The 70,063-nt window shown below is 59.9% G+C and overlaps 5 protein-coding genes across 5 annotated transcripts in view; 4 read left to right on the top strand and 1 right to left on the bottom strand.

Moving 5' to 3' along the window:
- The window catches only part of LOC144258722 (dehydrogenase/reductase SDR family member 4-like), a 3,801-nt gene extending 3,156 nt beyond the window's left edge, over positions 1–645 (top strand). Inside the window, exons 6-8 of the mRNA XM_077806927.1 lie at positions 1–30; positions 131–186; positions 333–645. The exon at positions 1–30 is cut by the window's left edge and continues 105 nt beyond it. Of these exons, the coding sequence (XP_077663053.1) occupies positions 1–30; positions 131–186; positions 333–447 (201 nt within the window). The 3' untranslated portion in view covers positions 448–645. The remainder of the gene's footprint in view (positions 31–130; positions 187–332) is intronic.
- A 15,588-nt stretch (positions 646–16,233) lies between these two features.
- LOC144258702 (dehydrogenase/reductase SDR family member 4-like) lies at positions 16,234–19,421 on the top strand. The gene is made up of 7 exons (XM_077806905.1): positions 16,234–16,304; positions 16,649–16,850; positions 17,660–17,730; positions 17,802–17,853; positions 18,103–18,237; positions 18,351–18,406; positions 19,244–19,421. The coding sequence occupies exons 1-7, from the start codon at positions 16,234–16,236 to the stop codon at positions 19,305–19,307; spliced, it is 651 nt and encodes a 216-aa protein (XP_077663031.1). The 3' UTR covers positions 19,308–19,421.
- A 3,381-nt stretch (positions 19,422–22,802) lies between these two features.
- JPH4 (junctophilin 4) lies at positions 22,803–30,835 on the top strand. The gene is made up of 5 exons (XM_077806911.1): positions 22,803–23,181; positions 24,270–25,062; positions 27,352–27,470; positions 28,023–28,567; positions 29,210–30,835. Exons 1-5 carry the CDS (start codon positions 22,803–22,805, stop codon positions 29,288–29,290), a joined length of 1,917 nt encoding a protein of 638 aa, XP_077663037.1. The 3' UTR covers positions 29,291–30,835.
- Positions 30,836–34,958: 4,123 nt separating this feature from the next.
- AP1G2 (adaptor related protein complex 1 subunit gamma 2) lies at positions 34,959–45,572 on the top strand. Its single transcript, XM_077806910.1, has 21 exons — positions 34,959–35,150; positions 36,009–36,133; positions 36,461–36,602; positions 36,780–36,876; positions 38,162–38,238; positions 38,627–38,722; positions 38,918–38,998; positions 39,076–39,174; positions 39,851–39,906; positions 40,751–40,864; positions 41,015–41,155; positions 41,249–41,303; positions 41,891–42,013; positions 42,152–42,241; positions 42,357–42,484; positions 43,482–43,586; positions 44,058–44,178; positions 44,398–44,512; positions 44,894–45,060; positions 45,286–45,384; positions 45,468–45,572. The coding sequence occupies exons 1-21, from the start codon at positions 34,959–34,961 to the stop codon at positions 45,570–45,572; spliced, it is 2,328 nt and encodes a 775-aa protein (XP_077663036.1).
- A 21,010-nt stretch (positions 45,573–66,582) lies between these two features.
- The window catches only part of ZFHX2 (zinc finger homeobox 2), a 12,014-nt gene continuing 8,533 nt past the window's right edge, over positions 66,583–70,063 (bottom strand). Inside the window, 2 exon segments of the mRNA XM_077806904.1 lie at positions 66,583–67,379; positions 67,832–70,063. The exon segment at positions 67,832–70,063 is cut by the window's right edge and continues 1,005 nt beyond it. Of these exon segments, the coding sequence (XP_077663030.1) occupies positions 66,583–67,379; positions 67,832–70,063 (3,029 nt within the window).

The following is a 70,063-nucleotide window of genomic DNA, read 5'->3' as shown; positions in this document are numbered from 1 at the left end:
GGGATCGTCCAGACCAAGTTCAGCTCGGCCGTGAGTGCGGGGCGGGGCCTCCGCTGGGGGGGGCACTGCTGGGGGCGGGGCCTCCGCTGGGGGGCAGGGCAGTGACCCCTAACTCTGGTTTTTCTTCCAGCTGTGGAAGGACGAGTCCGTAAAGGAGAAAATGATGGAGAACCTGAGAGTGCAAAGGTACCAATGTCCTCCAGCCCCCTGCGCACCCCTCCCCTCATCCCCCCCATCCATCCCCCCCACCCCCTTACACACGCCTCTATCCATCCATCCACCCCCCTCAGTCCCCACCCCCGCCCCGGGCTAACCCTGTCTCTTCTCCCCAGGTTGGGGGTCCCGTCTGACTGCGCCGGGATCGTCTCCTTCCTGTGCTCCCCCGACGCCAGCTACATCAGCGGGGAGACCGTGGTGGTGGGCGGGGGCGCCCCCTCCCGCCTCTGAGCCCCCAGAACCCAGATGACCTGATGGATGGACGGGTGGGCCCTGATTGGCTTGACCCCAAACTGGGAGACTTGTGTGGGCTGATGGCTATTGAGGTGCACTCCTCAGGGGAGGGGGGGTCTGGGAGAGAAGCAGGTTTGGGTGGCAGGAATTGTTGGTGGCACTATAGGGAAGTGGGGGAGCAAGATTTGGGGGGGCTGGAGACAGCCAGTGGATCAGCTTTTGGGGGGCAGGGCGCTGGGGTGACCTGTATGGGGGGGTCTCCTTTGGGGAGAGAGAAGCAGGGCAGTTTTGGGGATGGAGGCAGGAAGGGGGGCCCAAGGGGTAAATGGGGGGCAGGGAGTGAGCATGAGGGAATTATTGAGGTACACATCTGGGAGGAGGGGTGGGGCAGGGAGGAGAAGGGGAGATTTAGGCAGGCTGTGGTGGTGGATTTTGGGGTTGGCCCCCCCATTTGGGGAGGGGGGCTGAGTATTGGGGGGCACGGGGACCCCGTGCCATTTCCCCCCTTCCCCATCTTTCTGGCTTCTAGCCACCTGCCAAAGACTTGATAAATTATCAGTGAATCCTCTGTCCGCATCCTTCTTTTGTGGGGAGGGGCAGGGGTCTCTAACGCAGGGGGTCTCTATCAGGGCTGCAGGGGGAGGGGATGGAAGGGGAAAAGGCGGGGGGGGTCTTTAAGGGGGTGGAGGGGGCAGGGGGCTATAATAGGCGTATAGAAGGGGCGGGGGCTAACTAGAGTCCCGCCCTCCCAGGTTACGTCCCCACCCTGTTCCCGCAAAGGGGGGCTGTTTTGCAGAGTGCGCCCCCCCCGCCACACACACTCCTCCCCCCCCTCCTTCCACCTTCTCTCTCCGCCTGCACAAAGCTCTTGAATTGTCGTGTTGCCAGCTCAAGCCAACGGTGCCACCATGTCGCCTCCGGGGCCCAGGAACGACGCTGGCGTTCCCGCGGGCGTTTTCGTGCCCCTTCTGTGGGGGTCCCGCTGGGGCGCTCCGGGAGAGCCTGGGGCACGTGCCGGCGTGACGCCAAATCGCTCCAGCAGCTCCTGGGCACGGCTGAGGGCCGCACGTAGCCGGCAGAGGACGGCAGCGGCCGTTTGACCCGAGGCGGGCTGGTTCATTGCCTTAGTGGTTATTCATTCGGCGCCGAATTTCAGCACCAACGCTCGGGCCAAATGGGAAATGCAACGGGTTTCCTTTCGCCTCGGTTGTGCCCGCGTAGCAAAATTCTTCCTCCAGCTGAGGCCTGGGAAAATCAAAATAGGCCAGCGTCTACCGATAGGAAGGAAGACCCCGTATGTTTCATCTGTATCAGGAGGTCTCCTTTTAATCACTGGCAACTACTGCTCCCTGGCTTTGGTCAACCAACTAAACGTGGAAGCCATATGGCAGCAAACATGCCGCCTTCCCTCAGAAACCCGCTGGCCTCGGCCCGGCTCAGCGTTTTCTTTCCAGGCGTGCGAATGTTGACTTTGGAGACTCTTCCAGTTGGCCGACCGCCGAGCGAGGTTACCCGTTAAAAAATGTTGTGAGATTTGTGATTGTTTTATCATAGAATCATAGAATCATAGAATATCAGGGTTGGAAGGGACCCCTGAAGGTCATCTAGTCCAACCCCCTGCTCGAAGCAGGACCAATTCCCAGTTAAATCATCCCAGCCAGGGCTTTGTCAAGCCTGACCTTAAAAACTTCCAAGGAAGGAGATTCCACCACCTCCCTAGGTAACGCATTCCAATGTTTCACCACCCTCTTAGTGAAAAAGTTTTTCCTAATATCCAACCTAAACCTTCCCCACTGCAACTTGAGACCATTACTCCTCGTTCTGTCATCTGCTACCATTGAGAACAGTCTAGAGCCATCCTCTTTGGAACTCCCTTTCAGGTAGTTGAAAGCAGCTATCAAATCCCCTCTCATTCTTCTCTTCTGCAGGCTAAACAATCCCAGTTCCCTCAGCCTCTCCTCATAAGTCATGTGTTCTAGACCCCTAATCATTTTTGTTGCCCTTCGCTGGACTCTCTCCAATTTATCCACATCCTTCTTGTAGTGTGGGGCCCAAAACTGGACACAGTACTCCAGATGAGGCCTCACCAATGTCGAATAGAGGGGGACGATCACGTCCCTCGATCTGCTCGCTATGCCCCTACTTATACATCCCAAAATGCCATTGGCCTTCTTGGCAACAAGGGCACACTGCTGACTCATATCCAGCTTCTCGTCCACTGTCACCCCTAGGTCCTTTTCCGCAGAACTGCTGCCTAGCCATTCGGTCCCTAGTCTGTAGCTGTGCATTGGATTCTTCCGTCCTAAGTGCAGGACCCTGCACTTATCCTTATTGAACCTCATCAGATTTCTTTTGGCCCAATCCTCCAATTTGTCTAAGTCCTTCTGTATCCTATCCCTCCCCTCCAGCGTATCTACCACTCCTCCCAGTTTAGTATCGTCCGCAAATTTGCTGAGAGTGCAATCCACACCATCCTCCAGATCATTTATGAAGATATTGAACAAAACCGGCCCCAGGACTGACCCTTGGGGCACTCCACTTGATACCGGCTGCCAACTAGACATGGAGCCATTGATCACTACCCGTTGAGCCCGACAATCTAGCCAGCTTTCTACCCACCTTATAGTGCATTCATCCAGCCCATACTTCCTTAACTTGCTGACAAGAATACTGTGGGAGACCGTGTCAAAAGCTTTGCTAAAGTCAAGAAACAATACATCCACTGCTTTCCCTTCATCCACAGAACCAGTAATTTCATGATAAAAGGCGATTAGATTAGTCAGGCATGACCTTCCCTTGGTGAATCCATGCTGGCTGTTCCTGATCACTTTCCTCTCATGCAAGTACTTCAAGATTGATTCTTTGAGGACCTGCTCCATGATTTTTCCAGGGACTGAGGTGAGGCTGACTGGCCTGTAGTTCCCAGGATCCTCCTTCTTCCCTTTTTTAAAGATTGGCACTACATTAGCCTTTTTCCAGTCATCCGGGACTTCCCCGGTTCGCCACGAGTTTTCAAAGATAATGGCCAATGGCTCTGCAATCACAGCCGCCAATTCCTTTAGCACTCTCGGATGCAACTCGTCCGGCCCCATGGACTTGTGCACGTCCAGCTTTTCTAAATAGTCCCTAACCACCTCTATCTCCACAGAGGGCTGGCCATCTCTTCCCCATTTTGTGATGCCCAGCGTAGCAGTCTGGGAGCTGACCTTGTTAGTGAAGACAGAGGCAAAAAAAAGCATTGAGTACATTAGCTTTTTCCACATCCTCTGTCACTAGGTTGCCTCCCTCATTCAGTAAGGGGCCCACACTTTCCTTGGCTTTCTTCTTGTTGCCAACATACCTGAAGAAACCCTTCTTGTTACTCTTGACATCTCTCGCTAGCTGCAGCTCCAGGTGCGATTTGGCCCTCCTGATTTCATTCCTACATGCCCGAGCAATATTTTTATACTTTTCCCTGGTCATATGTCCAACCTTCCACTTCTTGTAAGCTTCTTTTTTATGTTTAAGATCCGCTAGGATTTCACCGTTAAGCCAAGCTGGTCGCCTGCCATATTTACTATTCTTTCGACTCATTGGGATGGTTTGTCCCTGTAACCTCAACAGGGATTCCTTGAAATACAGCCAGCTCTCCTGGACTCCTTTCCCCTTCATGTTAGTCCCCCAGGGGATCCTACCCATCCGTTCCCTGAGGGAGTCAAAGTCTGCTTTCCTGAAGTCCAGGGTCCGTATCCTGCTGCTTACCTTTTTCCAGAGGCTCGTCGATAGCCACCAAGCTCGCTGGTCTCCAGGCCAGCGTCGGGTCGAAAATGCAGCCAAATGAAGTCGGTGCAGCCAGCCGCTGTTTCTCCTCAGATACGTTTTTCTCGGCTCGTTGTAACGCTGTGCTCGCAGACTGACGGCCTCTTGGTCTCAGTGAGGGGTGACATTCGGCGCGTCCGTCTTTAATCAGCAGGCCTGTTCCAACCACGCGTCCTCTTCTATTCCACGGTTGCGTGATACTTTCTGAGCGAATAGTTTAGGGCCAACGCTTCAAAACCCGGTTGGATAAAAGGGCAGAAAAACAACAGCAAAGAATTCTCTCGTGTGTCCAGACAATGTAAGAATAAACAAACACACAAACGCCCTTGTTGCTTTCCAGGTGTTGCTAGCAAATCTCGCCAAGCGTTCAATCCCCCACGCTTTGGTTAATCTTGTTTACTGATGATTTCTGATTGTCTCGTCGGGTGGGGGCAGACGATGCCTCGTAAACTGGGCGAGAATATCTCCGCGCCAGCTCACTTTCCCCTCTGGCCTTACAAAATGAAAAACCCGCTTGGTTGGCTACCAGCCAAGGCGGCGTGTTTAGCAAAAAGACCACGGAGAAGATGACCGTTTTACCAGTGACAAAAACTCGGCGTCTGCTTGGGGCTGTTTCTTCAGATAACCGCGTCTGCGGCTGTGCCCTGATCTCTGAACTTCACGCGGTGGCAATGCCAAGCTTGTAATCCTGTCACTGTAAAACCAGCCCCGGTTGCGGGGTTTATACCGTCCCCCGGCTTTCGCAGCTTTCTTCGCAATTGACAAGTGGAGCCGGGTTTTGGGTGTTTTGCTTTTGTGTTCTGGGCAATTCGTTTCGGCAAAGCAGTCGCTCCTCCAGGCGGCTTGAACTTGAATTTGTTTGTTGAAACCTGTTTGTATCTCCAGTGACATCCCCCCTGCAAGTCCCCTCAGTGGAAGAGTTTCATGTTACACCCCGCATTCCTTGCAGGCCACACATGGAACAGCTTTGTCCCGGAGAGTGGGGGAGTCCGGGCCCCGCACCCCCACTTCCTGCGATCCAGCGGGACTCTCAGCCAGCCAGCAACACGAAGGTTTATTAGCCGACAGGAACACGGTCCAAACTGGAGCTTGTAGGTACAGAAAACAGGAGCCCTCAGTCAGGTCCATCTTGGGGGCCAGGGAGCTTGGACCCTGGCCCCGGGTCTCCCTCCGTTTCCCCAACCCCCTCCTGGACTTGGGTTACGTGCTCGCACCCTGATATCCCACCACCAACGCAGACAGTCCCAGTAAAACTCCCCTGCAACATCCCCAGGCCAACCCACCCCGCTCCCTGCTCCGTCACCAGCTTTTGTCTGGTTCCTTCAGACGTTTGGAAAGGCCAGAGCGGTGCCGCTTCGACATGGTTATTTCACCCAGCCTCCGCCACGCGCCCCAGGACAGGCCTTGCCGTCCCGCCTCCGGCCGCGAATGGTCAGCGCTGCTCTTCTGCGTGCACCGTTGGGATGAGTAGAAACCGCCTGGCAGCGACGGCCCGCGAGGGTTTGAAATTAACAGGGAGAAGTTGGGGTCGGGCGGTCTGGGGGCTGTTTCTTCAGGTGACCATGTGGAGTGGTGGGGATCTGCTGCTTCGTGGGGTTAGAAAAGGATCACGTCAGGGCAGAGAGGGACCTCGGTTGCCCAGCGCTGGTTCCTTGTGGCGTATTTAGCTCTGGTATGAGTGTGCGTTATTTCTAACCAAACAATTGTTTTCGCTGCACCAGGTCACCGCTTCGGATAACCCGGGTAAGCGCTGGGAGGGCTGCATTCGTCCCCAAATCTCCGTGCTGTCCGAAGGGGGTCCAGTTCACCGGTGGCACAGAGTTTCAATTCAAAGGTCTCTTTACAGCAAAAGTCAAGAGTTGCGAGTTTCCAGGAGCTGTACACGGCTCTAAGAATACTTTCCTTTAAGGAGAGGGGTATAGAGATTAAACGTAACTTTCCGGGTACCATTGTTCACGGCCATGCCTAGAGGTAATTTCACTCTGGCCCAAAACAAAAAACAAATACGGATGTTTGCTAAATTTACGTAAACGTGGCACATACATGTACACCCATGGGCCTTTCGGTTTGTGGGTTAAAAGTTGGTTTGTTTGCTTAAACGTCCGCTCCCTTCCCAGAGCAGGGTTTCTCTCGTCTCGGCTGCTCCCTCTCAGGCTGCATCTCGGTTTTCTCGAAAAGAAAGACGCGAGTCTGGCCCTCAGGCTTCAAAATATCCGAAATGGACGACCCCCGTTTTCTCTAAAACCGAACGCTGAAAACGCAGAACGCTTGTTGTTTCTGAACCCTAATATTGAATCCTTTTATGTCGGAACATGCTCAGGGCTTGCGTTATTCTAAAATCTCATCTTAACACCGTTATTTCGAAACAGGCTTCCCCCGTAGTTCCCTAAAAACACCGGACATTTAATCCCTTTGGTTTAGAAAGAAGCAACCGCGCATTTGTTGTCACTGCAGCACTTTTAAAACCCTCTCTTCTGGTACGTTCCAGTCATGATCTGCCTTGTTCTCCGCACGATCCAAAAATGCCCACAAGCCTCTTTTTCTCTGCAACCCTTTTCTTTAAGCCTTCCTGTGTGAACACAAAGACACACGCACGGACACACACACACACACAGACACGCACAGACACACAAAGACACACGCACGGACACACAGACACGCACAGACACACAGACACACGCACGGACACACACACACACACAGACACGCACAGACACACAGACACACGCACGGACACACACACACACACAGACACGCACAGACACACAAAGACACACACAGACACACACACAAAGACACGCACAGACACACAAAGACACACGCACGGACACACACACACACAAAGACATGCACAGACACACAAAGACACACGCACGGACACACACACACACACAAAGACACGCACAGACACACAAAGACACGCACAGACACACACACAAAGACACATGCACAGACACACACACAAAGACACACACACAAAGACACATGCACGGACACACAAAGACACACGCACGGACACACAGACACGCACGGACACACAGACACACGCACGGACACACACACACACACAGACACGCACAGACACACAGACACACGCACGGACACACACACACACACAGACACGCACAGACACACAGACACACGCACGGACACACACACACACACAGACACGCACAGACACACAAAGACACACACAGACACACACACAAAGACACGCACAGACACACAAAGACACACGCACGGACACACACACACACAAAGACATGCACAGACACACAAAGACACACACAGACACACACACAAAGACACGCACAGACACACAAAGACACACGCACGGACACACACACACACAAAGACATGCACAGACACACAAAGACACACGCACGGACACACACACACACACAAAGACACGCACAGACACACAAAGACACGCACAGACACACACACAAAGACACATGCACAGACACACACACAAAGACACACACACAAAGACACATGCACGGACACACACACACACAAAGACACGCACAGACACACAAAGACACGCACAGACACACACACAAAGACACACACACAAAGACACACGCACGGACACACACACACAAAGACACGCACAGACACACAAAGACACATGCACGGACACACACACACACAAAGACACGCACAGACACACAAAGACACATGCACGGACACACACACACACAAAGACACGCACAGACACACAAAGACACATGCACAGACACACACAAAGACACACGCACGGACACACACACACACACACAGACACACAAAGAAACACGCACGGACACACAGACACACAAAGACGCACAGACACACAAAGACACACGCACGGACACACACACACACACAGACACGCACAGACACACAAAGAAACACGCACGGACACACACACACACAGACACGCACAGACACACAAAGAAACACGCACGGACACACAGACACACAAAGACACGCACAGACACACAAAGACACACGCACGGACACACACACACACAAAGACACGCACAGACACACAAAGACACATGCACGGACACACACACACACAAAGACACGCACAGACACACAAAGACACATGCACAGACACACACAAAGACACACGCACGGACACACACACACACACACAGACACACAAAGAAACACGCACGGACACACAGACACACAAAGACACGCACAGACACACAAAGACACACGCACGGACACACACACACACACAGACATGCACAGACACACAAAGAAACACGCACGGACACACACACACACAGACACGCACAGACACACAAAGAAACACGCACGGACACACACACACACAAAGACACGCACAGACACACAAAGACACACGCACGGACACACACACACACAAAGACACGCACAGACACACAAAGACACACGCACGGACACACACACACACAAAGACACGCACAGACACACAAAGACACACGCACGGACACACACACACACAAAGACACGCACAGACACACAAAGACACACGCACGGACGCACAGACACACAAAGACACACGCACGGACACACACACACACAAAGACACGCACAGACACACAAAGACACACGCACGGACACACACACACACAAAGACACGCACAGACACACAAAGAAACACGCACGGACACACACACACACACAGACACACACACAAAGAAACACGCACGGACACACAGACACACAAAGACACGCACAGACACACAAAGAAACACGCACGGACACACAGACACACAAAGACACGCACAGACACACAAAGACACACGCACGGACACACACACACACACAGACACGCACAGACACACAAAGAAACACGCACGGACACACAGACACACACAGACACGCACAGACACACAGACACACGCACGGACACACACACACACACAGACACGCACAGACACACAGACACACGCACGGACACACACACACACACAGACACGCACAGACACACAGACACACGCATGGACACACACACACACACAGACACGCACAGACACACAAAGACACGCACAGACACACAAAGACACACGCACGGACACACACACACACAAAGACATGCACAGACACACAAAGACACACGCACGGACACACACACACACAAAGACATGCACAGACACACAAAGACACACGCACGGACACACACACACACACAAAGACACGCACAGACACACAAAGACACGCACAGACACACACACAAAGACACATGCACGGACACACACACAAAGACACACACACAAAGACACACGCACGGACACACACACACAAAGACACGCACAGACACACAAAGACACATGCACGGACACACACACACACAAAGACACGCACAGACACACAAAGACACATGCACAGACACACACAAAGACACACGCACGGACACACACACACACACAGAGACACACAAAGAAACACGCACGGACACACAGACACACAAAGACACGCACAGACACACAAAGACACACGCACGGACACACACACACACACAGACACGCACAGACACACAAAGAAACACGCACGGACACACACACACACAGACACGCACAGACACACAAAGAAACACGCACGGACACACAGACACACAAAGACACGCACAGACACACAAAGACACACGCACGGACACACACACACACACAGACACGCACAGACACACAAAGAAACACGCACGGACACACACACACACAGACACGCACAGACACACAAAGAAACACGCACGGACACACAGACACACAAAGACACGCACAGACACACAAAGACACACGCACGGACACACACACACACAAAGACACGCACAGACACACAAAGACACATGCACGGACACACACACACACAAAGACACGCACAGACACACAAAGACACATGCACAGACACACACAAAGACACACGCACGGACACACACACACACACACAGACACACAAAGAAACACGCACGGACACACACACACACAAAGACACGCACAGACACACAAAGACACGCACAGACACACAAAGACACACGCACGGACACACACACACACACAGACACACAAAGACACGCACAGACACACAAAGACACACGCACGGACACACACACACACACAGACACGCACAGACACACAAAGAAACACGCACGGACACACACACACACAGACACGCACAGACACACAAAGAAACACGCACGGACACACAGACACACAAAGACACGCACAGACACACAAAGACACACGCACGGACACACAGACACACAAAGACACGCACAGACACACAAAGACACACGCACGGACACACACACACACAAAGACACGCACAGACACACAAAGACACACGCACGGACACACACACACACAAAGACACGCACAGACACACAAAGACACACGCACGGACACACACACACACAAAGACACGCACAGACACACAAAGACACACGCACGGACACACACACACACAAAGACACGCACAGACACACAAAGACACACGCACGGACACACACACACACACAAAGACACGCACAGACACACAAAGACACGCACAGACACACACACAAAGACACACGCACGGACACACACACACACAAAGACATGCACAGACACACAAAGACACACGCACGGACACACACACACACACAAAGACACGCACAGACACACAAAGACACGCACAGACACACAAAGACACGCACAGACACACACACAAAGACACATGCACAGACACACACACAAAGACACACACACAAAGACACATGCACGGACACACAAAGACACACGCACGGACACACAGACACGCACAGACACACAGACACACGCACGGACACACACACACACACAGACACGCACAGACACACAGACACACGCACGGACACACACACACACACAGACACGCACAGACACACAGACACACGCACGGACACACACACACACACAGACACGCACGGACACACACACACACACAGACACGCACAGACACACAGACACACGCACGGACACACACACACACACAGACACGCACAGACACACAAAGACACACACAGACACACACACAAAGACACGCACAGACACACAAAGACACACGCACGGACACACACACACACAAAGACATGCACAGACACACAAAGACACACACAGACACACACACAAAGACACGCACAGACACACAAAGACACACGCACGGACACACACACACACAAAGACATGCACAGACACACAAAGACACACGCACGGACACACACACACACACAAAGACACGCACAGACACACAAAGACACGCACAGACACACACACAAAGACACATGCACAGACACACACACAAAGACACACACACAAAGACACATGCACGGACACACACACACACAAAGACACGCACAGACACACAAAGACACGCACAGACACACACACAAAGACACACACACAAAGACACACGCACGGACACACACACACAAAGACACGCACAGACACACAAAGACACATGCACGGACACACACACACACAAAGACACGCACAGACACACAAAGACACATGCACAGACACACACAAAGACACACGCACGGACACACACACACACACACAGACACACAAAGAAACACGCACGGACACACAGACACACAAAGACGCACAGACACACAAAGACACACGCACGGACACACACACACACACAGACACGCACAGACACACAAAGAAACACGCACGGACACACACACACACAGACACGCACAGACACACAAAGAAACACGCACGGACACACAGACACACAAAGACACGCACAGACACACAAAGACACACGCACGGACACACACACACACAAAGACACGCACAGACACACAAAGACACATGCACGGACACACACACACACAAAGACACGCACAGACACACAAAGACACATGCACAGACACACACAAAGACACACGCACGGACACACACACACACACACAGACACACAAAGAAACACGCACGGACACACAGACACACAAAGACACGCACAGACACACAAAGACACACGCACGGACACACACACACACACAGACATGCACAGACACACAAAGAAACACGCACGGACACACACACACACAGACACGCACAGACACACAAAGAAACACGCACGGACACACACACACACAAAGACACGCACAGACACACAAAGACACACGCACGGACACACACACACACAAAGACACGCACAGACACACAAAGACACACGCACGGACACACACACACACAAAGACACGCACAGACACACAAAGACACACGCACGGACACACACACACACAAAGACACGCACAGACACACAAAGACACACGCACGGACGCACAGACACACAAAGACACACGCACGGACGCACAGACACACAAAGACACACGCACGGACACACACACACACAAAGACACGCACAGACACACAAAGACACACGCACGGACACACACACACACAAAGACACGCACAGACACACAAAGAAACACGCACGGACACACACACACACACAGACACACACACAAAGAAACACGCACGGACACACAGACACACAAAGACACGCACAGACACACAAAGACACACGCACGGACACACACACACACACAGACACGCACAGACACACAAAGAAACACGCACGGACACACAGACACACACAGACACGCACAGACACACAGACACACGCACGGACACACACACACACACAGACACGCACAGACACACAGACACACGCACGGACACACACACACACACAGACACGCACGGACACACAGACACACACAGACACGCACAGACACACAGACACACGCACGGACACACACACACACACAGACACGCACAGACACACAGACACACGCACGGACACACACACACACACAGACACGCACAGACACACAGACACACGCATGGACACACACACACACACAGACACGCACAGACACACAAAGACACGCACAGACACACAAAGACACACGCACGGACACACACACACACAAAGACATGCACAGACACACAAAGACACACGCACGGACACACACACACACACAAAGACACGCACAGACACACAAAGACACGCACAGACACACAAAGACACGCACAGACACACACACAAAGACACATGCACGGACACACACACACACAAAGACACGCACAGACACACAAAGACACGCACAGACACACACACAAAGACACACACACAAAGACACACGCACGGACACACACACACAAAGACACGCACAGACACACAAAGACACATGCACGGACACACACACACACAAAGACACGCACAGACACACAAAGACACATGCACAGACACACACAAAGACACACGCACGGACACACACACACACACAGAGACACACAAAGAAACACGCACGGACACACAGACACACAAAGACACGCACAGACACACAAAGACACACGCACGGACACACACACACACACAGACACGCACAGACACACAAAGAAACACGCACGGACACACACACACACAGACACGCACAGACACACAAAGAAACACGCACGGACACACAGACACACAAAGACACGCACAGACACACAAAGACACACGCACGGACACACACACACACAAAGACACGCACAGACACACAAAGACACATGCACGGACACACACACACACAAAGACACGCACAGACACACAAAGACACATGCACAGACACACACAAAGACACACGCACGGACACACACACACACACACAGACACACAAAGAAACACGCACGGACACACACACACACAAAGACACGCACAGACACACAAAGACACGCACAGACACACAAAGACACACGCACGGACACACACACACACACAGACACGCACAGACACACAAAGAAACACGCACGGACACACACACACACAGACACGCACAGACACACAAAGAAACACGCACGGACACACAGACACACAAAGACACGCACAGACACACAAAGACACACGCACGGACACACACACACACAAAGACACGCACAGACACACAAAGACACACGCACGGACACACACACACACAAAGACACGCACAGACACACAAAGACACACGCACGGACACACACACACACAAAGACACGCACAGACACACAAAGAAACACGCACGGACACACACACACACACAGACACACACACAAAGAAACACGCACGGACACACAGACACACAAAGACACGCACAGACACACAAAGACACACGCACGGACACACAGACACACAAAGACACGCACAGACACACAAAGAAACACGCACGGACACACACACACACAGAGACACACACACAAAGAAACACGCACGGACACACAGACACACGCACGGACACACAGACACACACAGACACGCACAGACACACAAAGAAACACGCACGGACACACACACACACAGAGACACACACACAAAGAAACACGCACGGACACACAGACACACGCACGGACACACAGACACACACAGACACGCACAGACACACAAAGAAACACGCACGGACACACAGACACACAAAGACACGCACAGACACACAAAGACACACGCACGGACACACACACACACAAAGACACGCACAGACACACAAAGACACACGCACGGACACACACACACACAAAGACACGCACAGACACACAAAGAAACACGCACGGACACACACACACACACAGACACACACACAAAGAAACACGCACGGACACACAGACACACAAAGACACGCACAGACACACAAAGAAACACGCACGGACACACACACACACACAGACACGCACAGACACACAAAGAAACACGCACGGACACACAGACACACACAGACACGCACAGACACACAAAGACACACGCACGGACACAGACACACAAAGACACGCACAGACACACAAAGACACGCACAGACACACAGACACACGCACGGACACACACACAAAGACACGCACAGACACACAGACACACGCACGGACACACACACAAAGACACGCACAGACACACAAAGACACACGCACGGACACACACACACAGACACGCACAGACACACAAAGACACACGCACGGACACACACACACACACAGACACAGACAGACACGCACAGACACACAAAGAAACACGCACGGACACACACACACAGACACGCACAGACACACAAAGACACGCACGGACACACAGACACACAAAGACACGCACGGACACACAAAGACACACGCACGGACACACACACACACAAAGACACGCACGGACACACAAAGACACACGCACGGACACACACACACACAAAGACATGCACAGACACACAAAGAAACACGCACGGACACACACACACACACAGACACACACACAAAGAAACACGCACGGACACACAGACACACAAAGACACGCACAGACACACAAAGACACACGCACGGACACACACACACACACAGACACGCACAGACACACAAAGAAACACGCACGGACACACAGACACACACAGACACGCACAGACACACAAAGACACACGCACGGACACACAGACACACAAAGACACGCACAGACACACAAAGACACGCACGGACACACAGACACACGCACGGACACACACACAAAGACACGCACAGACACACAAAGACACACGCACGGACACACACACACAGACACGCACAGACACACAAAGACACACGCACGGACACACACACACACAAAGACACGCACACAGGCACGCACAGACGCACAAACACACACACAGACACAAAGACGCACAGACAGGCACGCACAGACACACAAAGACACACGCACGGACACACACACACACACAGACACAAAGACACGCACAAACACACAGACACACGCACACGCAGAGACACACAAACAGCCCTCAGGTCCCCCATGAACATTTAAAATAGGATTTTCCCCACTGGCCAAAGCAGGCAGGTCCAACTATGAGACCAGGGGTGGGACATAACCCAAAAAGGGGGGGGGGGACACTTGACTACTGAGGTCCGTGTATCCCTGGCAGAGGCCGGAGGCGGCACGTGGGGCAGGCGGGCGAGGGCCTGGATCTGCCGTCCCGTGCGGGGGTCGCTGCAGGTGATGGGCAGGGCCGGGGCGCGCTGGGGGCTCCTGGCCGACAAGGTGGTTTTTGTGATGGCTCCTACCGAGGGGTGAGTGACCCCCCCAAGCCAACTGGTGCCCCTCACTTGCGACCAGCAGCCCCTTCCTAGACCAGCCCTGCCCCCCCAGCTCTGCCGGTGCCCCTCACTCGCGACCCCCCGATCGCCACAGTGAGCCCAGATGCCTGGGTCCTATCCCCAGTGCTGGGAGGGGAGTAGGGGCTAGTGCTTAGCACAGGGGGGTTGGGAGCCAGGACTCCTGGGTTCTATCCTGGGTGGGGAGTGGGTAGTAGTTAGAGTGGGGGTGGGGGCTGGGAGCCAGGACTCCTGGGTTCTCTGCCAGGCTCTGGGAGGGAAGTGGGGGCTAGTGGTTAGAACAGGGGGCTGGGAGCCAGGACTCCTGGGTTCTCTCCCCGGCCCTGGGAGGGCAGCGCCCAGCACAGTGGGGCGCCAATCGCGGTCGGTAACCAGCCCCCTCACGTCTCGTCTCTCCAGGCCCTGGAGCGTCACGGGGGTATCGACATCCTGGTCTCCAATGCGGCCGTGAAGCTGTTCTTCGGCAGCATGCTCGATGCCAGCGAGGACGTGTGGAACAAGGTGGGGGTAGGGGCAGAGCAGAGAGCAGGGGTTGGTGGGGAAGGGGGAGTTGCGGGACGGAGGGGGGCTGGGATCGGAGGAGGAGGTGGGGTGAGGTGGGCTCTGTGGGAGTGGGTGGAGGGACGAGGAGGTGGGAGTAGAAATGGGGGTTTGCGGAGAGGACGTGGGGGTCAGAGGGGTGGGGGGAGGGGGGCAGAGGGGGAGCGTGCCATTCCCCGGGGGACCATCTGGACCATGGAACGGCCATGCCCGCCCCCCCTGCTCCCAGGGTTTTCACGAACTGCTTAAAGTCAAACAGTTAAACCAGCCCATTCACTAGAGAACAGAAGATTTTTAAGCGAATATTAAGCACCAAGGTTGGAGCTGGCTAGACTTGAAATAAAAGTTAAATCCGCAGGCTAGTTCCTCGACGTGAGCAACGCCAGCAGACTGAAAGCGGAACGGTTTCTCTCAGCCAAATGCTTTCAGCACTCGGGAAATTTCCAGGTGAGGACCGTTCCCCCCAGAACCGCAGCGTGATGCAGTAACAACGGGACAGCAGACTCGTAGAACTTCCTGCACCATTTTGCTACACGTCGTTCAACAGGACACTGATACTCAGCAAATTATGATTTTTCAGAGGGTAACCTCCCAAGGCATACTTCGTAGAGGATTTATCGTAGCCCTATAAAAGTGGTGACCATGGGGTACAGGGAGTCCCAGGGAGGAGAGGGGGAAAAGCAACTGGGGGGCAGAGTGTGGGGCTTGAGGGAGTCTGGGGGTGTGTGGGGAGAAGCAGGACCCCTCCTGAACCCCGACTCCCCTTTCAGATCCTGCAGGTGAATGGGACATCACTGGCACTGCTAGTCAGCCTGGTCTTGCCCCCCCCGCGGAGAAACAGGCTTGAGTGGGGGGGGACGACATGAGGGGGCAGCTGGTCTCGTCTCTGGCTCATTCCCTCTCTCCGCTCAGGGGCGGCTCCATCATCCTCGTCTCCTCCATCGCCGGGTTCTCCCCCTTCCTGGTGAGATGCCCCGGCCCGCCCATGGCCCCGAAGGAGGGAAGGAGGGAAGGAGGAAGGGAGGGGAGTGTCTGGGGGGATGGTTGGCTGGTAGGCAGATGGAGGGGGCTGGTGGGGTGGGTAGGCGGAGTGGAGAGGTGGCAGTGGGTGGTCAGAGGTGGCAAGGGGGGGCTGGCGGGGGGTAGGTGGGCGGAGGGGTGGGCCAGAGGCGGGCACGGGGGGTAGGGCTGGCTGTGCTGACCCCCCCCCCAGGCGCTGGGCCCGTACAGCGTCAGTAAAACGGCCCTGCTGGGGCTCCGCAAGGCCCTGGCCCCCGAGCTCGGCACCCGCAACATCCGCACCAACTGCCTGGCACCGGGGATCGTCCAGACCAAGTTCAGCTCGGCCGTCAGTGCGGGGAGGGGCCAAAGCTGGGGGGGCACTGCTAGGGGGGCACTGCTGGGGGCGGGGCTGCACCTGGGGGGCAGGGCAGTGACCCCCAACTCTGATTTTTCTTCCAGTTGTGGAAGGACGAGGCCATAAAGGAGAAAATGTTGAAGAACCTGAGAGTTCCCCAGCCCCTCCCCTTCCCCCATCCATCCATCCCCCTACACACCCCTTCCTCCCTCCCTCCCCCCTCCATCCATCCCTCCCCCCTCCATCCATCCCCTCACACACCCTTCCTCCTCTCCATCCATCCCCCTGCACACCCTTCCCTCCATCCCTCCCTCTCCCTGCACACCCCTCCCTCCCTCCCTCCTCCCACGCACCCCTCCCTCCATTCCCCCCTCCATCCATCCCTCCATCCATCCCTCCATCCCTGTACACACCCCTCCCTCCCTCCATCCATCCCCCTACACACCCCTCCCTCCCTCCATCCAGCCACCCACAGAATCCTAGAATCTCGGGGTGGGAAGCGACCTCAGGAGGTTCTAGTCCAAACCCCTGCTCAAAGCAGGACTAGTCCCCAATTAAATCATCCCAGGCAGGGCTTTGTCAAGCTGGGCCTTAAAAACCTCTAAGGAAGGAGATTCCACCCCCTCCCTAGGGAACCCAGTCCAGTGCTTCACCACCCTCCTAGTGAAATAGGGTTTCCTAATATCCCACCTAGACCTCCCCCACTGCAACTTGAGACCATTACTCCTTGTCCTGTCCTCTGCCACCACTGAGAACAGTCTAGAGCCATCCTCTCTGGAACCCCCTCTCAGGTAGTTGAAAGCAGCTATCAAATCCCCCCTCATTCTTCTCTTCTGCAGACTAAACATCCCAGTTCCCTCAGCCTCTCCTCATAAGTCATCCACCCACCCTTCCATCCACCCCTATACACACCCCTCTATCCATCCATCCACCGACCGCCTTACACACCTATCCATCCATCCGTCCCTCCCGGGCTAACCCTGTCTCTTCTCCCCAGGTTGGGGGTCCCGTCTGACTGCGTTGGGATCGTCTCCTTCCTGTGCTTCCCCGACACCAGCTAAATCAGCGGGGCGACAGTGGTGGTGGGCGGGGGCGCCCCCTCCCGCCTCTGAGCCCCCAGAACACAGATGGCCTGACAGATGGATGGGCTGGCCCTAGTTGGCCTGATCCCAAATGGGGAGCCTGCGGGGTCTGATGGCTCTTGGGGTACACTCCTCAGGGAAGGGGAGTCTTTGGGTCCCCTCTTGGGGGTCTGGAAGAGAAGCAGGTTTGGATGGTAGGAATTGTGGGGAAGGGCTAGAGGGAAGTAGGGGAGCAAGATTTTGGGTGGGGGTTGGAATTTGAGATCCATTGGGGGGGCTGGAGTGAGCCAGTGGATCAGCTTTTGGGGGGTAGGGAGCTGGGGTGACCTGTATGGGGGGGGTCTCCTTTGGGGAGAGAAAAGCAGGGTAGTTTTGAGGCTGCGGGCAGGAAGGGGGACGGGCAAGGGGTAGATGGGGGCAGGGAGGGGGCATGAGGGTATTATTGGGGTACACATCAGGGAGGAGAGGTGGGGGAAGTTTTGGGGCACAGTGGTGGGGCAAGGAGGAGAAGGGGGAGATTCTGGGGGTCTGGGAGGGTGGATTTGGGGGACACGTGGCCATTTGGGGAGGGGGGCTGAATGTTGGGGAATGGGGACCCCTGCCCTTCACCCCCCTTCCCGATCTCTCCGGAGACCAGCCACCTGCCAAAGACTTGGTAGATTGTTTCTGCGTCCTTGGTCTGCCTTTTTTGGGGGAGGTCTATGAGAGGGGGGCGTGGGGGCAGGGGGAGGGGCAGGTGGTCTATAATGGGGGAGGGGAAGGAGGAGGACAGGGGGTCTGTAAAGGGGGGCAGGGGAGGGGACAGAGTGGGAGGGGGTCTGTAAAGGGGGGAGGGGCAGGGGGAGGGGGTCTGTGAAGGGGGAGGGGCCGGGCTCTATAACGGGTTTAAAAGGGGCGGGGCCTAACTAGAATCCCGCCCCCCACGTTACGTCCCCCCCGCTCCCGCAAGGGGGGGCTGTGTTGTCGGCAGCCCCCCCCACTCCTCCTCCTCCGCCGCCGCTGCCTTCCACCTTCCCTCCATCCCTCGCCCGGCTCAGCCTCCCGGGAGCGTCTCCCTCCATCCCAGCCCTAGCTCCTTGCCCCGCTCCGGCCGGCTTCTCTCTCCGCCGGGGGGTTTCTACCTCCCCTCCATCCCCGGCCCCCCCGGGGAGTGGCTCCTTCCCCCTCTGAGATTTCCCTCCCTCCGTTCCTGACAGTCCCTAGCCCCCCCCCACCCCCCAAATCTCTCCATTCCTGAATTTCCCCCCTTCTGTCTCTTTCCACCCCCGAGATCTTCTCTCTCCATTTGGAAATTTCCTCCAACTCACTCCCCCCCCGAGCTGGTTCAGCTCCCTCTCCCCATTCCTCCGGCACTGCCCCCCGCCCCCCCTTCAGCCCCCCTCTCAGCCCCGCTCCAACCCGCCTTCCTTTCCTGTATTTCCACGCTCCCTTCTTTCCCCTCCAGAGCATGGGCGAGATTCGTCCCCGCTCACGGCCGCCTTGGGTGTGTCTAGCCCTCTAGCCCTCTGGGCTTTTCTCCGCTCCCTCTTTCCTGGCCGCATGGATTCGCTTCCTGCTTCTCCTCTGCCTCTCAGGAAATAAATACGGAGTGAGTATCTATCTATCTATCTATCTATCTATCTATCCATCCCCATTCACCCCTTCTATCTATCCATCCACCCCATCCATCCATCCATCCATCCATCCATCCACCCACCCCATCTACCTATCTATCCCCATCCACCCCATCGATCTATCTATCCCCATCCACCCCATCTATCTCATCTATCTACCTATCTCCCTGCTGCCCTCTGCTGGAGGGGATGGGACCTGCCCCTTGTGTGTGTTTGCGTTGGGGGTATTTTTCAGGCTGTTTCTCTAAGTTGGGGGTCTGGTTGTTCCTCCCTCCCACCCTCGGCCAGCCACTCTCTCACCTTCTTTCGTTGTAGGTACCCCACATCATGAGGCCACTGTTGGGAGCCCTCCCTGGCCCCCCGGCTCCGTTCCACACCCCCAGCAGCTCGTTTGCTTCCTGGGAACACCCGGAGCCTCTCTGAGTCAGGGGACCGGGAGCACATCCTGACGCCTGTAGGCAGAGATTCCCAAGGCCTGCTCTATGCCTGTTGGACACTATACCTGTAGCTGGGGAACTCCTGGGCTGTAGAACACCAAGAATTCCAAGTTACAGCCTGGCAGCACACCGTCGTAACCAGTGGCTGCAAGTCTAGAGGGCTCTGTCTGCCTGTAGCCAGAGAACCGACCACTCTCGGCCTGTAGCTGGAGAAATACACTCCCTGCTAGACACCTGTCACCAGAGAACTCCAGGACTGCTGTACGCCTGTAGCTGGAGAACTCCAGGACCGCTGTACGCCTGTAGCCGGAGAACTCTGGGATGGCTGTAGACCTGTAGCCAAGACTTCCAGGAGCACTTTACACCTGTAGTTACAGAACATAGGGATCGCCTGTCACAGAAGACCCCTGGACTTATTGTATGCCTATAGCTGGAGAAATCAAGGACTGTTGCACACCTGTAGCCAGAGAACTTCCAGCCGCCATCCGCCTGTAAGATACAGAGACTCCCAGGTCACAGCATGGCAGCACAGAGCCAGAACCAAGTCATTGCAGATTTGGAGGCCACTGTCTGCCTGTAACACATGGACTCCAGGACCATACTACATCTGTGACCGGAGAACTCCAGGAGCCACGTACAGGTGTAATCAGACAGCCTCCATACCCCCATAGCTACAGAATTATGGGCTGTAGTCTTACTGTAGGGCACCATACAGCCATAGCCAAAGCCAGATTACTGTAGGTGTTGAAGCAACCATACGCCTGTAGCCAAAGATGTCTGGGACTGCTGTATGACTGACCCCCACTTTACACATGTAGGCGGAGAAGTCTGGGACTTCTGTACCACTGTAACACTGCCGTACGCCTGTAGGGGACAACTCCGGGACGTCTGTATGACCGTATCTCCATTGAATGGTTGTAGGTGGAGATGTCTGGCATTTGTGTATGACTGCAGCTGAAGTGCACACCTGTAGCCAGAGAACTCAGAGGTCGCTCTCCGACTGTAAACCCCTCCCCCCGCCCCCCACCACTACCACCATGTGCCTGTAGGTGGAGAACTCCAGGACTGGCATGCGCTGTAGCTCCACTGTCCACCTGTAGGAGGAGAACTCCTGGTTCTTCATTCACCTGTAGCTACACTACTTGCCCATAGACAGAGAAGCTGGGGATCTGCCTACGACTGTAAGGGGCAGGAAGCCAGGAGTGGCGTGCGACTGTCAGCCCGCCTGTAGGGGAAGAACTCCAGGACTGACGTACGGCTGTTAGTCCCATTGCCCGCCTGTCGGAGGAGTGGAAGTTCCCACTACAGATGCCACCCTGACCCTGCCACCTACAGCCAGCCCCGCATGGTGGGGCTGGCCCTGGCTATGAGCGCAGGGTCCTGTGGGTAGCCGGCGCCGGGAGAGGCGGGGCCTCGTTACATGCATGTCCCACGGGGGCAGGTTCGACTTTGACGATGGCGGCTGCTACGTGGGTGACTGGCAGGAGGGCCGGGCACACGGGTACGGGGTCTGCACCGGCCCTGGGGCACAGGGCGAGTACAGCGGGCAGTGGCGCCGTGGGTTCGAGTCTCTGGGTGTCTACACCTGGCCCAGCGGCAACACCTACCAGGGCCATTGGAGCCAGGGCAAGCGGGAAGGGCTGGGCGTGGAGCGCAAGAGCAAGTGGTGTTACAAGGGGGAGTGGAGCCATGGGCTGAAGGGCCGGGCTGGCGTCTGGGAGAGCCACTCCGGGGTCACCTACGAGGGCATGTGGAGGGACGGGCTCCAGGATGGCTACGGCACCGAGACCTACGCTGACGGAGGTGAGGGCAGACGGGTGCCAGCTCGGGGGGGGGGGGAGGGAAAGGGGGGTTCTATCTGTTCAGCTGTGCGCTCCCTCCATCCAACCACGTCCATGCACAGGCCCATGCTCCATCCGCTCTCCTGCTCTGTTCTGCGCTCCATTGCTGCATTCACATTCATCCCTCCATCCATCCGCCAGCCACCCCTCTATCCCTGCGGCTCCACCCTCCCTCCATCCGTCCATCCATCCAGGTCCATCACCCACCCCTCCATCCCTGCGGCTTCACACTCCCTCCCTCCGTCCATCCACCCAGGTCCATCACCCACCCCTCTATCCCTGCGGCTCCACCCTCCCTCCATCCGTCCATCCACCCAGGTCCATCACCCACCCCTCCATCCCTGTGGCTTCACACTCCCTCCCTCCGTCCATCCACCCAGGTCCATCACCCACCCCTCCATCCCTGCGGCTTCACACTCCCTCCCTCCGTCCATCCAGCCAGGTCCATCACCTACCCCTCCATCCCTGCGGCTTCACACTCCCTCCCTCCGTCCATCCAGCCAGGTCCATCACCTACCCCTCCATCCCTGCAGCTTCACACTCCCTCCCTCCGTCCATCCATCCAGGTCCATCACCTACCCCTCCATCCCTGCGGCTTCACACTCCCTCCCTCCGTCCATCCACCCAGGTCCATCACCCACCCCTCCATCCCTGCGGCTTCACCCTCCCTCCCTCCGTCCATCCACCCAGGTCCATCACCCACCCCTCCATCCCTGCGGCTTCACCCTCCCTCCCTCCCTCCCTCCATCCATCCATTCATCCATCCATCCAGGTCCATCACCCACCCCTCTATCCCTGCGGCTCCACCCTCCCTCCATCCGTCCATCCACCCAGGTCCATCACCCACCCCTCTATCCCTGTGGCTTCACACTCCCTCCCTCCATCCAGCCAGCCAGGTCCATCACCCACCCATCTATCCCTGCAGTTCCAACTTTCCTCCCGCCCTCCACTTCCACATTCACTTCCTCCTTCTGTCTGCCCGGTTTCCATCCCCCCGCCGATTTGTCCTCCCCTCCTCTAACCCTGCCCCGCTCCGTGCCTCCTTTGCAGGCACCTACCAGGGCCAGTGGCAAGCCGGGAAGCGGCACGGCTACGGTGTTCGCCAGAGCGCCCCCTACCGTCAGGCTGCCTTGGTGTGCTCCCTGCGCCGCACCTCGCTGGACTCCCTCCGCAGCGACCCCGACCCCGGCGTGCCCCCTCCTCCGCTCCCGCCCCCTCCCCTGCCGCCTCCGCTGCTCCCGGGGGACAGCCCAGCCTCGGGCTCCCGCGGCGGCTTTGTGCTGGCCTTCCCCGGCGACCCGGGCTTCCCCAAGGGGGCCAAGAAGAAGACGGGGAGCTTCTTCTTCCGGCGCTCCCTGCTGCTGAGTGGCCTGCGGGTGCGCCGAGCCGAGTCCAAAGCCTCCCTGGGCAGCAAGCGGGGCTCGCTGAAGAGCGAAGCTGGGGTGAGCTCGACTGGGAGCGAAGCCACCACCCTGAGCTACGCCGAGACCGAACCCCCCGAGATGCCTTCACGGTTGGCCATCGAGGGCTCCTCCACCGAGGTGTATGCCGGGGAGTGGCGCGCTGACCGGCGCAGCGGCTACGGGGTCAGCCGGCGCTCCAATGGGCTGCGCTACGAAGGCGAGTGGCTGGGGAACCGGCGGCATGGCTACGGGCGCACCACCTACCCCGACGGCACCAAGGAAGAGGGCAAGTACAAGCTCAACCGGCTGGTGAGCGGCAAGGTCAAGAACCTCATCCCGCTCCGGCGCAGCAAGGTGAAGGAGAAGGTGGACCGGGCGGTGGAGATGGCCCGCAGGGCCGTCAGCCTGGCCAGGCAGAAGCAGGAGATGGCGGCCACCAGGTCAGCTGGCAGACGGGGGGCACTGGCGGGCCGTGGGGTGCTGGGGAGCTGGAGTATTGGGAGCGGTCAGGTGTGGGTGGGGGAGTGCAGGGGGCGTGGGGGGAGGGGGACTATGGAGGGGAGCATGGGGTGGGGGACATAGGGGATGCAGGAGAATGGGGGACATGGACGAGTGGGGGATGTGGAGGCGGAGCATGGGGTGAGTTTTGGGGGGTAAGGGGGGTAGGGGATTGGGGATGTAGGAGGCTGAGGGAGGGGAGGGGAGATGTAGAGGAATGGCTGGGGGTGGGGGGCAGTGGGTGTGTGTCTCAATAACACACCCTGTTACGCTCTGGGGCTTGCAGTGGGACTGGGGTTTGAGTGGGGCTTCAGGGGTTTGGGCAGGGAGCCCTCTGGGGGTCCTGGGATTCACCCCTCAAAAACACCCCAGAACTCTGCCTTTTCTCCTGGCCACAAATCTAGACAAGGCCCAGGCTTCAGCTAGGCCTTGTAGGTCTCAGTAGGCCCAAAGCCATAATTCCTCCATCCACACCATCTTGTCCCACAACCACCTCCCCAGCTGCCATTTTCCCTCCTTCCTGAACCTTCACTTCCTGCCTGGGAAGGGGGACCTCAGTCCACGATGGGGAGAGCTCGTGAGCGGGGCACTGGCAGCCATCTTGAAAGTTGGCTCAAGGGATCCCCCGAGCGGGTAGACATCTTGAAACCTGGGTTAAGTGACACCGCCAAGTGGTAGCCATCCTGAAAGTTGGCTCAAGCCAACCCAACAGAGTAGCCATCTTGAAAGTTGGATCAAGTGGTCCTCAACTGGGGTAGCCATCTTGAAATCAGGTTCAAACCCACCTCAGCTGAGCAGCCATTTTAAAGTTGACTCAAGTGACCTCCCCAACTGAGCAGCCATCTTGAAAGCTGGTTGAAATGACCATGGAACGCCAGCGTGTCCATTCTCCCAGAGGCACATGGGTTATTCTGTGAGCCGCCCACCCTGCAGGCATGCCTGGGTGGGACGGGGGCTGGATGGGAACTAATTAACAATGGAGTCCCAGTAGGCAAATGAACCGGGAGGTCCCAGTGGCCAGCTGAGGGGCTGCAGGAGAAGTCTCATCCCTACCAGGAAGGGGGAACTCACCCTGCATTAGGGTGAGGTCAAGAGGGAGGTCAAGAGTAGCCATCTTGAAAGTTGGTTCTAATGATCCCAGTTGGGGCAGCCATCTTGAAAGTTGTCCAGTTGGTCCGGATGGAGGACAGGCTGGGGGGTTGTGTGAATGGTGTGGAGGCCTTGCTGAGACTGAGGTGTTGGAGGGGAAGGCCCTACTGCCCAAATTTGACCATACTGAGGTGCTTCCTTGGAGACTACTGGGTTTCTTGCTGGCATGGGGAAGGCAGGTGGGTGGATGGACTTGGCTGTCAGAACTTGTGTCCTTGCCCAGCACTGAAATTGAGACATTGGCTCTGCCAACAAACAGCGACGATGGCTCCTCTCTGTCTGGCTGGAGTTTGCTTTTCTCTCCTTTCCTCTGGCACTCTCCTCTCTTGTTGCTTTTCGCTAATTATTTCTTTTGCTGGCTGGCTCGTTTTCTGTCTCATTTTGTCTTGCTTTCTTTTCTTTCTTTCTTCTTCCCCCCCCCATTCCCTGCTCTCCCCCCCCGCCATGTTGCCATCCCCAGCGAGGGCATGGTTGGGGGCTGGGGGTGCGGAAGACAGGTTACATGGAGTGTATGCAAGGGCCTGGCAGAGGCTGCCTGGTCTCCTAGACAACCGGGTGATGGCAACAGCGATTGGCTGGTGGTTGCTGTGGAAACAGTGGAGCAGCAGCATCCACTGGGCATGGACCAGGGGAGGGGGGGCTGCTGGTGGGGGAAGGGCACTTCCCCTGGCATGGAGCGGGGAGAGGGCTGGGAATTAAAGGGAGGGCATTGGGGACTGGGTGAAGTGAAGGGGCAAGTTGGGGGCTGGGGGCTGTATAGGGATGGGTGGGTGGGTGATCCTTGGGGCCAGGGTGTGTGATCAGTAACTATGGGTGGGAACAGGTGCTGGGGCCCAGGGTGGGTCTGGATGGGTGCTGGGGCTCAGGGTGGGGGTTGGGGGGGTGGGGTGATGGCAAGGGATGGTGGCTGTGGGGTAGGATGGATGGGGATGGGTGGTGGATGCTGAGGGTTAGGGTGAGGGTTTGGTTGGGTTGCACTGGGGATGGGTGCAGGATGGGTGGGCGGGGTTGGGTGGGGGAGGGGCAGCGCTGACACCAGGGAGGCTCCACCCCACAGAGACCCACCCTGACCCTCTCCCCAGGGCAGCCGATGCCCGGCTGAAGGCCACGGCCGCGCTGGCCTCCGCCGAGAAGGCTGTGGAGGCGGCTCGAGTGGCCAAGATCCTGGCCCAGGATCTTCAGCCCATCTTGGATGACCCTGGTGAGTTTGGGGAGCAGGGCAGGGAAGAGGGAGCCCCTAATCCTGGTTTCAGAGTAACAGCCGTGTTAGTCTGTATCCGCAGAAAGAACAGGAGGACTTGTGGCACCTTAGAGACTAACAAATTTATTTGAGCCTAAGCTTTCGTGGGCTAAACCCACTTCATCGGTGGCATAGAATGGAACATAGAGTAAGAAAAAATATGTATACATACATATTTCTAATCCTGGGTCTGCCGGGAAGCCCCCCAGCCCCCTCTCTGTACAAGTGTGCCTGTGGGCTCCCCCATATTGCAGAAGGGGCATCCACCCCTCCCCATGCTTGTATGGGGGTGATTTTGACCTGAACACCCTTTCTTACCCCATGGCACCCATTTTGTCTCTGCCTCCCAATTCTTGACCCCCACATCCCTTTTCTCCCTGCACCCCCAAACCTGGATTCTTCTGACAGTGTCGGGGGGAGGGCTGAATTTGGGGGGGGCATTGAACCCTGTGGGAGTCTATCAACAGAAACCCACTCTTGACTCCCCTTTTATCTCTCCCCAAAAAAACCCAGAGCCACGGACCCGCCTGGACTCCGAAGGCACCGACACGGACCTGTTAGAATACGACAGCCCGGAGGTCTATGAAAATGGGGTCACCCCATCGGACGTGACCCCAGACCCCAGCTACCCGCCCACCCCACTGCAGCCCTGGAGGGGAGACCCCCGTCGGACTTGGCACCCTCTGGAGAATGGGGGACTCCCTCGAGTGCCCCCTGCGGATGCATCAGACCCTGAGGATGAGTGGGGGTGCCGGAGGTTCCCTGCCCGGACACCGGGGTTCCCACCTGAGGAACTGTGGGAGGGGGACGAGGAGGAGGGGGATCCGGGGCGCCCCCTGGTGGGCACCCCTCCCAGCGGCAGCTCTGGAAGCCTCCGGGAGGAAGACGAGGAAGAGGACTACGAGGAAGAGCTCCACCAGCTGGATATTGGGGAGCCCCAGGCGGGGTCAGAGGTGGCAGGACCCCCGGGGCACTCTGGACTGGGGGCTGACAAGCTGCCTTCAGGGAGGGGGGCTGCGGCTCAGGGTGTGAAGGAGACAGGCGCAGCCGTGAGACAGGTAAGAGGGGCAAAGGGACACCCCCATCTCCCCCTCTCCCAGAACTGGGAGAGAACCCAAGAGTCCTGGCTCCCAGCCCCTCCCCCCCAGCCACTAGCCCCCACTCCCGTCCCCAAGCTGGGAGAGAACCCAGGAGTCTGTCAGGATGGGAGGGGGGGTTGTGGGCGTGGCCCAGCTAGTGAAGCTCCACGGATTGGCTGATGTCCTGGCTCCTGTCTCATAGCAACTGCATCCTCCGTCCAGCATCCCTCCCGCCCCACTGCAGCATCTCAGCCCCGCCCAGCAGAGCTGCAGTGGGGGGTGCTGGGAGGAACTGGCCGTGGGGACGGGGGCTGCGGGTCTGGTGGGTTAGAGTGGGCTTGGAGCCAGGACACCTGGGTTGTATCCCTGGCTCTGGGAGGGGACAGGGGTATAGGGGGTTAGAGCAGAGTGAGAGGCTGGGAGTCACGTGGAGGGTGGGGGATGTGGGGTGGAAAGTTGTGGGTGTGTTTGGGGAGGGGGGGTTGAGGCTGGGGAGTTGGGAGGTGTATGGGGGGCTGCAGTGTCAGCTGGGGTGGGGTTATGTGGGAAGGGGGTGTTTGAGGAGAGGGTAAGGTCGGGGTGTCAGAGGGGCGTGTCTCACCCCTCCCTTTTCCCTTGCAGGGAGCTCACCCATTGGTGGTTCTGGCTGTCGTGTTGATTGACATCTGCCTGGCTCACCTGTTCTCTCTGCTTCTCACCTGAGACGGGGGTGGGGGGCAGCTCCCCACCGGACCCCTCCCTCTGCCCCTTCCCCCACCCTACCTGTTGCTCGTTCTCTGCCACTCTGTCTCATTCCCTCTCTCTCTTTCTTCTCTCCTCTCTTGTTCCCTCTCTCTCTCTCTTTCACTTGTTCTTCTCTCCTATTTTATTCTCTCTTTCTCTCTCTCCCATTCTTTGTGGTCTGTGTCTTTCATTCCTCCATTCCTGCTCTGCCCCCTTCCCTCTCTCTCTCTCTCTCTAGATTGTTTACATATGAAGGGCTCTTTCTAGTAGATTTCTCTTTCTCTGTCTGAGACCATGACAAAAAAACACCCCCCCCCCGTTTGAAATTTGAGGTTCCTTTCCCCTTAATGCACTCCTTCTTTTGGAGTTCAGTAAATTGGGGATGGGGGACCCCACGCCTGGGAGTGGAGGGGAATCCCAGCAGGGGGCGTGCTCTCCCCACCCCTCCAAAAACAAACAAAAATGGCAAACTTTTATTTCTGCTTTTTTAATGACTTTTCTTGCTGCGTCTGAATGAAATAACTAGTTAAATTTAAAAAGGGGGTAAAGGGGGCAATTCTGCCATTGGGGGTGACTGGGGAGCTCAATCCTGGTGCGAGGCTGTCGAGGGCAGCTGCTACACCTAGTGGGGCAAAAGAGGAAGTCCCACCTTTGGAAGGATGGTTCTAAAGGGGTCAGACAGGAAATCCTGCCTCCTAGTGGGCTTAGTGGGGAACTCGTAGTGTAGAACACCATTTACTGGAGGGTGGGGAAGTTCCTCCTACAGGAGAGCCACCCCAAGCGTTCAACACAGAAAATCCTGCCTTTTGCAGGGATGTGATGGTGCAATAAAGGAAATGGGTCGGGAACGCCCCCCGAAGGGGAGAAACGGGAAGTCCTGCCTTTTGTAGGGATGTGACGGTGCAATACAGGAAGTTCCACCCTCGGCAGGGTAGAGGATACTCAGCTGAGCGGTGGAACAGGAAGTCCCACCTTTTTAAAGGGACGTGATGTGCAATACAGGAATTTCTGCCTTCCAGAGGGTGGAAAATACTCCTAAAGGGGGCAAAGCAGGAAGTCCTGCCTTTTTGCAGAGATTGGTGGGTGCAAAACAAGAAGTCCCACCTTCTGGAAGGCAGGGAGACACGATTTGGGCCAATGAGCCTGCCTGACCATGGGAGGGGAACGCAACGATACCCCAAGGTACTTGTTGACTTAGAGGGGGGCAGTATAGCTGTGGAGGATACATCCCTTCCAATCACCCAGGGCAGGGCTAGGAAGTTGGGAGGCCCTTTGGGGAACACCCCCTGGCAGGAATCTCCCTCTCGGTCCCCAGAAAATGCATGAGGATGCTCAGTGTATTGGGAATGTGTATAATCAACTCCAATCCCCATGGCCCTGCAGTTTTCTACCTCCCTCCCTGCTGGCTGTCTCCTCCCTTGCTCCGGCCTTGATCCAATGTCCCCTCCCCGGATTGCCTTTTCCACGGGATATTTCTTATAGCGTGTCTTTGGGATTGAAAACACAAACAGTCTTGCAGATTTAAAAAATGAGAAATTTAATAAAAATATATTAATAAAAAAAAGGGGAAATGGACTGACATCGTCTTCTTTCATGTTGGGAACCCAGGAGTCCGGGCTCCCCGGGGCTCTAACTGCTGCCCAGAGCCGGCCCGAGAACCTAGGAGTCCGGGCTCTAACCCCCACCCCCCGCCCGAGAACCCAGGAGTCCGGGCTCTAACCCCCACCCCCCGCCCGAGAACCCAGGAGTCCGGGCTCTAACCCCCGCTCCCCGCCCGGGGCCGGGCCGAGAACCCAGGAGTCCGGGCTCTAACCCCCGCTCCCCGCCCGGGGCCGGGCCGAGAACCCAGGAGTCCGGGCTCTAACCCCCACCCCCCGCCCGAGAACCCAGGAGCCCGGGCTCTAACCCCCGCCCGGGGCCGGGCTGAGAACCCAGGAGCCCGGGCTCTAACCCCTGCCGAGGGGCCGGGCAGAGAACCCAGGAGTCCGGGCTCCCCGATCGCGGCCGCTGGGCGGGGAAGACTCCGCCCCCGGCTCCGCGCGCTCTATGGTGTCGCATCCGAGAGCGGCCGCCGCTCACCATAGAGACGGCGCTTCCCAGAGAGGCTCCGACCATCCAGTGCAAGATAGAGCGGGCGCGCAGGGAGAGAGAAGGACGCTCTGGGAGGAGGCTGGAGGACTCCTTAGTGTCTCTATCGTCTTAAAGAGACATCCCCCCGCCCCCCCAGAGCCGGGGAGAGAACCCAGGAGTCCTGGCTCCCAACCCTCCAACCACTGGACCCCACTCCCCTCCCAGAGCTGGGGAGAGAACCCAGGAGTCCTGGCTCCCAACCCTCCAACTCTAACCCACCCACTATAATTACAACCACGTGGCCCCCGAGGGCAGAGAAATCAGCCATCAGGACCTCGAGCAAACCACGAAAGCAAAAAATGTTCCATTTCTGGGGCTTTTCACCCCCTCTGTGGTTCATGGGCTCCCTTTCCCGGGGCTGGGAATGGCCTAGAGGGAAGGCAAAATGACAGGATTCCTGAAGCTAGCAATTTAAGGGGAAGGGCTGGAGGTAACTTAGCAGAGTTGGGAGCGTGGTTGTTAGCCAGTTGGGTACGGAGGCTAGGGGGGGTCGTAGTCCATCTGATACAGACCGGCGTGATTCATCCAGCCCATATCTGATGGGCGAGCTGGAGAGGAACGTGGACAGAGCCGCCTGGTCTAGGTATAAATCAGGGGTCTCAAAAACGCAGCCACATGTGGCCGGCAGAGTTATTTCCTATGCCATAGGTGGACATAGGCGCCGACTCCACCAGCAGCCAAGCTCAGCCTCAGCCCCAGCCCCTGCTCCTCCCCCCTCCCGAGCGCGCCGCGTCCCCGCTCCTCCGCTTACCTCCCAGTACTTCCTGCCACCAAACAGCTGTTTGGCGGCGCTCAGGACTTTCCAGGAGGGAGCAGGGATGCATGCACTCAGGGGAAGAGGCAGGGCCGGGGTGGGGATTTGGGGAAGGGGTTGGAATGGGGGCAGGGAGGGGGCGGAGTTGGGGTGGGGACTTTGGGAAGAGATGGGACACGGGCGGGGTCTTATGGAAGGGGTGGGGCCGGGGGAAGCAGGGGGAGGGGTGTCAGTGGTGCAGCCCTCGGGCCAATGTTCTCGTCCTCATGTGGCCCTCGCGGTGATTTGAGTCTGAGACCCCTGAGATGTATAAAGCATCCAGACATTGGCGAATGAAGCAGTTCCCGTCAGGAATTCTCTCCTAGTTAACAATGGGTTTTATTTCCAGCTTGAAAACAGGGCCCCATTGTGCCGGGCGCTGCACAGACTCCAGCCGAGATCAGGGCCCCTGTCGTGTCTGGGGCTGCCCGGGTGGGGATGTCCGCTTGGGGCACCCCCTCCAGAGGATGGTCCCCTGTCGGGGTCCCCAAGCTGCCCTGGCTGTTACCACACTGAGGATTCTGGGCAGGGGGTCTGGGGTCTCCAGCCCTAAGGGATTCTGGGAAGGGTCCCCCCTCCCCGGCATCTCTCCAGCAACATGCTGGGGTCTCCAACCATCTCCATGACTTTGGCGGCCCTAGATGTGGCCCCGTCTGCTCCCCACAACGCTGTCCCATGTTCTTACCCAGCCCCTGGGGATTTTGGGAAGGGTCCCCTTGACATCTCTTCAGGGATACCCCGTGAAGTTCTTCCCAGCCCTGGAGGATTATGGGAAAGGGCCCCTTGGTGCCCCCACCAGGCTGCCCCATGCCCCTCCAGCGTCTCTGCAGGTGCAGGTCTCTGGCAGATGATCCGTCTTGCTCTTCCCATGGCCCAGCCTGGGCCTCGCCCCACCTCCAGGGTCCTGGGGGTGCTCCTGGACCCTCCTCTGACCGACGCACTTGGGAGTCCTCATCTCAGCCCTGACAGGGGTGTGAGAAACACCCCCTGATGATGCCCCCCTAGGGACCCTCCATCTCAGCGCCTCTCCACGGGGTGGGGGTCCTGTACATGGCACCTGTTGACAGAACGGGGAGAGCGGGTCTGAGGAGGGAGACCCTGAGGGGTGGGGACCGGACAGCTCAAGCATTCGGCAGGGGTGGGGGTCAGTCTGGATTCCCCCAGGGGCTGGGGGACTAATCAAGATTGGAGCTGGGGACTTGCATCTGTAACGGGGGCTCAGGGGGTTCAATCTGAGGGGTTGGATACTACGGGGGGGGGAGGAAGATGTTGTAATGACCTGGGCATAGGGGACCCCGCATTGCCCAGGGACCCTGACTCTGTACAGACCCTGGGTTCCCCCTACTTTATAAGCTCTGCCCCCCTCAACTCCAGCCCCCCCCCCACTCCACTCCAGCCCAGGGGTGAGGAGAGGGACTTCAGGGCTGGGGGACTGGACTGTGGGCTCTTTGGGGGGCTCTTATTTCCCACAACCAGAGAGAGGCCATGGCCCCCACCAATAGCACCCCCAGCCCGTCAAGGGCATCATCACTCAGCACCAACACAGAGGAGTCTGGGAGAGAACCCAGAAGTCCGGGCCCACAGCCCCCACCAACCCACTGGGCCCCACTCCCCTCCCAGAGCCAGGGAGAGAACCCAGGAGCCCGGGCAGGCTCCCAGCCCCTCATTACCTAGTGTCCCTGATTGTAGTGTCTGCAGAGCCTGGGGGTTGCCCCTAGCCCCACACGCCCTCCGAGGCTGGGGTCGAAGGGGGATGGGCCAGGTTCCTTCTCCCTGGGTGGGACCCAGGCGACCGCGGCTGCTGCTCTGCCCCGGTCCCACGCGCACTGAGCTCAGTGCCCCCAAGGGGGGGGTCCCGATGGAACGACACATCCCAGCTCCCCCTAAAGCCCCTCCCGCTTCCTCAGAACCCCCCCCCGAAAACCGAGTAGCTCCCAGAACCCCCCGGTTCCCCCCAAAGACTCCCCCATTTTCCCCAGAACCCCCAATCTCTCAGTTATTGCCCCACCCCCTGCTTCCAGCCGAACCCCCAAGCAGTGCGTCCCCTGTTCCCCGTTTTCCCAGAACCCCCAGGCCCCCCCCAACCCCCAATTTTGCTCCCCCAACTCCCCAGTTGCCTCTTATCCCCCCTGTTTTTGCTTCCCCAATCCCTCCCCGGCTCCGGCTCCGGCTCCGGCTCCGGCTCCCGGCGGCCTCAATGGGTGAAGTTCCGTCCCGCGGCCAGTAGGGGGCGCCGGCCTCCAGGTGAGCGCAGCGCACAGGTGAGGTCTTCTGCGGAAGTCCGGAGACAGGCAGGTAAGGGGGGGCCGGGAAGCGGAGCTCCCCCCGTCCTGGAGAGATGGAGGGGGAGGGGCTGATTTAGGAGAGCAGGCAGGTGACGGGGAGGCGGCGGCCCAGGGATGTGACAGGAGGGGGTCTGGTGTGGGGTACTGGGGAAAAGGAAATGTGGGGGGCAAAGAGGGAGGGGGCCCAGGTGCACGTGGCGGGCGGGAAGGGAGGGGTGAGGGGAGTGGGGGGATGGGGTCATGGAGGGGGAAATGGGCCCCGGGAGACCTGTGGGGGGAGAGACGTGGGGAGTGGGGGAAGGGCACTGGGGTGGAGGCAGGGCCCAGGTGTGGGGGGGAGGGAGTGAGGGAGAGGGGATGGGGAGCGGGGGGACTGAGATACGGGGTTCAGTTAGGGGCCGCTGTGTCTGGGGAGTAACCCCTTCTCTCTCCTCCCAGGATGGGGGACCCCCTCATGACGCTCCCGGAGCTAATCCGGGGAGTGCGGGGGGCGCGGACGCAGGAGCTGGTGCAGCGGGAGTGTGCCCGGATCCGGGGGGCCATTCGGACCGGGGACCCCCAGGCCGGCACCACCAACCTCACCAAACTGCTCTACATCCACCTGCTGGGGTACCCTGCCCACTTTGGCCAGGTATGGGAACCGCACCCTGATATACCCCAGGCCCCCACTGCACCCCCACACCTCAATATCCCCCACTGCACCCCCAGAGCTCCTACTGCCCCATTGCACCCCCAGCTCGCCCAATGCACCCCAGACCCTTATATTTCCCACTGCACCCCTGACCTCCTACTGCCCCTCTGCACGCCGATATCCCCCACTGTACCCCCAGACCCTGATATTCCCCCACTGTACCCCCAGGTCCCCCACTGGACACCCACACACAGATATCCCCCAATGCACCCCAACCTCCTACTGCCTCTCCACACCCCAATATCCCCCACTGCACCCCGAGACCCTCACTGCACACCCAGGCCCTGATATTCCCCACTGCACCCCCAGACCTCCATGCCCCAATATCCCCCACTTCACCCTCAGACCTTGATATCCCCAACTGCACACCCAGGCCCCCCATTGCACCTCCACACCCCAAGGCTCCTCACTGCCACCCCCACACCACAATAACCCCCTTTGCACCTCTAGTCCCCCCAAGATCTCTATATCTTCCCTTCATGCCCCCAGGGACCCCCAAATCCTGCCCTGCTGTGCCCCAAGGCCTGGTGGGACCCCAATATCACCCCACGGCACCCCTAACCCCCATCTGCTCCCCCCGGGAGGGACCCCAGCAGGGCAAGATGGGTACTAAGATTATTGTTAATTTCTCTTCCATCTGTCGCTCCTGAACTGCCTGCACCCCCAATCCTCCCACCCTGTACCCCCATCTCCCAGTTGCACCCCTCTGCGTCCCTTTCCTCCAGCATCCTCTCCCCTTCCCTGTTGCCCATCCCCCCACTGATCCCCTCTACCCCATGCACCCCCTTGTCCCCCCAGATGGAGTGTCTGAAGCTCTTGGCCTCACCCCAATTCCACCAGAAGCGGATAGGCTACCTGGGTGCTGCGCTCCTATTGGACGAGAGGCAGGACGCCCACTTGCTCCTGACCAATAGCATCAAGAAGTGAGGGGGAAGCTCAAGAGGGCTGGTGTTTGGGGGGGCTGAGGATTGGAGATTTGGGGGGACCCCAAGGGGGCTCATGATTCTGAGGGTCTCTGGCTGAGATATGGGGGTTCAGGAAGTCAGGGGAGCTTCTGGCTATGGGGCACTGGAGGTTTGGGGGGCTAGGGTTGAATCTGGGCAGTGAAGACAGGAATTTGGGGTTCAGAGGATGAGGTTGGAGGGGTTGCGGTGTCCAGGCCGGGGTTTGGGGGGCTGAGAGCTGGGCTATGCTGGTTTGGGATCCAGGTCCCTGGCCCAGTCCTCAGGGTTCACCCCGTCTCCCCGCAGTGACCTGGCGCACCCCTCGCCCTGCGTGCAGGGCCTGGCGCTGGCCTGTCTGGGCTGCCTGGGCTCGGCCGGGATGTGCCGCGACCTGGTGCGGGAGGTGCAGCGACTGGCGGGAGACGCCCTGGCCCCTGTGCGCAGGAAGGTGAGTGGGGACCCCCCAACCTCCCTGCCTCCAACCCCTCCTCGCCGGGACCCCCATCCCCTACGATCCCTCTGCCCTCGGAGCCTCCCTTGTTCCCCCTTCCCCCACTCCCTTCTGCTCCCTATAACCCAGATCCCTGCCCCCCTGCAACTCCTAACCCCCGCCTCTGCCCCCCAGGCTGTAGCCTGCGCTGTCCACATGGTCCGCAAAGTCCCGGAGCTCTCCGACATCTTCGTCCCCATCTGCGACCGGCTCCTCAAGGAGCACAGCCAAGGTGAGGGACCACGAAACACACCGTCCCCCCATCCTCGGTGCTGCCCCCCCCCAGGGACCTGCCCCCCCGGCCGCCGGGAACCTCTGCCCCCTGAAATGCCCCATCCCCCCGATCTTCAGTGCCCTCCCCGGCCGCCAGGAACCTCTGCCCCCTGAAACGCCCAGTCCCCCCGATCCTCAGTGCCCCCCTGGACCTACCCCCCTGGCCACCGGGAACCTCTGCCCCCTGAAAAGCCCCATCCCCACGATCCTCAGTGCCCCACCCCCCAACCGGCTCCTCAAGGAGCGCAGCCACGGCGAGGGACCCCAAAATGCACTGTCCCCCCCATCCTCAGTGCAGCCCCCCCCCGGGGACCTACCCCCCCGGCAGCTGGGAACCTCTGCCCCCTGAAACACCCCATCCCCCCAATCCTCAGTGCCCCACCTCCCCATCTGCCAGGAACCTCTGCCCCATGAGATGCCCCTTCCACATCCTCAGTGCCCCCCCCCCAACCGCTGGGAACCTTTGCCCCCTGGAACACCCAGTCCCCCCAATCCTCAGTGCCCCACCCCATAGCCACCGGGAACCTCTGCCCCCTGAAACGCCCCGTCCCCCCGATCCTCAGTGCCCCACCCCCCTGTCTGCCGGGAACCTCTTCCCCCCGAAACGCCCCCCCATCCTGAGTGCCCCCCCGGCCGCCGGGAACTTCTGCCCCCCTGAAACGCCGCAACCCGCTGGAGAACCCCCCCATCCTGCGCTGTGATCCTGCCTCAGTGCGTGGGCCCCCGGACGGCCTTCCACCCCAACCTTTCTAGGGTGGGGGGGGAGCAGACATGTGGGGATGGAGGGATGGACCCCTAGAGGGACCTTCTGCCTCCAGCCCCTCCTCTGACCCTCTGCTGCCTGGCAGCAGCCATGGAAACCGGTCTGTGGGTGCTGCAGATGGGGGGTGTCGCCCCCCCGGGGTCCCACGGTTGGGTCTCGCCACCTGCAGTGAGTCTGCCCAGGCCTCCCTGGTCCCTTAGACTCCAACCCAGATGGACTCAAACACCCCCTCCCCCAGCGGCTAGGGAGACCCTCGGGAAACTGAGGCACACCTAGGGGTCATACCCCTCTCAGCAAAATACCCTCGTAGGCCCATGACCCCCAACCGCAGAGGAGCTGGCCCCTGCCAAAGATTGTCCTGGAGCCCCAAATGTTAACTGACGCCCTGGTGAGGGACTTCAGCCCAGAGAGAAGGGGCAGGGGGTTACAGTCCTTGCCCTGAGCCCCGGGACTTGACTGACACCTGTCGGCCTCATGTCAGGCCTCCTTCACGGCACCCTGCTGTTGATCACGGAAATGTGCGAGCGAAGGCCCGATGTCTTGAATCACTTCCGCAAGGTGAGAGAACCCAGGAGTCCTGGCTCCCAGCACCCCCCAGCTCTAATCACTATGCCCCACTCCCCTCACGCAGCTGGGAGAGAACCCAGGAGTCCTGGCTCCCAGCACCCCCCTGCTCTAACCACTACACCCCACTCCCCTCACACAGCTGAGAGAGAACCCAGGAGTCCTGGCTCCCAGGACTCCCTGCTCTAACCACTATGCCCCACTCCCCTCACGCAGCTGTGAGAGAAGCCAGGAGTCCTAGCCCCCAGACCCCACTCCCCTCCCAGAGCTGGGAATAGGTGTTCCCAGAGGGTGGTAGGGGATATGGGTGGGTGGGGAGAGAAGGGAGGGGGTGATGGGAGTGATATGGGGGGCAATGTATTCACCCCCCTTCCCCCTGCAGGCCGTGCCCCGAGTGGTGGAGATTCTGCACAACTTGGAGGTGTCAGGGTACTCGCTGGAGCACAGCATCATGGGGGTCAGCAACCCATTCCTGCAGGTACCCTCTTCCCTGCCCCCCAGCCTCGTGCTCCCCACCTTGCCCTTCCCCATCCCCTCAAACACACTTCCCCCCCAACTCCTTCCCAGGCCTCTGCCATCCCCCAAGTCCCCCCACCACCCCTGCCCCTTGGGGTCCCTCTCACCACCCTCCCCCGACACCTCCCTCTCTGACCCCCCCAATTTCCCCCCCCAGGTGCGCGCCCTGCGGCTGCTGAGAGTCCTTGGACAGGGCAGCGAGGAGGCCAGCGAGGCCATGAACGACACCCTGGCCCAGGTGGGTGGGGCATGGGGTGGGGGAGGGGGGAGCAAGCACTGAGCCAGCACTGACCCCCCCCATGTCCCCCCTGCCAGGTGGCCATGAACACGGAGACCTCGCACAACGTGGGCAGCGCGGTGCTGTACGAGACGGTCCTGACCATCACGGCGGTGCACTCGGCACCCGGCCTGCGGGTACGGGGGGCACAAACCTGAGCCCACCTATTGGGGGAAGCACTCCTCCACCCGGGACTCTGGCTTGCTCCCCCCTTCCCCCAATCAGTTGAGAATCCAGCAGCAGGTAGTTCCACAGGTTAACGCCCCCCCAACTGCCTCCCAGGCATCATTTAACCCTGGGGCCTGATTCCCCACTCCCTCTCTGCCTGCTCTGCCCCATCCCCTCCTTCCTCCCCACTCATTTGTTCTCTTTGCCCTGCTCCCCGTTCCCTCCCCCAGTCGGACCCGAATCCAGTAGCAGGTAGTTCCGCAGGTCAATGCACCCAAACTGCCCCCAGAAGCAATCTAATCATGAGACCCGTTTCCCCACTCATTCTTTGGCTTCTCTGCCCCATTCCTCCCCGACGCCCCACCACTCCTCCTCCAATTCTCTCTCCCTTTCCCTCATTCCCAGCCCCCTCCCTTCAACATTTGGGCTAAAATCCAGTAGCGGGTAGTTCTGCAGGTTAACACCACCCAACCCACTCCTAGGTGTATTCTAACCCTGGGATCTGATTCCCTGCTCATTCCCTGGCTGCTCTGCCCCATCCCCTCCTTCCCAGCTTCCCTCCCCCAGTCTGGGACTGGTACCAATGGGGTAAGTTGTCTCCAGTTTCAGCCTCTTCCCCCTGTTCTCCCCTCCCCCCCCCACCAGGTTCTGGCTGTCAATATTCTGGGACGATTCCTCCTCAGCAGGGATCGAAACATCAGGTAAAAGGACCCAGGCGTCTGGTATGCTCCCCGTGGCCCCTAGTAAGAAAGGGGGCAGGAAGAGACCAGGACTGGGAAAGGTCCCCAGGTGTCCGGGACATTAGCCCCCTGTGGAGATGGAGTGGGTTGGGGGGGAACGGAGGGAGCAGGGGGTGGGGCTCGGTTTGGGGGTGGGGCGGTCAGGGAGGATGAGGGGCAAGGGCTGGGTTTTGGGTGAGAAAGGGAGAGGGGGTGGGGCTAGATTGGTGGGGGTCCAAGAGGGTGGAGAGGAGCTGTTTTGAGGAGTTGGGAGGATCGGGAGAGGGGCTGGGTTGGGGGACCTGAGTTTGGGGGGGTGAGGAGGGGCTGAGTGGGGGGATCTGAGTTTGGGGGCCAGGGCAGGGAGGGGCTGGGTTGGGAGACCTGAGTTTGGGAGTACAGGGTGGGGAAGGGCTGGGTCAGGGGATCTGTGTTTGGGGGTGCAGGGGGCAGTGGCTGGATCGGGGGATCTGAGTTTGGGGGCCAGGGCAGGGAGGGGCTGGGTTGGGAGACCTGAGTTTGGGAGTACAGGGTGGGGAAGGGCTGGGTCAGGGGATCTGTGTTTGGGGGTGCAGTGGGCAGTGGCTGGATCGGGGGATCTGAGTTTGGGGGCCAGGGCAGGGAGGGGCTGGGTTGGGAGACCTGAGTTTGGGAGTACAGGGTGGGGAAGGGCTGGGTCAGGGGATCTGTGTTTGGGGGTGCAGTGGGCAGTGGCTGGATCGGGGGATCTGAGTTTGGGGGCCAGGGCAGGGAGGGGCTGGGGGGGCTGGAGAGCGTCCGGGAGGCCACGTGGGGCACTCACCCCAGGGCGGGGGCTGTCCCCCAGGTCCGTGGCCCTGATGTCCCTGCTGCGGCTGGTGCGTGTGGAGCAGAGCGCCCTCCAGAGGCACCGGGCCACCGTGCTGGCCTGTCTGCGCGACCCGGACCCCTCCATCCACCGGTGAGACACGGGGGGGGCGACCTCCCCCTCTTGCCCCCCGTGACCGACCCCCCCCCCGTGACCGATCCCCCCCGGTGACTGACCCCCTCTCCCCGCCCAGCGTCAGTCCCCCCTGCCCCCAGTAACTGACCCCTCCCTCCCTGCCCCCAGACGTGCCCTGGATCTCAGCCTGGCCCTGATGACGGGCGCCAACGTCCGGACCATGACCCAGGAGCTGCTGGGGTTCCTGGAGACCTGCCCCCCGGCCATGAAGCCCCCCTGTGCCTCTGGGCTGCTCTTCGCCGCCGAGAGGTAAGTCTGGCTGGCAGGGGGCATGATGGGGAGCGGGGCCAGGGGGTCACCGTGTGGCCCCCCCTCACCCCTTTTATCTCTTGTCACCCCCAGATTTGCCCCAAACAAACGCTGGCACATAGATACCATGCTGCAAGTGCTGACCATGGTGAGAGGCGGGGATCTCGGGATGCAGGGAGCACAGAGGGGTCTGGGGGGGCAGCGGGGAGATCGGGGTGCAGGAGGTATGCAGAGGGACCTGGGGGCACGGGGAGATCGGGGTGCAGGGAGCATGTGGAGAGACCTGGCGGGGGGCAGCGTGGTTGTGGGTGGGGGTGAGACTGGGCTGGAGGGGATAGTTGGCCGGGGGAGATGGGGGAAAGAGCTTGTATTCTCCCGTCACGGTGCAGGTGTCATATAGAACATGAGTTGTGACAATGTCTGTTTCTAGGGGCTCCCATGAGGCACTGCCATCCTCCCATGTCAGTTTCCAGGCTCTGCGCCCCACCCTGGAAACTGACAGAGGGTCCCTTTTAGACCCTTTGGGCTCTTTAACTCATTAGTGGCTGGCTAGGAATAGATGGGAGAGGGGAGGAAGGGGCACTGGGGTAAGTGGCAGGGAGGAGGGGCAGATGGGGGGCGGGGGGAGGGGTGGATAGGGTTCTGTGGGAGGTGAAGGAGCTGGGGGAGGGGGAAGGAGGGATGGGGGGCCCGGTGGGTGGGGGGCAGCGGGTAACCAGGTCTCCCCTGCCCCAGGCCGGCTCCTCGGTGCCGGACAATGCTGTCTCCCGCCTGATCCAGCTGATTGTGGGGGCTGGGGAGCTGCACCCCTACATCGTGAGACGTCTCTATGGGGCACTGGCCTGCGATATCTCCCAGGTGAGGGGGGGTCTCGATGGGGGAGGGGGAGAAGGGAGGACGGAGGAGACGGGTGGGGGGCGGGGCCAGGCAGTTTTGGGGGTGGCTAAGCCCCACTGTCTCATTTGGGGGTCGTCCCCCACCCTGCTTTTCCCCCAGCAACCCCTGGTGCAGGTGGCCACCTGGTGCATCGGCGAGTATGGCGACCTTCTCTTAGCCGACAGCTGCGAGGAGGCGGAGCCTGTGCAGGTCAGGGGGCGGGGCTGCAAGCTGGAGCGGCGGGGTCAGGGGCGTTGGGGTGCCTGGCTGTGGGGCAGCAGGGGAATGGCACGGCTCACCCCTTGCCCCGTGTCGCCCCCCACAGGTGGAGGAGGGGCAGGTGCCGGCGCTGCTGGAGCGGGTGCTGCAGTCTCACCTCTCGCTGCCCCCCACGCGAGCCCTCGCCCTGACGGCCCTCATGAAACTCAGCACCCGCCTGCCGGGGGACATCGAGTGAGGCACCCCCAGGATCCCCGTGCATGCTCCCTGCACCCCAAATCCCCCTCACCACCCCAGAATCCCCATGCATGCTCCCTGCACCCCAAATCCCCCTCAGCACCCCAGAATCCCCGTGCATGCTCCCTGCACCCCAAATCTCCCTCAGCACCCCCAGAATCCCCGTGCATGCTCCCTGCACCCCAAATCCCCCTCAGCACCCCAGAATCCCCGTGCATGCTCCCTGCACCCCAAATCCCCCTCAGCACCCCAGAATCCCTGTGCATGCTCCCTGCACCCCAAATCTCCCTCAGCACCCCCAGAATCCCCGTGCATGCTCCCTGCACCCCAAATCCCCCTCAGCACCCCCAGAATCCCCGTGCATGCTCCCTGCACCCCAAATCCCCCTCAGCACCCCAGAATCCCCGTGCATGCTCCCTGCACCCCAAATCCCCCTCAGCACCCCCAGAATCTCCATGCATGCTCCCTACACCCCAAATCTCCATTGACCTCCAGAATCCCTTTGCATGCTCCCTGAACCCCCAAATCCCCACTGCACCCCCAGAATCCCTGTGCATGCTCCTTGCACCCCCAGAATGCCTTCTCCACCCCAATGTCACATGCATACTCCCTGCACCCCATATCTCTGTGTATGCTCCCTGCACCCTCAACATCCCCATGCACATTCCCTGTACCCCAGATCCCCTCTACACCCCAGAATCCCTGTGCATGCTCCCTGCACCCCCAAAATCCTCTCTTCCCTCCCTGATTTTTATGAATCCTCCCAGAACTCTCCCTGCACCCCATGTCCCCACTGTGGCTCCAAACCCAGCAGCACCCCAATGTTGTGCATGCATCCAAAATCTCCTTGGAACCCCCACCAGCTCCCCCATGCACCCTGAAATCCTTCCTGCCCCCCATCTCCAGGCACCTTTCTTCCCCCCGCCTTTCCCTTCACCCCCTAGCCCCCCTTTACCGCTGGAAGTTGATGGGCCCCCAATTTGTCTCCACCCAGCCGCATCCGGCGGATTGTCTCGGTGTTCGGCAGCTGCCATGACATCGAGCTCCAGCAGAGGGCGGTGGAGTACAACGCCCTCTTCAGGAAATATGACCACCTCAGGTAGCGGGAGGGCGGGGAGCCAGGACTCCTGGGTCCCATCCCTGGCTCTGGGTGGAGAGTGGGGGCTGGTGATTGGAGCCGGGGGGGCTAGGAGCCAGGTCTCCTGGGTTCTCTCCCTGGGTCTGGGAGAGGAGTGGGGTATAGTGGGGGGCGGGCTGGGAGCCAGAACTCCTGGGTTCCCTCCCTGGGTCTGGGAGAGGAGTGGGGTGTAGTGGGGGGCGGGCTGGGAGCCAGAACTCCTGGGTTCCCTCCCTGGGTCTGGGAGAGGAGTGGGGTGTAGTGGGGGGCGGGCTGGGAGCCAGGACTCCTGGGTTCCCTCCCTGGGTCTGGGAGAGGAGTGGGGTGTAGTGGGGGGCGGGCTGGGAGCCAGGACTCCCCTGGGTTCTCTCCCCTGGTCTGGGAGGGGAGAGGGGTGTAGTGGGGGGCGGGCTGGGAGCCAGGACTCCTGGGTTCTCAGGCTCATTCCCACAGGGCGTCTGTGCTGGAGAAGATGCCGCTGGTGAAGGCTGAGGAAGAGGAAGGAGCTGAGGTTGTTGCACCAGGAGGCCAGAAGAGGGCGCCGTCCTCCACCGCTCAGGAGGAGCCCAGCCAGGTGTGGAACGTGTCCCGGGGCTGGGTGGCGCTGGGCTGGAGGGGGGCGTCCTGGCCGTGCCCCTTCTCCCAGCCTGGTCTGGGGGGGCGCTGGGCTGGAGGGGGGGCGTCCCGGCCATGCCCCTTCTCCCAGCCTGGTCTGGGGGGTGCTGTGCTGGGGGGCTCCTAGACACTCCCTGTCCCCCCCAACCTCCGTCCCACCTTCTCTCTCCTCCTGTAGGTCGCTGACCTCTTGGATCTCCTTGGGGGGCCCCCAGCTGACCCCCTGGTCCCCGCAGGCTCAGACACTCCTGTGGCCGAATCTCTGCTGGACTTGCTGGAAGACGTGACAACTGGTGATAAATCGGGGGGAGGCTGGGGTCAGGCGGTGGGGCAGTGAGGAATGGGGGGCTGGGAACTGGGGGGGGGTTAGGAATGAGGGGGGCTGGGGTCAGGTGGGGGGGGCGGTGAGGAGTGGGGGGCTGGAAAGAGGCTGGGTTGAGGAATGGGGGGGCTGGGGTCAAGTGTGGGGGCAGTGAGGAATGGGGGCCTGGGATCAGGTGGGGTAGTGAGGAGTGGGGGGCTGGAAAGGGGCTGGGTTGAGGAATGGGGGGGGCTGGGGTCAAGTGTGGGGGCAGTGAGGAATGAAGGGGGGGCTGGGAATCAGTGGAGGCATTTTGTGGAGTGGGGAGTGGGGGCACCCGTGAGTCCTTGGTGTCAATCTCTCACCCCCCCAGCACCCCCGATCCCCCCGCTGAGGGTGTGGGAGGGGGACGGGCTGCGGCTGGACTTTGCCTTCCAGCGCCCCCCAGCCGACCCCCACCTGCTCCTCATCACGGCCAGCGCCAGCCGCACCCGGCCCGGCACCACCTCGGGGTTCCTGCTCCAGGCGGCTGTGCCCAAGGTGAGCCCCCCTTCCTGGTGCCCCGCCCCCCTCTGGGGGGACTGGAGTCCCGCCTTAGGGACAGGGACGATCTCTGGCATGGGGGAGGGGGAACTGGAGCCATAGGGCAGGGTGGGGGGCTGGGGTACGGGCTGGGTGGGGGAGGGGAGAGGAAGGGGCAGAGCATGGGGAACAGGGGGCATTTCGGGGCTGGGTTGCCCCCCCACTGACTCCCCCACCCCTCAGGCTCTGCAGGTGCAGTTGGAGGCCCCCAGCGGGACGTCGGTGCCGGGCCCCGATGGGGCCCCCCTGAGCCAGCAGCTGCGTGTGCGGAACCCCGGCCAGGTGAGGGGGGGCATCAGCCCGGGGATCCCCTCCCCCATATCTCTCCTCACAGCCCCCACCCTGACTCCCCCTTCTCCCCCCAGGCTCCCCTGCGGATGCGCCTGCGACTGGCCTATACGCCCCCCGCGGGGGTCCCGGTGCAGGAGACCCTGGAGATCAACGACTTCCCTGCAGCTGCCTGGCAGTGACCGACCCCCCCAGCTGTGAGGACCCCGCCCCCGGGCCATGGTTCCTGCCAGCCGCCACCAGGGGGCGCTGTTGATCCGGACAGAGATGGGGGGATGGGGGAGGGCTGCGTAAATAAAAACAGCCCCCCCCCACCCGGGGAGACAGAGTCTGTGTCCAGTGTGTGTACATTGGGGGGGAGCGGGGCGGGGGGGCACTGCCTGGGTTGGGGTTTGGGGCTGGTGAGAAAGGGAGGGGTCTGGACGTCAAGCATGGGGTGGGGACTAGGAGTGGGGGCAGGGAGAGGGAGGGGGGATCCCAGGCCGGTGGGGGGGCTGGTTGGGGGGCAGGCAGACCCAGGGGGCATCCCAGGTGGGAGGAGGGGGATCCCAGGCCTGGGGGGGCAGGTTGGGGAGGAAGCAGAGGGAGGGGGGGATCCCACGCCAGGAGGGGCTGGTTGGGGGGCAGGCAGAGGGGAGGGGGGATCCCAGGCCTGGGGGGGCGGGTTGGGGGGGAGGAGAGGCTGGGGGGGAAGCAGAGGGAGGGGGGATCCCTGGCGGGGGGGGGGGGGGGAGGTGGATCCTAGGCCTGGAGGGAAGGGATGCGGGGGGGGCAGACAGAGGGGAGGGGGGATCCCAGGCCTGGGGGGGCTGGTTGGGGGGGAGGGCGGCTCGGAAGCGCTGGGGAAGCCCAGGGCAGGGCGGATTCCCTCCCCCCCACCCAGGATCGATGCCATCGAGCGGGTTTCGCCGGCGGCTGGAATCCGGATCGGGCGGGGGCGGCGGGGGGCGGAGCCGGGTCCCGCCAGCAGGTGGCGCTGCTGCCCCTCCCCCGCGTCATTCATATTCCAGCCGGGGCGCCGCCCCCCGCCGCCAATTAACTTGGTGCCTCACTGCAGCGCCCCCCCCGCGCCCGCCCCCGTCCCCGTCGCGCCGGGCGGGGGGGGGAAGCGGCGGGCGCGAAGGAGCCGTAATGGCCGGGGGTCTGGGATTGCCCCTCACTCCCGACCCGCAGCCCCCCCACCCCCCTCCGCGCCCCTCACTACCACCCCGCAGCCCCCTGTCCCCCCCCCCGCCCCGCTGGTGCCCCTCACTCCCGACCCGCCATGCCCCTCAGACCCGACCTGCAGCCCCCCCACCCCCCCCCGCCCCCGCCGGTGCCCCTCACTACCACCCCCGCAGCCCCCTGCACCCCCCGCACCCGCTGGTGCCCCTCACTCCCGACCCGCAGCCCCCCCACCCCCCCCGCCCCGCCGGTGCCCCTCACTACCACCCCGCAGCCCCCCCACCCCCCCTACCCCGCCGGTGCCCCTCACTCCTGACCCGCAGCCCCCCCACCCCGCCCGGTGCCCCTCACTACCACCCCGCAGCCCCCTGTCCCCCCCCCGCCCCGCTGGTGCCCCTCACTCCCCGACCCGCCCATGCCCCTCAGACCCGACCTGCAGCCCCCCCACCCCCCCCCCCGCCCCGCCGGTGCCCCTCACTACCACCCCGCAGCCCCCCCACCCCCCCTGCCCCGCCGGTGCCCCTCACTACCACCCCGCAGCCCCCCCACCCCCCCGGTGCCCCTCACTACCACCCCCGCAGCCCCCTGTCCCCCCTCGCCCCGCCAGTGCCCCTCAGTCCCCGATCCGCAGCCCCCCCACACACCCACCCCCCGCCCCGCCGGTGCCCCCTCACTACCACCCCCGCAGCCCCCTGCCCCCCCCTCCCCGCTGGTGCCCCTGACTCCCGACCCGCCATGCCCCTCAGTCCCGACCTGCAGCCCCCCCACCTCCCCCACCCCGCCGGTGCCCCTCACAACCACCCCGTAGCCCCCTGCTCCCCCCTGCCTTGCTGGTGCCCCTCACTCCCCGACCTGCAGACCCCCTGCCCCCCCTACCCCGCCGGTGCCTCTCACTCCTGACCCGCAGCCCCCCCCGCCCCGCCAGTGCCCCTCACTACCACCCCGCAGCACCCCTGTCCCCCCCCGCCCCGCCAGTGCCCCTCAGTCCCGATCCGCAGCCCCCCCACACTCCCGCCGCCCCGCCGGTGCCCCTCACTCCCAACCCGCCATGCCCCTCAGTCCCGACCTGCAGCCCCCCCCACTCCCCCCACCCCGCCGGTGCCCCCTCACTACCACCCCGCAGCCCCCTGCTCCCCCCTGCCTTGCTGGTGCCCCTCACTCCCGACCTGCAGCCCCCCCGCCCCCCCTGCCCCGCCGGTGCCTCTCACTCCTGACCCGCAGCCCCCCCCGCCCCGCCGGTGTCCCTCACTACCACCCCGCAGCCCCCTTCTCCCCCCTGCCTTGCCGGTGCCCCTCACTCCCGACCCGCAGCCCCCCCACCCCCCCTGCCCCGCCGGTGCCTCTCACTCCTGACCCGCAGCCTCCCCGCCCTGCTGGTGCCCCTCACTCCTGACCCGCAGCCCCCCCCACCCCCCCGGTGCCCCTCACTACCACCTCGCAGCCCCCTGCCCCCCCCTGCCCCGCCGGTGCCCCTCACTCCTGAACCGCAGCCCCCCCCGCCCCCCGCCCTGCTGGTGCCCCTCACTGCAGACCTGCAGCCCCCCCTAGCCCAGCCCTGGGCCCCTCCTGGCCCTGCTGGTGCCCCTCAGTCTCCTGTGGTTCGCCTGGCACTGGATTTTCTCTGTTGTTTCCGTCTGTCTGTGCCCATGTGATGGGGGGGCCGTGCCAGCCCCCTCTGTCCTCTCCTTGCCCTCACCACCCACGTGAATTCGCTCCTCAGTTAATTGGATTTCTGTTCCTGGTGATTGGGGTGGGGGGGGCAGGGTATTTGGGGGGCCTCGCGCCGGGGGTCCTTAAAACAAGAGAAGAGGCTGAAGTCATGAAGGAGGGGTGAGGGCCGCAGACTAAGGTGGAAGGAAAGGAGCCAGGGAGGGGCAAGCGGGAACGAGGAAGGAAGAAGGGCTCAGGGAGAAGCCCGCGGCTTCGGGGGCATGGGGGGGGTCTTCACCTGGCAACAGGAGGCTGAGTGAGACTCAGCAAAGGGTTGCCTGTACTGCACAGCTTACTAACATGGGCCCCGCCAGTCAGTGAGAGAACCCAGGAGTCCGGGCTCCCAGCCCCTCCCTCCCCGCTCTAACCACTGGCTCGCTCCCCACTCTAACCACCGCACTCCCCTCCCAGATCTGGGGAATGGAACCCAGGTATCCTGGCCCCCAGCACCAGCCTGGGAGTTTTGTTTGTCTTCCCGTGTGCCGTTTTCTCCTTCTTTCTTCCCCTTGTATCCCCTCCCTCACCCCCCCTCCCCTGCTCCGGAAGAATTTTAATTAGTGTCTCAGGTTTAATTAATTCAGATGCTAATTAACGAGGCGGCGGGGGTGGGTGGAGGGCCCAGATTGGGGGGGAGGGGGGCGGATGGGCCCAGCGGGCTTGGCATGATGCCACCACTGTCTGGGAGAATGGGCCGGAGTGGGGGAGGGGAATGGACAGAATGAAGAAGGGCAGCGGGCAGAGGAGTGATGGGGTGGCTGTCTCCCCGCCCCCTCCAGGTCCAGAGATGGGCACCCGCCAGGCCAGGCAGGGAAAGAGGGAGCGAGAGGGTGGTGAGATGGCATGAGAGTGGAAACGGGAGGGAGGGAGAGCAGAGGAAGTGGGCGGGCTGGCCAGAGCGAAAGAACAAGGCAGGCGGAGAGGAGGGGCTACAGCATCTGCCAGCCCTGATGCCCAGAGTGACGCTGTGCGGGGGGAGGGGCACCAGCTGCCAGGGAGATGCCCCCTCCCCCCACGCTGCGGCATGGCTTGGTGCCACCCAGGGAGGGGGAGGGGGACAGCCCGGCGGGCACCCTCGCGGGGGGAGGTGCCAGCCTTGTGCCCATGGGGACACAGCCCCCCCTCCACTTGCCAGCCCTCAGCCAGCTGGCATTGAGTCAAAGGTGCCGGCTGGTGGGCGCGCGGGGGGCGGGGAGCGGCTGGCACACAGCCCCCAACACAGGCACGGAGAGCGACTGGCATGGAGCACTGGCATTGTCAGAGAAAGAGATGGGTGTGTACAGGGCCGGATCAATAGCATGGGGATGGAGGGGGCGATGGAGAGAAACAGGGAGTGCATGGGGGTGGAGAGATGGGTGTGCACAGGGCCGGATCAATAGCATGGGGATGGAGGGGGCGATGGAGAGAAACAGGGAGTGCATGGGGGTGGAGAGATGGGTGTGTACAGGGCCGGATCAATAGCATGGGGATGGAGGGGGCAATGGAGAGAAACAGGGAGTGCATGGGGGTGGAGAGATGGGTGTGTACAGGGCCGGATCAATAGCATGGGGATGGAGGGGGCAATGGAGAGAAACAGGGAGTGCATGGGGGTGGAGAGATGGGTGTGCACAGGGCTGGCTGGCTAGACAGAAAAAGGGATGTACAGGGATGGGTAGAGCGATAGACAGAGGGGCGTACAGGGATGGACGGCTAGGTTAGGCAGGTAGCTGGGGGAGAGAGAGAGGGGAGTGGGGAGGGAGGGAGGGATGGATGGATACCTATGGAGGGCAGGACAGAGAGAACTGCAGAGGTGCAGGGTTAGCGGGGTGGGGAAGGAGGGATGGAGAAATGGCGGGGGAGTGAGTCTTTCCGTCTCCAGGCCGGGAGGGAGAAAGAGGCTCAGAACCAGGCATTGAGAATTTTCAGCACTTTTAATATTTCCACTTTTCTCTCTCCTCCGCGTCGCCCACCCCTGGGTACCACTGTGCTTGGCACCCTCCAAGTGGGGCTGCCATTGCCCGGCGAGTGAGCCACCTGCCTGACCCAGTGCTGCCGCAGAGGCAGCGAAGAGAGAAAGAAGGCCAGCCAGGCCCACCAAGGCCCAGCCAGCCACAGTGGGGCACCATGGGCAACAGCTGGATCACTGAGAACCAGGGCTGGAACAGAGAGATGGGGACAGCCCAGAGAGAAGAGAAAGAGCGATCCATCTATCACCATTCACCCTCTCTGTCTGTCTATCTGTCCATCCCCACCCACCCCTCTCTCTCTCTCTATCCCCATCCGCCTCTCTCTCTCTCTCTCTCTTGTCTCCCGCAGAGACTGGATGAGGAAGAGGAGGAGAAGTCACCGGAGGAAGATCTCAACCCCCCTATTGGTCCTGCCACCTGGACACAAAGAGTCTCTTCGTTTCTCAGGGTGAGCGTGTGGTGGAGGGAAGGGACACGTCGGCAATAGCAGAGGTGGGAAAACCAGTGGAGGTGTTCAAGAAAAGGGGAGGTCGGGCATCTTCGCAGCCGTGCTTCCTGATTGGCCAAGGGAGTGATGTCCACACCTGTGAAAAGTGAATACCATGTTCGGATTGGCTGAGGGGATGAGATGACAAAGGGTGTCTTGTCTGTACTACTCTTGAAGGGCCCTTCCCATCCTTTCGTCCACCTTTGGCCACTAGAACAAGCCAAATGGGCTCAGAACTTTCCGATGTTTCCCAGCCGGACAAAGTCATGGCATCCCCCAAACACCAGTTCCAGGCAGCCACTCCATGGGATTCCCCTCCTGCGGGGCACAGTGGCCTTGGAATGGGATGGGGCAGCTGGGATTTCCTGGGAAGCAGAATTTCCCAAGGATTTTCTGTCTGGAATACCAAAAGGATGGGATAAAAATTTGGATTGTCATTTGGATTAGGCAGAAATATTTCCATTGGGTCTTGGTGAAACATTTCCATTAGACATTATCCTTTGGATTATATTATATTATATTGAGATAGAAAGGATAGATTAGATAGAGGGGGTGCATGGGGATAGATAGATAGATAGATTAGATAGATATGTAAGGGGATGGATGGATAGATGAGATGGGTGTAGATGGGGATGGATGGACGGATGGATAGATAACTAGACATGTGTCTGGAAGGATGGATGGATGGATGTGTTAATAGATGTGTGTATAGGAATAGTTGGCTGGCTGGCTGGGTAGATAGATGGGTGTAGATGGAAGGATTACATAGATAGCTGAGGATGGGGCTCAATGGATGGATAGATTAGATGTATGGATGGTATGGAGATGGCTAAATAGAGAGTTTAGATTAGGTGGAGATGTATGGGAATGGATGGATAGATCAATAGATGAGTGTGTATTATATATATATATATATATATATATATATATATATATAGTCTATCTTTTAGAAAGATATCTAATCTAATCTAATGTAATTCCTTATATATTAAAGTCAAAACAAATTTATTCCAGAGAAGTGTTTCCATGAGGTTTTTTCAATGCTTTGGACACACACATTTTCAGGGATTTTCTTCTCTCGGGCAGACTCCATCCTTCACTTCGCATCCCGGTCCGGGACCAGAGGAAATTGGGAAAAGCCGGGATTCTCCTTGGAAGGGAAAACATGAGATTCCACCAGCTCCTTTCGGGGTATCAGATTTGGGAGACCTTCGAGTGCATGTAAATGATTTATAAATGCAATGGGACAAAGGCAAGCCACTTTGCAGTCAATGGAAATCTGGGAATCTCCTGCAGGCTGAGGACAGTGGAAGGATCCAAAGAGCAAAAAGATCCCAGCCAGAGGTGAGTGGAAAATGTCCCTTCGCGCACATTGGTTCTGAAAGAGAATAAGCGAAAACTATGGGATGGGCCATGGCTTGGTGCCGGGCATTCCTGGGGGCTGGGATATAGCAGGGGATTGGGGGGAGCAAGGATGTGACTCAGTGCTGGAGGTTCCCAGGGGCTGGGATATAGCTGGGGGGGAGGGGACGGGTCATGTCTTGGTGCTGGGGGTTTCCGGGGGGATGGGATATAGCGGGGGTGGGTATGGGGATGTGTCTTGGGGGTGGGGGTTCCCGGGGGCTGGGATATAGCTGGGGGGGGAGGGGACGGGTCATGTCTTGGTGCCAGGCATTCCCGGGGGATGGGATATAGCAGGGGGAGGGTTGTGTCTTGGTGCTGGGGGTTTCCGGGGGGATGGGATATAGCGGGGGTGGGTATGGGGATGTGTCTTGGGGGTGGGGGTTCCCGGGGGCTGGGATATAATGGGGGGGCATGGCTCCGTGTTAGGGGTTCCTGGGGGCTGGGATATAGTGGGCGGGGGAGGGGCCATGTCTTGGTGCTGGGGGTTCCCGGGGGCTAGGATATAGAGGGGGGCTGGGGCTGTATCTCAGTGCTGGGGGTCCCAGGGGCTGGGATATAGAGGGGGGCTGGGGCCGTATCTCGGTGCTGGGGGTCCCAGGGGCTGGGATAGAGAGGGGGGCTGGGGCCGTATCTCGGTGCTGGGGGTCCCAGGGGCTGGGATATAGAGGGGGGCTGGGGCCGTATCTCGGTGCTGGGGGTCCCAGGGGCTGGGATATAGAGGGGGGCTGGGGCCGTATCTCGGTGCTGGGGGTCCCAGGGGCTGGGATATAGAGGGGGGCTGGGGCCGTATCTCGGTGCTGGGGGTCCCAGGGGCTGGGATATAGAGGGGGGCTGGGGCTGTATCTCAGTGCTGGGGGTCCCAGGGGCTGGGATATAGAGGGGGGCTGGGGCCGTATCTTGGTGCTGGGGGTCCCAGGGGCTGGGATATAGCAGGGTGCCGGGGCCGTATCTCAGTGCTGGGGGTTCCCAGGGGCTGGGATATAGAGGGGGGCTGGGGCCGTATCTCAGTGCTGGGGGTCCCAGGGACTGGGATATAGAGGGGGGCTGGGGCCGTATCTCAGTGCTGGGGGTCCCAGGGGCTGGGATATAGAGGGGGGCTGGGGCTGTATCTCAGTGCTGGGGGTTCCCAGGGGCTGGGATAGAGAGAGGTGCTGGGGCCGTATCTCGGTGCTGGGGGTCCCAGGGGCTGGGATAGAGAGAGGTGCTGGGGCCGTATCTCGGTGCTGGGGGTCCCAGGGGCTGGGATATAGCAGGGTGCCGGGGCCGTATCTCAGTGCTGGGGGTTCCCAGGGGCTGGGATATAGAGGGGGGCTGGGGCCGTATCTCAGTGCTGGGGGTCCCAGGGGCTGGGATATAGAGGGGGGCTGGGGCCGTATCTCAGTGCTGGGGTCCCAGGGGCTGGGATATAGAGGGGGGCTGGGGCTGTATCTCAGTGCTGGGGGTTCCCAGGGGCTGGGATAGAGAGAGGTGCTGGGGCCGTATCTCGGTGCTGGGGGTCCCAGGGGCTGGGATATAGAGGGGGGCTGGGGCCGTATCTCAGTGCTGGGGGTCCCAGGGGCTGGGATACAGCAGGGTGCCGGGGCCGTATCTCGGTGCTGGGGGTCCCAGGGGCTGGGATAGAGAGGGGGGCTGGGGCTGTATCTCAGTGCTGGGGGTCCCAGGGGCTGGGATAGAGAGGGGTGCTGGGGCCGTATCTCGGTGCTGGGGGTCCCAGGGGCTGGGATATAGCAGGGTGCCGGGGCCGTATCTCGGTGCTGGGGGTCCCAGGGGCTGGGATATAGAGGGGGGCTGGGGCCGTATCTCAGTGCTGGGGGTCCCAGGGGCTGGGATATAGCAGGGTGCCGGGGCCGTATCTCGGTGCTGGGGGTCCCAGGGGCTGGGATATAGAGGGGGGCTGGGGCCGTATCTCGGTGCTGGGGGTCCCAGGGGCTGGGATATAGCAGGGTGCCGGGGCCGTATCTCGGTGCTGGGGGTCCCAGGGCTTGAGATATAATGGCGGGGAGGGAACAGGGCTGTGTATTGGCGCTGGGGGTTCCCAGGCGCTGGGATATAGCCTGGGACAAGTAGCCATGTCTGCGTTTGTGTCTGTTCCTCTCTGTCACGGAGTGTGGGGGAGTCAGGGCCCTGCACCCCTCTTCCTGTGATTCCCCGGGACTCTCAGCCAGCCAGTAAAATGGAAGGTTTATTAGCCGACAGGAACACAGTCCCAAACAGAGCTTGTAGGTACAACCTCAGTCAGGTCCCTCTGGGGGGCAGGGAGCTTAGACCCCAGCCCTGGGGCTCCCTCCATTTCCCCAGACTGCTCCAAACTGAACCCCCCTCCAGCCGTCTCCCCCCCACCTCCCCCTCGTTCCTCCTCCAGCCTTTGTCCAGTTTCCCAGGCAAAGGTGTCACCTGGTCCCAGCCCCCTCCTGGCTCAGGTTACACGCTCAGGTATCGTCCCTCAAGTCAAGTCACCCCTGCTCTCCCATCCCCAATGCCGACAGTCCCGGTAAAACTCCCCTGTGACACCCCCAGGTCAACACTCCCCCCTCCCTGCTGCGTCACATCTCTCCCCCCTTCGAGACTGAACGGAGCGGGGTCACTCTGACCCGTGACCTGGGGAAGTTCGGGGCCCCCTCTCCGGGACAGCGCATCCGGTATCAGGTTGGCACTTCCCTTCACGTGGACCACGTCCATGTCGTAATCCTGCAGGAGCAGGCTCCACCTCAGGCGTTTGGCCTTGGCTCCTTTCATCTGGTGCAGCCAGGTCAGGGGAGAGTGGTCGGTGTAGACGGTGAAGTGTCGCCCGAAGAGATAGGGCTCTAGTTTCTTGAGGGCCCACACCATGGCCAGGCACTCCTTCTCGATGGCCGCGTAGTGTTGCTCCCAGGGTAGCAACTTCTTGCTCAGGTACATGATGGGGCGTCTCTCCCCCTTTTCATCCTCCTGCATTAACACCGCCCCCAGTCCCGTGTCTGAGGCGTCGGTGAACACCACAAAGGGCTTGTCAAAATCTGGGTTTGCCAGAACTGGGCCACTGACCAGAGCCTCCTTCAGTGCCCGGAAAGCCTCCTGGCACTGCTCAGTCCAGACCACCTTGTCTGGCTTCCCCTTCTTGCATAGCTCAGCGATGGGGGTGGTGATGAAGCTAAAGTGGGGCACGAACCTTCGATAGTATCCTGCCAACCCAATAAAGGCTTGGACCTGCTTTTTGGTGTGGGGAGCGGGCCAGTCTCTGATCACCTCCACCTTGGCTGGTTCCGGCTTTAGGTGGCCGCTCCCCACCCAATGGCCCAGGTAAGATACTTCAGCCATCCCCACCTTGCACTTCTCCGCTTTTACAGTCAGCCCAGCCCCCTGGAGTCGGTCCAGCACTTGTCTAACCTGGGAAACGTGGTCCTCCCAGGTCTGGCTAAAGACACAGATGTCGTCAATATACGCCACGGCAAAACTCTCCATCCTCCTCAGGAGCTGGTCCACCAAGCGCTGGAAGGTGGCCGGCGCTCCCTTGAGGCCAAAAGGCAGGGTCAGGAACTCATAGAGCCCCAGAGGGGTGAAAAAGGCCAATTTCAGCCGGGCATCTGCATCCAGCGGTACTTGCCAGTAGCCCTTTGTAAGGTCCATGGTGGTAAGGTACCGAGCTCCTCCCAGCTTGTCTAGGAGCTCGTCAGGCCTGGGCATGGGGTAGGCATCAGATACAGTGATGGCATTGAGCTTCCGATAGTCCACACAGAACCGGACCAACCCATCCTTTTTGGGGACCAGCACCACCAGCGAGGCCCAAGGGCTGGCAGATGGCTGGATCACCCCCAAAGCCAGCATGTCCCGGACCTCTCTTTCCAGGTCCTGAGCAGTTTTCCCTGTGACTCGGAAGGGGGAGCATCTTATCGGCGGGTGCGACCCTGTCTGCACCCTGTGGACAGTCAGATTAGTGCGTCTAGGCTGGTTGGAAAACAGCTGTCGGTACGGATGCAGCACCCCTCTGATCTCAGCTTGCTGGGCAGGGGTTAGCTGATCCGAGAGGGGAATTGTTTCCACGGGGGAACCAGCCCTGGTCCCAGGAAATAGATCTACTAAAGGGTCATCTCCCTGCTCCTCCCACTGTCCACACACGGCCAACACCACATTCCCCCTGGCATAATATGGCTTCATCATATTCACACGGTACACCCGGCAGTGGTGCGCCCGGTTCGACAGCTCCACCACATAGTTTACCTCATTGAGCTGCTTGACAACCTTGAAAGGGACCTCCCAGGCAGCCTGTAGTTTGTTCTTTCTCACGGGGATGAGAACCATCACCGGATCCCCGGTGGCGTAGGCACGGGCCCGCGCCGTGCGGTCATACCAGACCTTCTGCTTCTTCTGGGCTCTGGACAGATTCTCCCTGGCCAGGCCCATGAGTTCAGCCAGTCTCTCTTGGAAGATCAGGACATACTCCACCACTGACTCTCCATCGGGAGTGGCCTTCCCCTCCCACTCATCTCTCATCAGGTCCAGGGGGCCCCTCACCCTCCTTCCATATAACAGTTTGAAAGGCGAAAATCCGGTAGACTCCTGGGGCACCTCCCTGTACGCGAACAGCAGGTGAGGTAAGTACTTGTCCCAGTCCTGCGGGTGCTGGTTCATAAAGGTTTTCAGCATCATCTTTAGCATCCCATTGAACCTCTCCACCAGCCCATTGGACTGGGGGTGATAAGTTGAGGCCCAGTTGTGCCGGACCCCACATTTCTCCCACAAGCACCGGAGCAGGGCCGGCATGAAGTTGGAGCCTTGGTCTGTCAAGACTTCCTTGGGGAACCCCACTCGGCTGAAAATGGTCAGGAGCGCATCCGCCACGGTGTCTGCTTCAATGGAAGCTAAGGGCACTGCCTCGGGGTAGCGGGTGGCAAAATCTACCACCACCAGAATGTATTTCTTCCCCGACCGGGTTGTCTTGCTCAGAGGCCCCACGGTGTCCATGGCCACCTTCTGGAAAGGTTCCTCTATGATGGGTGTAACCCTTCTGCCCCTCAAAAGAGTTGGCAGCAACAAGGGCCAGGTTCAATATCTAGGGGTTCCATTCCAATAACACAATGCAAACCGGCTCGAGCCCCCACCGAGTGACCTGGGACAAATATATATCACCCCCGCTGAGCGCCTCCAAGAGGCAATACTTCCCCTCTCGCAAGCACATAGTCTGAGGGTAGCAAAAAGCATTTTAATAACAGAGAGAAACAATGTGACATTATGTTGGGGAAACACCACCAACAGGATTCATAACACAACCCATGAGCAAAAGACCCACCCCAAGCAAATTGGGGCATGCCCTTTCCCTTTGGTTCTTGAGTCCAGCAACCGCAAATCACCCAAAGTCCCAAAAGTCCAATGACCCAAAAGTCTCTGTCCCTGGTCAGGGCAGCCCCAGAGTTCGAAAGTTTATCTGCGGAGCTTTACCTCCCAACCTGGGTGGAAATGGGACGGGGGTAAGAGGCACCTTACATGATCTGAAGCTGACCACCCCACAGCTCCATAGGCCTTCGCTCCGCTCCGCAGCCCACCAGCAGCTCCCGCCGTCCTACAAACTGCTCTGTCCTACAAACTGCTCTACCGGCCTGTCCACAAGGCACTCCAGCCGTCCCTCAGCCGTCCCTCAGCCGTCCCACAAACTGCTCCACAATATATCTTCAGGCTCCCCCACTACTTAACACAACACTCAGTGATTTCAGCTCTTAGTCAGTTCAGCTTGTAGTAGGGGAGCCCCAGTGCTGGTGCACTGTCAGCCCAAAGTGATCTCAGCAGCCTGTAACTAGCCTCCTAATGGGATCAAAATTAGCTCTGATATTCCACAGTGGAGAGAGGAGGAAGTGCAATTAGCATGTAAGGCCCTCACCAAGGGGCCCATACCACCAAGTATTAATGCTTGTTCTCAGCCTCTCTCCATTCACAGAGTTTTGGAACCCGTGACCCTTGCCTAGCGAGTGCTACTTAGTTGATGGTGAGTCCCTCCATCATAACAAAAGGCCAAGTACAGTTCCAAGCACAGTTCCCATAATCAGGGTAATAACAATTTATTCTTCCTGCCCCAATAACAGAGACACTGGGGATCCCACAGCAGCCAAAGTGACCATTTGGGCAGCTATGGCCCCATTCTAGGCGGGGTGGGTGTGCCTATGCAAATGAGATCAGCCCCTGAAGTTCTTTTCCACAACTTGCCACACCTCACCACCAGATGTCAGGGTGGAGCTCATCCTGACACTGCTTACATGGGCAAAGGTCTCAAAGTTGCTTTCCCCTTGTCCCGGGCCTTCCCCACCCTCTGACAGGGGTCACAGGATCAGCAATACTGCCGGACCGTGGCAAAGACCCCAGGCCAGTAAAAGTCCTGTAGCAACCTCTGCCGGGTGCGCCGGATTCCCTGGTGCCCTGCGAGGGGGATGTCATGGGCCAGGTACAGGAGCTTGCGGCGATACTTCTGGGGGACCACCAGCTGCCTCCTGATCTCACAGGACTCTACTTCCTCTGGGGGAGCCCATTCTCGGTACAGGAACCCCTTCTCCCACAGGAACCTCTCCTGGCAGCCTCTCCTCATGGTCCGTACCACACCAAGGTCGGCCAGGTCCCTGAGCTTCCGCAAGGAGGGATCTTCCCTCAACTCGGCCTGGAACTCAGCGGCTGGGGAAGGGATGGGGCCCGGTTCCCTCTCATTGGCCGGGTCTGAGGCCACAGCCTCTCTGAGCCGTGCCCCTCGGCGCTCCCTCCCCACCAGGGGGGTCCTGCGCCTCTGGTGTGGTACCCTCCGCAAGGTCAGGGCTCTCGCCGGCTCTGGCTACGGGTCACAACCAGGGCAGTCTGGGGGTTGCTTGGCCAGTCCTCTAGGTCCCCCCCATGAAAACCTCAGTGGGCAAAGGGTCGTGCACCCCCACGTCCTTGGGGCCCTCCTTGGCCCCCCATTTCAGGTGTACCCTTGCCACGGGCACCTTAAATGGGGTCCCGCCCACCCCTGTCAGGGTCAGGTAGGTGGTGGGCACCACCCGATCTGGGGCCACCACCTCGGGCCGGGCCAGCGTCACCTCCGCGCCCGTATCCCAGTATCCATTGACCTTCCTCCCATCCACCTCCAGGGGAACAAGGCACTCTCTCCGGAGGGACAACCCCGCGCCGCCCCCCCGTAAACCGAGCACCCTGAGTCCGGAGCATCCAGCCCCCAAGAGGAGCTGGTCTGGGAAACTCCTCCCTCTTGAGCAGGTGGTAAGCTGTCAGCCCCCCTTGCCTGGGAAGCCTGCCCCTCCTCCAGCTGGGTCCCTGCCCAGTTAACCCTGTGTGGGTTTGGTCTGCTCAGTCTGTCCTTGAGCTTGGGGCACTGGGTCTGTACGTGGCCTCTCTGGACACAGTAATAGCAGCTCATGTCTCGTTGGTCCCCTCAAGCCGGTCGGTTGGTCCTGACGCCGGATGTTCCCCTTGGGAGGGAGTTTTCCATATTCCCCATTGGGAGGTCCCAGGATGACTCTCTCTTGGCATCGTGGCAGTGGTGGGCCTGTTCCTTTGGGACTCCTCCCTGCCACCCCCTGACCAGCTCTTCACAAACTCGTCAGCAAGCTGCCCTGCGCATTGCGGGTTCTCTGGCTTTTGTCCACCAACCACAGCCTCAGGTCAGATGGGCACTATTCATACAGTTGCTCCAGTACGATCAGGTTAAGCAGGTCCCTCTTCGTCTGGGCCTCATCTGACCACTTGTGGGCATATCCCTGCATTCGGAGGATCGGTTCTAGATATGTGACCTCAGGGGTTTTACGTTGACTCTGGAACCTTTCCCAGTACATCTTGGGAGTCAGCCCAAACTCGTGGAGCAGGGCCTTTTTGAATAGTTCGTAGGCCTCTGCCTCCGCCCCTTCCATTCGTCTGTACATCGCCACGGCTTTGGGGTCCAGTAAGGGGGTGAGAAACGGGAGCCTGTCTGCCGGGTCAACCCTGTGCAGATCGCAGACCTTCTCAAAGGCATTCAGGAAGTCATCTATGTCCTCCCCTTCCTCACGCTGGGCCAGGAAGCACTTATCAAATCTCCACGCAGTCCTGGGTCCCCCCTCACTCACCGCAGCCGGGGCCCCACTGCTCCTCAGCCTGGCCAACTCTAGCTCGTGCTGACCCTGTTCCTCGCCATCCTCCCGCACCTTCTCCTGATCTTCCAACTCTTTCAGTTATAGCTCTCTCTGCCATTCCAGCCGCCTCAGCTCCAGGGGTGGTTGCAGGGGTCACAGTGCCCTCCGTATTCACGGGGTTCCTCCCAGCCCCTCCCCTAGGCATAGGATGCCCTCTGCAGCCTTCTGACCGCTCCCAGCTGGGACAGATCCTGGTGCCCGCGCTGCATCTGCCGGGCTGCTTCCCTCAGAGGCAGGGATTGGTTCATCCGAGCGATCCTCCTCCTCCAGCTGGGCAATCAGCTGTTCTTTGGTGAGCCACCCAATGCGCGGCCCCCTCTGCCTGCACAGCTCCACCAGGTCACTCTTAAGGCACTTATTATACATCTTCCATCTGGTCACTCACAGGCCTGTGCGCTCGCAGCTCCCCACGGTCTCCAGGGAGAACCCCTAGTGTGCCAGCCCTTCTCCAGGTCACCACCTCTCTCCCAGGATCTAGCCGCAGACTCCTCCACCCCTGGGACCACTTGCTGCAGTCCCGAGGGGGACCCCGTTACTGCGACAGTCCTTCTTGCTGGTCTCATACTCCCAGGGGTTAAGCACAGCTCCTCTGCCCCCCAAAACTGCTCCTCTCTGAATCTTCAGCACCCCTGGTTCCTGTCAATCCCCCTTCGTTTTACTGCTCCCCAGTCACTTACTGCAGGAAGCGTCGCCCACAGGGTGCAGCAGATCCCACCACTGCGACCAGTTGTCATGGAGTGTGGGGGAGTCAGGGCCCTGCACCCCCCTCTTCCTGCTATTCCCTGTGACTCTCAGCCAGCCAGTAAAATGGGTTTATTAGCCGACAGGAACACAGTCCCAAACAGAGCTTGTAGGTACAACCAGGACCCCTCAGTCAGGTCCCTCTGGGGGGCAGGGAGCTTAGACCCCAGCCCTGGGGCTCCGTCCATTTCCCCAGACTGCTCCAAACTGAAACCCCTTCCAGCCGTCTCCCCCTGGGTCCTCCTCCAGCCTTTGTCCAGTTTCCCAGGCAAAGGTGTCACCTGGCCCCAGCCCCTCCTGGGCTCAGATTACGGGCTCATGTATCATCCCTCATGTCACCCCCTGCTCTCCCATCCCCAGTGCTGACAGTCCCAGTAGAACGCCCTGCGACACCCCCAGGTCAATCCGCCCCGCTCCCTGCTGCCTCACAATCTCGGGTATTCATCCATAATTCTCCCATGCATCACGTCACGCCCAGCATGGATATTGACCGGTTTCCAGCCCAACCCAGGTCCTTGTCCCATCCCGCCTTCCCCCGTCTTTCCCCTGACCCGGGATAGAGCCACTGGTCCAGTCTGCACAGAGCTGGTGCACTATGAAAACCATGGACACAAAACCAATCTGCGAATCTGTGGCAATGTCTCCAGATACCTTTTGTCAACCTCCCACCTCAAAAACAATCCAAGGGAAATCGCGGCATTTTCTCCCACCGGGTCCCAGCATTTTGACGTTTCGCTTTTGAACGACTTTTTCTCTCCCTGTCCCCTTAGTTCCATTCCAATCACCAATGAACAGGCCCGATTGGATGCAAATGGTCACAACTGATGCCAAACCTTTCAATTGTGTCCAAAAACCGCACCGTCTTGTGCCACCCGAACTCAACTTCTTTTGACTTTTCGACTCATCGAAAGGTTTGAAACAATTCATTTTCACGTCCACCCAAAATGAAGATTTTCTTCAATTTTTCCAAATTGCCACCTGGACGATGTGTTTTCCACCCGTCTTTCCCTTCGTGCCCCAAATCCTGCCCCTTCCCTTCACCCTGAGAGTTTCCACTTCCATCATCTCTATTTTTTCCATAATTTTCCCTTCTTTGAACCTCTCCCCATCTCTTTTCTCCTCCTCCCCAAAGACAGGTCCTTCTTCCCCTCCTTTGGCAAAAGATCCAATTGTTTCGGGTGGGAATTCCAGCGAAGAGGAGAACAAGAAAGGCAGGGCAAGAGAATGAGCATCATGATCTGTCTGTTTCTGGGGCACCTGGCACCGGCCGCTGCCGGTAGACAGGACACTGGGCTAGATGGACCTTTGCTCTGACCCAGTATCTTATGTTCTTCTCACATTGGGGTCGTTTCGTGGTTAATAACCCCAGGCCCCATAAAGGTGAATCCTTTCTGCCCAGCCATGGCACCAGTTGGGCTTCAAGATATTTCACCTGGGGTGTAAAATTGATTGAGCTCTCAGGAGATTCTTGGGTACCACAATTCCCATCAACGGTGGGGTATCCGGGTCGACCAATGGTACATACCGAAACAGCTATTACCGTGAGACCTGAGCACCTCACAACCTTTCCCACATTTATTCTCGCAATACCCCTATCAGGTAGTGAACTGTGATTATTAGCAAGAAGGGAAACTGAGACACGGAGCGGTTAAGTGAGTTGACCACGGTCATACAGGGAGTCTGGGGTGGATAAGGGGTTTGAACCCAAGTTTCCTGAGTGCCAGCCTGGTGCTAGATCTGGTGGAAAAATTACCTGATAGAGCAATAATCTTAAATAATCTAGTACTTAGTGTATGTATACATACAGAAATAGATTAAACCTTTTAATATTCTATGCTATAAGTCAATCATACAGAGCAATGGATGGGAATTGGATTTTCCGTTTATGGGAAATTGCTTAAAAAACAAATGTGAAAAAACGGCAGGAAAACCACAATGTTCACAATTTCCCACTGAACGAAATTGTGAAAAAAAATCACTTTGGGTGGATTGAAATGTTGGGGGCTTTTCCCTGATAAAATCAAAATACCCTGCTTGGCGGGCGAGCTTTTTGAGCGGGTTTAAAGGCACCCCATGGATTTTGTTTTGGAACGTTTTCCCGCCGTCTCAAAACCGTGTCGTGGTTTCTTCCCTCCATGAAGTGTTATCAAAACGGACAGGTCGGTCGAAATCTTTTCATTTCAACAAACGCGGCATTTTTGGCCAACCACCGGTTCTGGGGGGGGGTGGGGGGTGGGAAATTCACCACCCTGCTCCATCCATCACCTGTCATACTGTATAATCCGATATCGGCTATTTATTTCTGGGCCTGAATCGGAAAGTCCGGTTGAACGGAATCACCCCGGTTGACAGGGGATGGTTTTTCACTTATCAAAGCAGAACAACTGGCGAGAGGCGCCAGCGGGGGCCGAGGGGCTGGGTCCAGGCTGTGTTGTGGGGGTGAGTCCTAAGGGGTAGAGCACTGGACTAGAGGCCAGGACTCCTGGGTTCAATTCCGAGCTCTACCATTGGGTGACCTTGCGCCGTACCTCAGTTTCCCCATCTGTGAAGTGGGAGAGGATGACCCGGCCCCCTTGGGAAAGTGCTTTGAGATCTGCACATCTGGGTTCTTCAGCTCTTTGGTGTTGGTGGGGAGGGAAATGTGGGGTGGATGGGGGAACCTCTCCCCCACACTGTACTCCTCCTGTCTCTTTCGTCTTCTCTTGCCCTCGGGTTAGAAAATGCCAGGTGAGCGCTTTGGGGAAGGGATTGAGATGATGGGTGGGAGGAAGGGAGAGGTTGGGGCGGTAGGCTGGGATGAAGCGGGATGAGGGGGCCAGTGGTGGGAGGGTGAAGTTGTAGGGCAGGAGGGACGGGAGGGGCAGGGGGAGCTTGGGGCCCGTATGGGGGGGTGCATGATGGGGAATTGGGGGGACCTCCCCCCCCCCGGTATTCCCAAGACTATTTCCTGACTGCCCGGGGTGGATGAGGCTAGATTTTGTGGGGGAGAGAGGAAAATAGAGCCAGGGCTCATTTTGGTGGGTCATACCAAAATGGCACCCAACTGGTTCCTCGCCATATGCCAATCCCCACAGGCCCACCTCCTTGTTCACCCCACCTCATTTTTGCCTCATAACCCATGACCCCCAACTCCACTGGCCCCACCCACCTCCTTAACCCCACCCCTTCCTCCATTGACCCCTCCCACCTCCTTAGCCCCACCTCTTCTCTGCAGGGGAGGAGGCGGGGTCTGGAGAAGGATGTGGAGTCTAATTGTGCTCCCCCTCCTCCCATGAGAGGCGGGTCAAAGAGAAAGGGGCGGGGTCAATTTTAGTCACAAAAATAAAAGCAGAACTAAGCGGGGGAGGGGGAACCAGGGAACTGGGTGGGGCTAATGGAGGAAGAGGTGGGGCCAATGGGGATCGGTGGAGGAAGGGGTTGGGCGAAAGGAGTAGCTCCTAGGAAGCGGGAGGGGCCAATAAGGGGAGGAGTTCAATTAAGGCAGAAGGGGAGGGGCTAAGGAGGAAGAGGTAGGGGCTGATGGGGAAAAGGGTGGGACCAGGGTGAAGAGAGGGGTTGGGGGAGCTCATGGGGAAAGGGGTGGGAAGGACAGGCCGAGGGAGGTGGGAAGGACCAATGGCAGAAGGGGCGGGTCTAATTGAGGAGGGGTGGGGCTTATGGCAAAAGAGGTGAGGTCAATGGGAGAACAGGGGCATCTCTGCAGGAGTGGGGAGAGCAGGGAAAGGGGCTGAAGTGGAGGGGCAGAGCTAGGAAAGAAGGGGTGGAGTCAGCCCAGAGGGGGAGGAGCCTTGCAGGGGGCGGAGCCTTCCACAGGAGGCAGAGCCAGGGATGGGAACACACAGGACAAATCCCCTAAAACCATGGGAATTTCCACCATCTCCATCCACTTTCTCCTTCTGATTCTTCCCCCCGCTTTGCCCATCCGCTCCATGACCCGATGCGCCCCCCCGACCGCTCTTTTCTTTCATAGCATTTATTTTCAATTCCTTTTATTTCCTTTTGGGGGGGATCTTTTCCCTTGTCCCCCCTTTTCTTTAAATACACAACAAATGCCGGGTTTTTTGGTGCTCCGGTGGGGAGGGCGGGTTGGAGGCGGGGGGGGCACAAGCCCAAGTTTTATTTCCCCCCTTCCCCCCCCCCCATGGTTTGTAGTACGTTTGGTTCACAGCGACGAGCGGGCTCACAAAACGGCCCCTTCCCGTCGTAGAAATGACTCGATCCTGGGGTGCAGGGGACACGGGGGGGGGGGTTTAAAACTACCCGACCGGGTGACGGAAATAAAATCATTTCGACGGGATGAGGCGGGGAAGGGGGGCAGACCCAGCCCTTTGCCGTCGGACGTTGAGGTGCGGCCTCGGGCTGAGTTCTCTTTTGGGGGGGCGGAGGCGTCTGTCAGGTCCTCGCTCGGGTGGTTGCGTGGTTGGTGGGTTTTTGGTTGCGGTAGGAGAAGCTTTGGCTTCGCGGGGCGGCAGGTGGGGGGTGAATTCGTTCCCTCGTCCGGCGGCCTGGGTGGATGGGGAGGAAGTTTTTGGGTGGGGGGAACCGGGCACGTGGGGATCTTTTAAAGCCTTTGAAGGATTGGGGGTCGGGGGGGCACGTCCATCGATCCACGCCCTCCTCCCCGCCCCGGGTTGCCCCGGAAACACTGGGGAGCGAGGGCTGAGCCTGCAAAGCCCTCGGCCGAGAGACCGGCGGGGCGATGGGCCCCCGGTCCCCTGTTTGGTTGGGGCTGGAGCCAGTGTCTGTCTGTCCGTCCGTCCGTCCCGACGAGTTCTATACACAATGGGCGGAGCATGCTCGAGGGGAGGAGAAGAGGCGGGATTTCGGGGGGGACGGATGGGGGGTCCAGGGGTTGCCCCCCCCCCCCCGTTTTTCATTTCCTTGAGTTTGTCTCTCGTGCTGTCCGTTGAGTTGAGTTTTGGTTTTGGCCTGTCTTGATCGGTAACAGTACGGGGCATGTGCTGGGGGGGGCAGCCTGGGGGGCACCTGGGAGTTGGCATGGGGGGAAGGGAGGCTGGGGGGGAAGGGGAAGGGAAAGGCTGGGGGAGGAGAGGGAGGTGGTGGGGTGGGTCATGTGGAAGCCCTGTCTCATGTGTGTGGGGGGGCAGAGTCTGAGACGTCTCTGGGGTGCAAAGGGAGCATATATGGGGCTGAAGGCTGGGGGCATTTGGGGGAGCCTGCGTGGCGGGAACATGCCTGACACGTGTGTGGAGAGGTGGGGGTGTGTGGGGCCAGCTGTGTTGGGAACACGCCTAGCACACGTGGGGCCACCTCGCCAACCAAGAAGGCAGGGTGTGTGCGTTCAATTCACGCCCCCCCCACGCACCCAGCTGTGCCAACTCCCTACAGCTGGGTTGGGAGTATGGGGGAGGGGCAAGGGGGGCACATTGGGAGCTGGGGAGGCAGACTGGGGGGTATGTGGATATGTTGGAAGCTGGCAGTGGGTGTTCCGGGTGGGGGGTCCCTCAGGACCCGGGGCAGTCCTGGGTTGGGGTTCCCCAGAGTGAGGGGGCTTGGGGGCTGGCATTGGGGGTTCCAGGCTGGGGGTCACCCAGGGCGGGAGGGTTCCGGGAGGCGGGGGGGGAGGGTCCAGGTGCCCCCCGTCTCCAGCTGCACCCCGCGCGGTTCATAAAGCTAGAAGCGTGGTCGAGGTAGAGTTGCTTTTTGGGCTGGGGTCCGAGTGAGGTAACTTTGCTTCCTCTTTGGCAAAGGCCGGGGGGGGGCCGGGGGCGGGGCCGGGGGCGGGGCCGGGGCCGGCCTTGCGGCGGTGGGCGCTGGAGCGGAGGTGGGCCCCCAGCGCCTCCCGCCCGCTCACCAGCACCTCGCACGCCAGGCAGTGGTAGGTGCAGACGGGCACCCGCAGCGGAGTGGGCGCCGGCTGGCCGTAGTAGCAGAAGCCGGTCTGGTGGGCCGCGGCCGCCGCCTCCCCCTCGAACGCCGCCTTGCACTGGCAGCATAGGTAGTGGTGGGCCACGTCCACCGTGGAGACCCCGGCCGGCTCGGGGGCCTCAGGGGCGGGCAGCAGGCTGCTGGGCAGCAGGCTGATGAGGGTCTGAGGTATGACGGGATTCATGGGGAACAGCCCCTTCTTCATGCCGTACAGCTGCTGGAAGTAGCCGCCGGGCAGCGGGGCACTGAACAGAGAGGCCGGGGCACCCGCCGGCACGGAGAAGGGCAGGAACTGGGTGCCCAGGAGGGCGGGCACCGTCGGCTTCAAACTCTTCAGGGTCTTTAGGGTGGGCGAGGTGGGGTTGGCCACGGTGCTGGGAAGTCTGGTGGCTCCGGCGACGGACGCTCCGGCGGCTCCCGGCTCTGGCTGGGTCTCCCCGGCGGGCTCCAGCGCTGAGCCGAGCTGGCTCTGAGGTAAGGGATGTCCTGGCGGCGTGGAACCCAGGAGTCCGGTGCTGGGGGCGGCGGAGGGGCCTGCTCAGAGGAGGGGGAGGGGAAGGGGAAAAGCATTGCGGGGAGGTCAGCATGGTGGGCTGAGAGTCCCTGCCCCTCCCTGCCCACCTGGTCCCACTCTATCTGTGCCCCCCCCCCCGCATAACCATGGGAACCCCACCCCAACCCAGAGAGGGAAGGAAGTTGGGAAGGGGGAGGGGAGCCGGGGTGTAGGAAGCTGGGAGTGGGAAGGGAAATACGGGAGGAGAGGGGAAGAAGGGTGGGAAGCAGGGGGGCACCGCTAGAGGAGAGGGAGTGGGGCGCATGCAGAAGGGGGACAGGGGAGGGGGAAGGTGGGTGGGCCTGGGGCGGGAGAGGGAGGAGCAATGTAGAGGCATGGGGTCAGTAGGAGGACGCTGGAAGCAGGGGCAGGGAAGCCCCCCTTTCCCCTCGCCCCACTGACACCACTCACCTCTCCATGCCCTTCCACTCACCTGTGGCGCCGGCTGCCGGGGAGGCTCCAGGGGGGATGGGCAGGAGCGGGGGCCCTGGCACCCCTTCGTGGCCCTCGCTGCGCAGCTGGGCCTGCACGGCCTCCTTGAGCCGGGCCAGGTGGCCACGGGAGAACAGGTGGCCACGGCAGGAGACGTAGAAGTCGTACTTGACCTGGCAGACGGGGCACTCAGCCCGAGGCTCAGGGGGGCCCTCAGAGGGAGCCCCAGGGCCCCCCTCACCCAAGGCCACCTTAGCCTTCTTCTCTTTGGCCCGTGCGTTCTGGAACCAGACCTGGATGACCCTCTTGGGCAGGCCGATCTCCTCGCCCAGCACCTCGCACTCCTGCATGGTGGGCGTTCGGTAGGCTTCGTAACACGCCTTCATGATCTTCAGCTGCAGGCTGGACATCTGGGTCCGGTAGCGGCGCTGGCCCAGCAGATCCAGCCCAGCCACCCCCTCCGACGCCCGCCCGTGCCCGCCCGGCGACTCTGGGTCGGCCAAGGAGGAGGAAGAGGAAGAGGAGGAAGAAGAGTCGCTCAGATCACCACCAGATGGGCTCCGGGCTTCGTTAAACTCTGATGGTTCTGGCTCGGCCTGGTTGATGCTGTAGGGGACTTTGGCTGTCCCACTATCAGAGACGCCATCAGAGATGTTGGCCATCCCCCCACCGGAGACACTGGAGGTCCCGCCAACGGAGATGTTGGCTGTCCCCCCACCGGAGACATTGGAGGTCCCACCAATGGAGATGTTGGCCGTCCCCCCACCGGAGACATTGGAGGTCCCGCCAACGGAGATGTTGGCCATCCCGCCGATGGTGACGTTGGCCATCCCGCCACTGGAGATGTTGGAGATCCCAGCAACGGAGACGTTGGCCGTCCCGCCCCCAGGACTCAACTTGGCCAAGGAAGAGGATGGGGAGGTCTTGATGGGGGGGATCCCGGCGCTGGCAGCGCACCGGAACTGTCCCTTGCGTTCCCTGGCACGGGTGTTTTGGAACCACACCTGCACCACCCGTTTCTTGAGCCCCACCTCCTCTGAGATACAGTCCAGCATCTTGCGGGTGGGGTTCGAGTCCTGCACGTACCAGCGGTAGAGGACGTCCAGCTGCTCTGGGAGGATGGTGGTTCGGAGACGCTTGTCTCGCGGAGGCTCCCCTTCGCCACTGCTCCCGCCACCCGGTGACTGGCTCCCGTCCTCATGCTTCCTCTTCATGGGCACCCCCTGGCTGCGGGGCAGCTCCGGCAGTGGGTCATGAGGGGCCAGGAGTGCTGAGCCATGGGCTCCTGGTGGATCTGAAGAGAATGCGGGGGCGTTGCTCTCCAGGGGCTCCATGGCTCCATCGTTCACTGGCTGATCTTCCTTGGGGTCTCCATCGCCCCTTGGTGCCTCTTCCTCCTCTTCCGCCTCCTCTTCCTCAGCTGGTGGCTCAGGCTCTTCCTCCGGTTCCTCTTCCTCTGGCTCTTCCTCTCCTTCTTCCTCCTCCTCCTCATTGCCTTCCACTGAGGGACGGTCATCATAGCATTTCTTGAGATGCCGCACCAGGTCAAAGATGCACCGGAAGGCGGCTTGGCATTTCTTACAGCTGGGTTGGCTGGTGACAATGCCCCCTCCAGCGCCCCCTGCCTCAGCGCCATTCTTCCGGGCCTTCTGCCGGGCATTCTGGAACCACACCACGATGACCCGGTTGGCCAAGCCCAGGAGGATGGAGAGATGCTCCACCTCGCCGTCCTTGGGGTAGGCGCTGGCTTCAAAGAAGGACTGGAGAGCCTGCGACTGGAACTCGGTGAATTTGGTGCGGGAGAACCGCCGGCTCGACTGACCATCCCGGGATGGGTCCATCCCTGCTTCCTCTTCCTCACCCTGGACCCACCGCCCTTCGGCTTCAGCCAGCCCTGGGGGCACCACCACCGGCACCGGCTGCATCAGGAAGGGTGGGCAGAGAGGGGGGATGCCGGGGGGCGCTGGGGGGATCTCTGTGGGGGCAGGGCCCTCGGACGGCGGGTACATGCTGTCGTAGGTCTTCCGGAACTGGGCGGCGTAGCGGCTGAGGGCCTCGAAGGGCAGGAAGCGCCGGTGAACGTGCTCCTCGTGCGTCTTCAGGATGAGCATGTTGGAGAAGACCTTCCCACAGGTGCCACACCGCAGCTTCTCGGCCGGCGGGCGGGGCAGCGGGGCCACTGGAGGGGGGGCTGTGCCCCCCGGCCCCTGCTTTCCCTCATTGTACTGAATCA

This window comes from Eretmochelys imbricata, unplaced genomic scaffold (genome assembly GCF_965152235.1).
Source record: "Eretmochelys imbricata isolate rEreImb1 unplaced genomic scaffold, rEreImb1.hap1 Scaffold_35, whole genome shotgun sequence".
Lineage (NCBI taxonomy): Eukaryota > Metazoa > Chordata > Testudines > Cheloniidae > Eretmochelys > Eretmochelys imbricata.
This window is presented reverse-complemented; position numbering and strand designations above follow the sequence as displayed.

Coding starts and splice junctions, on each gene's coding strand:
- LOC144258702 (XM_077806905.1), top strand. CDS start 16,234: ATGGGCAGGGCCGGGGCGCGCTGGGGGCTCCTGGCCGACAAGGTGGTT. Junction 17,731..17,801: donor CCCCCCCCGCGGAGAAACAG/GCTTGAGTGGGG, acceptor CTCTCCGCTCAG/GGGCGGCTCCATCATCCTCG. Junction 17,854..18,102: donor CCGGGTTCTCCCCCTTCCTG/GTGAGATGCCCC, acceptor CCCCCCCCCCAG/GCGCTGGGCCCGTACAGCGT.
- JPH4 (XM_077806911.1), top strand. CDS start 22,803: ATGTCCCACGGGGGCAGGTTCGACTTTGACGATGGCGGCTGCTACGTG. Junction 23,182..24,269: donor CGAGACCTACGCTGACGGAG/GTGAGGGCAGAC, acceptor CCTCCTTTGCAG/GCACCTACCAGGGCCAGTGG. Junction 27,471..28,022: donor GCCCATCTTGGATGACCCTG/GTGAGTTTGGGG, acceptor AAAAAAACCCAG/AGCCACGGACCCGCCTGGAC.
- AP1G2 (XM_077806910.1), top strand. CDS start 34,959: ATGGGGGACCCCCTCATGACGCTCCCGGAGCTAATCCGGGGAGTGCGG. Junction 42,485..43,481: donor CGCCTGCCGGGGGACATCGA/GTGAGGCACCCC, acceptor GTCTCCACCCAG/CCGCATCCGGCGGATTGTCT. Junction 43,587..44,057: donor AGGAAATATGACCACCTCAG/GTAGCGGGAGGG, acceptor TCATTCCCACAG/GGCGTCTGTGCTGGAGAAGA.